This window comes from Pinus tabuliformis, chromosome J (genome assembly GCF_031772625.1).
Source record: "Pinus tabuliformis cultivar Carrire ecotype Pingquan chromosome J, CPIR1, whole genome shotgun sequence".
NCBI lineage: Eukaryota > Viridiplantae > Streptophyta > Pinopsida > Pinales > Pinaceae > Pinus > Pinus tabuliformis.
Genome location: NC_142295.1, coordinates 973,112,888 through 973,182,416, shown reverse-complemented (window position 1 = coordinate 973,182,416; position 69,529 = coordinate 973,112,888). Strand labels below are relative to the sequence as shown.

General features: G+C 30.6%; 1 protein-coding gene and 1 pseudogene across 1 annotated transcript; both read left to right on the top strand.

The window, feature by feature from the left end:
- The first annotated feature begins 1,057 nt into the window (after positions 1 to 1,057).
- LOC149230077 (EPIDERMAL PATTERNING FACTOR-like protein 6) lies at positions 1,058 to 1,656 on the top strand. The gene is made up of 3 exons (XM_089381197.1): positions 1,058 to 1,130; positions 1,223 to 1,293; positions 1,420 to 1,656. The coding sequence occupies exons 1-3, from the start codon at positions 1,058 to 1,060 to the stop codon at positions 1,654 to 1,656; spliced, it is 381 nt and encodes a 126-aa protein (XP_089237323.1).
- Positions 1,657 to 14,920: 13,264 nt separating this feature from the next.
- Positions 14,921 to 25,243, top strand: LOC149230076 (uncharacterized; annotated as a pseudogene).
- The last annotated feature ends 44,286 nt before the right edge of the window (positions 25,244 to 69,529 follow it).

Below are 69,529 nucleotides of genomic sequence, written 5' to 3'. Positions count from 1 at the left end.
AAGACAATTTAATTTGACACACCGGCTTAAAGGAAATATTTAAGAAAATACACAGGTTTTCTCTTGTCTCAAGTTAAGACAATTTACCCAAAAATTGTCTTAAATATTGACTTAAAACCCCCCTTGTGTTGTAGTGCTTCACTTGACCCAAAACTAAAAGTAAAAATTTGTAACTTGAGCATGATCAACTAGATCAGTTGTTGAATTTGTGGAGAGTCTTTTATGAGTGAAAGAGGCTTAAAATGTATATCTATGAGTACTCTAATTTGAGCTAGTTTTATCTATTGTATGTATTCCATGGGTGATAACCTAATAAATGTCAATATTTTCTTAGTATCCAAAATGGTGATACTATGGGGATGAATTGAAAGTGTTTAAAAGCATTCAAAGGAGTTCTTTGAAGAAAAAAATGTCATTTGATAACTTGTTCTTTAGTAAATGTTCATTACTAATTTGGGTTATATGGTTATGTATTATTAATTTTTTAATTTTCTTTATGTTTTATTTTAATTTATGTTTTATTTTAATTTTTCCTATTATCAGAATACTTGTTAATTTGCTTTTTATTCTACAAGGAAAAATAAAAAAACATAAGAATATTAATAACGTTTTAAAAAAATAATAATAAATTATCGTAAAAATATTAATAACCCTTTTTCCCAAATAATAGAAATTATTCATACTGATTTGGGTTATAGAAACGGTTTCTATTTTGTTTTTCTTTTTTCTTTTATTTACATTTTGCTTTATTTTTCTTTCCATTTGGTTCGTAGCTCTAAAGGTTCAATATGACTTGGCCATAAGCTTTATACGTTATTTTTTTTTTTATGCTTTCCTTTTCCTTTTATGATTAGCATCGTAGCTTTTTTGTTTTTATGCTTTCCTTTTCCTTTTATTATTACCTCTTGAGATTCAATATATACAGTATTCGGAGACAAAGGCAGAATACTTTATACAAAGAGATTCTGCTGGGAGAGTACGTTATTCAAAGAGATTTCTGCTGGGGGGACACGTTGTTCAAAGAGGTGTCTGCTGAGATATAGAAAAACACGCGGTTATGGAAGCTGGATTCTCACGTTGTGCCAGAATGAAGATCCTCGTTTCTGTTTTAATATTATTGAGCTTTACGGGTGTGTAATTTATATAAATTACTGATTGGGTATTCAATTTTTCTTGCAAAAATATTTTCTCACATGCTTGCAAAAACAGTAATATGATGCAGAGATCGCCGGGAGAGAAATTAGTGATATAAAAACCACGACTTTGTCGGAAAGTGATGGCCCTGCTTTCTTCGTAATATTTCGTTTCTGAATCCATGTTTTTCCGTAATGTTTGATATTAATATTTACACAATCTATTATGTAAATGTGTATTGGATTGGATTGAAGATATTGGTGTACAATTAAAGGGATGTTACAGGTGATGGGAGAGGTTGGAAAGGAGGATGCATTACGAGGGGTGCATATTGGCTCCGCGCCATCATCATGCGTTGGTAAATGCGAGGGGTGCAACCCTTGTAAGCCTGTGCAGTGCGCCGTCACTCCAAAACTGCAGTGCATTCCAAAACGTGTAGAGGTTTACTATCCCGTGGTGTGGAAATGCGAATGCGGCAACAAAATCTTTAACGCATCATACTACCAATCGCGTCGTATTTGATCGCTCGCAAAACTGTCCAGACTGACCGCTACCTTTTACAGAAATCAGAGACCATGGAATGCATGTCTCTTTACTTACATACATAAATTTATATGTTTGAAATAGTGAATTTTAGTTTATACTATTAACGAATGAATGAAGTTTCGGTTAACCGTTTTGCTTAATTTATTTTTATTCATGATCTTCCGCTCTAATGAATTTGATTGTGGCCTTTTAGGTAACTGGTCAATATCTGAAGGGAGAAAAATTTGATTGAACAGGAAGGCGATGGCGATGGCGATGGCGAGGGTTTTGAACAGAGATCTGCTCGCTGCCGAATCGGTTCACAGGCTTGCCGCAAGGGCCGAGGGTGAAACACGGACCGGGGAAACGGAGATTGTCGGTGGAAAACACACAGATCTGTATGGTGCTGCGTATAGTTTTCAGAACGACGGGGTGAAGGTACCAACGGAGCTCTCCATTGTTGCGTGGAGGTACGAGGAGTTCCTGCGAAAGTTTGAGGCTCAAATCTGCAGCCCGGAACAAAGAAGCCCGTCTGGCTCACGGCGTATAGAGGCAAGACGCAGCCCACCACAGATCGTGCCGAGAACCGACAGGGGGAGACTGCATGAGGCAGATCCACGCCCTTCTACATCACACGGGCTCAATCAGAGCAGTTTTGGTTCAGATCCATACGATCTAGGCCATATCCGACCACAGAATGATCTGAGGCACCAGATCGAACTCGATCAAGCCTATATTCGAGCACAGCTGGAGTCCAGGCGGCAGAATGGAGACATAAACCCTAGATCGGACAGGGTTTATGCAGATCTAGACAAGAAAAAGGAAAAACGAAGCAAACCGGAGCCAGATCTGGAATATTGCCTACAGACAAAGCAGGTAACAAATTTTTGTTTTCAGATTCTGATTAAGCCCCCTCAGGGGAAATCTCGCTTAGTATGGGTTCATGCAGGAGACACCCCCATGCAGCTTAAACGTCAAATTTGGGCAGAAATGGGATACCCAGTTCAGGCCCAGCACCTGGTCAGTGGAAGGCGGTCCTTGCAGGACGGTAGATCTCTGGCAAGTTATGAGATTGGGCCAGGATCAATTATTTTTTTAAATCTCAGATTGAGAGGAGGGGCTATGCCTCAGGGACAGCCAAGCTCCTCTGGGGTAGACAAAGGGAAAAAAGCTGCAGCTCAGCATCAATCAAGAGGATCCTATAAAAACATTTTACAGGGCAGCAGAAATTCAGCCCCCCCCCAGATCAAGGAGGACACATGCCCAGGCCATATATAGTAGATCAGTCAGAGAAAACCCCAGCTTTAAACTTAGATTCCTCAGGGCTTGATGATTTCGTCAAGTCCTATGAAACAAAAGCTTTAATATGCCGTTTCAATAGCTTTTGGCCTAAACCTATGGATCTTTTCCATTGGATCTTCACCAGCTGGACCATGGAGTGTGACATTCATTTATGTGCAAAGGGTTTCTTCATAGTTAGATTTACATCCCAGGAAGTCAGAGATACAGTCATGAGTGCCGGACCATGGTTTTGGGGAACAGCAGGGCTGTTTGTAACTCCATGGTTCCCAGATTTTGATCCAAATAAAATGACGGTAACTAGAATGCCGGTTTGGGTTAGACTACACAACCTTCCATTGCACTTTTGGGATGAACGGGTGCTGGAAGGTATTGGGAACAACATAGGGAAATACATCAAATCAGATCAGGACAGGATCGATGAAAGGATCTACACTTACGCACGCATCTGTGTGGAAGTGGATTTAAGTAAAGGGTTGCCGGAAAATATAAGGTTGATCTACAAACAACAGAACTGGTTGCAGGTTCTAGATTATGAAAACACCGCTTTCAGATGTAGGATCTGTCGACAGACAGGTCACTTACAAAGCACATGTCCAGAAGCAAAGAATAGAAAGAAGCAGAAAGGGAAGCAGAGGAAAGGTTGGAATTTTTCTCCCCCAGATTCAGAGGATGAAGATTCAGAAGCAGCAGAGGAAGAATCCCCAGCAGAGAAAACTGAGGTAACTCAAGAAATGGAGAAACAGGAAGGAAACGCATCAGACAACAATTCATCAGACATCAAGGCAGTGGAGACAAGCATGCAACCTAGCACGGGCGGCATAAAACGGCACCACCTCTCAGATAATTCAGATTCGGACAAAGAACTTGCTTCACAGAATACAGAAACACAGATAGTCATCGCTTCGATCGAACCCTCTCAAGGAGTGTGGCGTAAGGTCGAAAAGAAAAAGGGGCGAAAAACTTGATGCGTGAGTCCTACTCACTGCCGGATGTCAGTTTTTGCCTCCTTTTCTCTCTCCTCTTCTCTCTTTTCTTATTCTTTGTGCACGTTAGTTTCCTAACGTTGTGTGGGGTGCAATAGCACTCGGGCCCTTGCGGCAGTGTACGGATTGCTTCCATGCATCTGGGTACCAGCACTCTTTGCGGAATGTTTACTCATTCCTTTATGTAGCTTTTTTATTCTTGATTAATAGAAAAGCGCGGTTTTTTTCCTCGGAAAAAAAAAAACTGGTCAATATCTGAAACCATCATATTTTCATGGATGGACAAAATTTGAATGCCCATGGTATTTCTATGAACTGTCCGTTGAGTTTAATGCAATTGTTTTATAATTGTTAAATGAGTAATTCATTATTTTAAATGGGTTTTTTGAATTATTGGGCGATGATGAGTAAATGATTTTATTAAAGATAAATATAAGTTTTGATTTAAATATGATAAATTAAATTTTAGTATTATGTCAATGTGTTTTAAATTAGTGTGAAGATAAATTTTAAATATGATTTTAAATTTATAAAATATATTTTGCTTTTTTAGCAATAGTTCTTTAAATAAATTATTAAGGTTCTTTTAATTAATAATTATAGGTTATTAAATATAAATTTTAAGTGATTTATTTAAAATAAATTTTGATATAATTTTTCTTCTTATTATAAAATATTATTCACTCTAATATTCGCATAAAGTAATGATTTAATTATAAATTGTCTAATATACTTTGAAGTTTATATTTATATATTGATCTTATAAAATAATTTAATTAAAAAAAATTGTGAGTCTTCAGATATTCATAGTAGAAGACTATATTGTTGTTAATCTTTTTCTTTTTTTAAATAGGGTATAATGCATGAAGATTATGTTAATCTCTTTTCTAAATATTGTTCATAATGTATGAAATTTCTTATACTCGAACATCATCAAGAGAGATTAAAATTTAAAAGAAAAGAAACATTAAGAATGGACAAAATTTGTATTATTAAAAATTAAAATTAGAGAAAAATTGTATTAAAAAATTAAAATTAAAGAATTTGAGAAAATGTGTTTAATATAATACTATTCCTAATTAATAAAATTGTATTAATTGTGCTCTATAATTTACTATAAGGGAGATGTTGTAAAAAAAAAACATAATATTTAAAAATAATAAAGTAATAAATATTTTAACAAATTGAAGTTAACCCGTATCATAAATAAAATACCTCAATTTCTAACTTAATTTTATATCATATTTATAGCTGATGATGAGGAATCCGTTCTATGTTTAGTTTGATATGTGTGTTGTGTGTGTGAACTAAAAATAAAATGATTCAATGTCCATATGAAATAATGTAATTTTACACTCATCATCAGCTCATAATTGAGAAAAGGATTATTGGAGGATGGAAATATTATTATCTCTAGATTTGGAGTAATAAAAAACCTTCTCTTTGACATTCTAATCACCATTGTTATTTTATATGTATTTGAGGTGTAGGGTTGCAGTATATCCATAGATTCATGGAGGAATATTGAGATGATTTAAAAGAAATTTATAATCTACAACCTCAAGATTAAAAGATAATATTCCTTATCCTATCCTCTTGATCGAAGCTAGCTTTTACCACATTGAAATTGAGAAAATGTGATCCATAGATTCATGGAGGAATATTGAGATGATTTAAAAGAAATTTATAATCTACAACCTCAAGATTAAAAGATAATATTCCTTATCCTATCCTCTTGATCGAAGCTAGCTTTTACCACATTGAAATTGAGAAAATGTGTTTAACGTAATATTATTATGAGTTAATAAAATTGTATTAAGTGTGCTCTATAATTTACTATAAGGGAGATGTTGTCACAAAATATTATATTAAAAAATAATAAGGTAATAAATATATTAACAAATTGAAAAATAGTAATAAAAAAAGTTAATTCGGATCATAAATAAAATACTTCAATTTTATTATATCATCTTTACATTGCATGATGTGTAATTCATTCTATGTTTAGTTTGATATGTGTATTGTGTGTGCAAACTATAAATAAAATATGTCAATGTCGATATTAAATAACATAAGTTTACACTCATCATGAGCTCATAATTGGGAAAAGGATTATTGGAGGATGGAAAGCTTATTATCTTTGGATTTGGAGTAAAAGAAACTCCTCTTTGAGACTCTCATCACCATTGTTATTTTATATGTATGTGAGGTGTTGTTGTTTATATTTGTGAGGTGTAGGGTTGCAGTATATCCATAGATTCATGGAGGAATATCCGGATGATTTAAAATAAATTTATAATTCCCTATCCCATCCTCTTGATCGAAGCTATCTTTTATCCCATTAAAATTGAGAAAATCTGTTTAACATAATATTATTCCTAGTTAATAAAAATGTACTAAGTGTGCTCTATAATTTATTATAATGGAGATGTTGTCAAAAAAAATTATATTAAGAAATAATAAAGTAATAAAAATATTAAAAATTTGTAAAATAGTAATAAAAAAAGTTAATGCCGATCATAAATAAAATACTTCAATTTCTACATCAATTTTATACAATATTTGTATTTCATGATGTGTAATTCATTCTATGTTTAGTTGGATATGTGTGTTGGGCATGTGTGAACTATAAATAAATTTTTTCAATGTACATATTAAAAAATATTTTTTTACACTCATCATGAGCTCATAATTGAGAAAAGGATTATGGGACAATGGAAAGCTTATTATGTCTGGATTTGGAGTAAAAAAAATCTCCTCTGGAGATTCTCGTCATCACTGTTATTTTATATGTATGTGAGGTGTTATTGTATATGGATGTGAGGTGTAGGGTTGTACCATATCCATATATTAATGGAGGAATATCGAGATGATTTAACATAAATTTATAATCTACAACCTCAAAATTAAAAGGAAATATTCCCTATCCTATCCTCTTGATCGAAGCTAGCTTTTACCCCATTGAAATTGAAAAATTGTGTCTTAACGTAATATGATTACTAGTTAATAAAATTGTATTAAGTGTACTCTATAATTTAGTATAAGGGAGATTCTCTCACAAAACATTATATTCAAAAATAATAAAGTAATAAATATATTAAGCAATTGAAAAATAGTAATAAAAAAAAAGTTAATGATGATCATAAATAAAATACTTCAATTTCTACCTTAATTTTATGTCATATTTATATTACATGATGTGTAATTCATTCTATGTTTAGCTTGATATGTGTGTTGTGTGTGTGTTAAATATAAATAAAATATTTCAATGTCCATATTAAATAACATAATTTTACACTTATCATCAACGCATAATTGACAAAAGGATTATTGGAGGATAGAAAGCTTATTATCTCTAGATTTGGAGTAAAAAAATGTTAGGTCCCTATACTACTAGTGTAACCTATTATTGTTATTAGTACAACCCCCTTATTATATTTTTGTGCCCATGTAGTCCCCATATTGTTATTATTGTTCCCTTATATTATTATTGTTATGTCAGCTCTGATTATATTATGACCTCTTAGACTCCTATATATAGAAAGGAGGTCTTGTCATTTCTATCATCCAAGAATTTTTCATTTGTGTAATGTAAAGGAGGTTTACCCTTCGAAGAGGCTTATTTTGAAGGCGTTGATATCTCATTTCTATCTTTTTGTGAGCTGGTTTCATAACATTTGGCATCAGAGCTTTTGATTCTACGGTTTCGTTGCTCCAAACAGGTCATCATGGTGTTTTCGTTATAACGTTTTCACTATGAAGTTTCAGAAGCTAGAAACAAAACCCATTTGAGAAGAAATAGGTTTGAACCTCAAGTCTGAATTTTAGATCTTGTATCGCAATATTTTCGGAGATATAATATGAGGAAGTTATGTTTTTTGCAGACTCTTGAATTACATTCTAAACAGGTGACCATGGGAAAATCGTCATAACATTCTCTATGAGCATCAAATTGAAATTTCGTAAGAAGTTACAGAAAGAGGACGGACTATATTTTTTTGTGTATATTATTCATATCCTAAGGTTGAAATAGTGACACGCGGAACGTCGTACAAGTGCACTCTACAGAACAAGTCTATAATCAAGTCATCCTGGGAGATTTGACATAACTCTTCCTTGCAGAATCCAATCTTGATCAGACTTGTGGGATTAGAAAGAGAACATAGAGAGTTACTGCAGGACACAACTTTAGAACTTGGAGATCTGAAATTACAGAGTTATAGTCATTTCAAGATTGAGCTCCTAAAATCAAGAAAAGGTGATATGAGGAAGTTTGATGGTAAGGATCTGGTAAATTGGATACTACAGATGGAGCAATATTTTGATCTACATGAGGTGAAACTGTTGCAAAAGGTACATGTTTCATCTTCATATTTGGAACTTGAACAATTTTAATGGTATAAAGGGCTTTGTTCTCGTAAACCACTTGTTACGTGGTCAATTTTCATGGAGGAAATTATAGCACATTATGTGGATAAAAAGATCAACACCTTGTTTAGGCAATTAATAAATCTCAAACAAAAGTGTTCAATGGAAGAGAAGCAGAGGATTGATGTCTCCATAGGGACTTTAAAGGATAACATTCAACATGAGGTTCATCTTTGGGAACCTGATTCATTGGAGAAGGCATTTTGGATGGCAAGAAAAGTGGAAAGAAAAATTATGGCAAGAAGGAAGTCTACCCCTCACAACTATAAAGATGGAAGTGTTGTTTCTCCACCACAACAATTGGAAGAAAAAAAAGCAAAAGGGCTTTGTTACAATTATGATAACAAATACATTAAAGGTCATAAGTGTGCTAATAAGAATTTATTCTACATAGATTTTGAAGAGGAGTAAGAAAAGGATCAAGAAACATCATAAGAGGAGGATATATAGCATGAACCAATCACAGAGAAGGAATAAATGAATTCATACATATCTGGTAAAGCATTGGAAAGAATTACCAGTCCTCAAACTCTCAAGATAGAAGGAAATATCAAGAAGAAAAAGGCTCAGGAAGTGAAAGATCACATCGAGAAAGAAGAAATGAATTCGACCATATCTTGTAATGCATTGGAAGAAATTACCCCTCCTCAAAAACTCAAGAAAGAAGGACATATCAAGAAGAAAAAGATTCAAGCGGTTAAAGATTACATTGAGCATCAACAACAAGTTCTCCAACTTTTAGAGGATAACATCACTTTGGTGCAAAATCGAATGAAACAAATGGTAGATCAACATCATAGTGAAAGAAGTTTTGATGTAGGCGATTGGGTATTTTTACGGCTACATCTCAAGCAAGATATTTATGAGAAGGAAATGTTGGCAATACTACATGCACTTAAATGATTGCAACCTTACCTAATGGGAAGACACTTCAAGGTAAAAATGGATCATAATAGTCTTAAATAATCTTTAGAACAAATATTGTATTTAGAAGAATAGAAAAAATGGGTCACAAATATGTTCAGTTATGGGTTTGAAATCATCTACAAAAAAGGGAAGCAAAATCTTGTTGCAGATGCACTCTCAAGAAAGGATGAGGATGTGGAAGCATTGTTATATGCTATTTTTATTATCCAACCAGATTGGATAAATGAAGCAAGGGATGAATAGAAGAAGGACGAAGAAGTGTGGCCACTCATTCAAAAGTTGCAGAACATTCCAGTTCAAACAATATTGCCAGAACTTGACAAGGAAGGAAAAATCATATTGGAGCCTGGAGTAGTCACAGAAGCAAGAACCTGATAGCTATGAAATTGATCAATTTCAGAGTGTCTCATCAAGTGCAAGAAATTACCCGCTGAATATTCCACATGGGAGGACAGGAATTTTATACAGAAGCATCAAGAACGACTCAAGTGTTGAGGACAACACTTTTTGAAGGAGAGGGTAATGTTACGTCCCTATACTACTAGTGTAACCCCTTATTGTTATTAATAAAACCCCCTTATTATGTTATTGTGCCCATGTAGTCCCCATATTATTATTATTGTGCCCCATAGAAGCCCACTATTGTTATTATTGTTCCCACACATCATTATTGTTATGTCGTCTCTGATTATATTTTGACCCCTTAGACTCCTACATATGGAAAGGAGGTCTTGTCATTTGTATCATCCAAGAATTGTTCATTTGTGTAATGTAAAAGAATTTTCCCCCTCAAAGAGGCTTATTTTGAAGCTGTTGATCTCTCTTTTCTATCTTTTTGTTAGATAGTTTTATAACAAGAAACCTCCTCTTTGAGACTCTCGTCTTTTCTATCTTTTTATCAGATAGTTTCAGAACAAAAAAGCTCCTCTTTGAGACTCTCGTCACAACTGTTATTTTATATGTATGTGAGGTGTTATTGTTTATGTATTTTAGTTGTAGGGTTGCAGTATATCCATAGAGTCATGGAGGAATATCGAGATTATTTAAAAAAAAATTATAATCTAAAACCTCAAGATTAAAGGAAATATTCCCTATCCTATGCTCTTGATCGAAGCTACATTTTACCCCATTGAAAAATGTGTTTAACCTAATATTATTCCTACTTAATAAAATTGTATTAAGTGTGCTCTATAATTTAGTATAAGGGAGATGTTGTCACAGAACATTAGATTCAGAAATAATAAAGTAATAAATATATTAAAGAATTGAAAAATAGTAATAAAAAAAGTTAATGTTATCATAAATAAAATACCTCAATTTCTACCTTAACTTTATATCATATTTATATTTCATGATGTGTAATTAGTTATGTTTAATTTGATACGTGTGTTGTGTGTGTGTGAACTATAAATAAAATATTTTAGTATCCATATTAAATAATGTAATTTTACACTCATCATCACCTCATAATTGAGAAAGGATTATTGGAGGATGGAAATCTTATTATCTTTGGATTTGGAGTAAAAAGTAGGTCCTCTTTGAGATTCTTGTTAGTACTATTATTGTATATTTATGTGAGGTGTACGTTTGCAGTATATCCATAGATTCATGGAGGGATATCGAGACGAATTAAAAGAAATTTATAATCTACAACCTCAAGATCAAAAGGAAATATTCCCTATCCTATTCTCTTGATTGAAACTACCTTTTGCCCCATTGAAATTGAGAAAGTGTGTTTAACGTAATATTATTCCTAGTTAATAAAATTGTATTAAGTGTGCTCTATAGTTTAGTATAGGGGAGGTGTTGTCGCAAAACAATATATTCAAAAATAGTAAAGTAATAAATATATTAACAAATTGAAATATAGTAATTAAAAAAAAAGTTAATGTTGATCATAAATCAAATACTTCAATTTCTACCTTATTTTTGTATCATCTTTATATTGCATGATGTGTAATTCATTCTATGTTTAGTTTGATATGTGTTTTGTGTGCCTGTGAACTATAAATAAAATATTTCAATGTCCATATTAAATAACATAATTTAACGCTCATCATCAGCTCATAATTGAGAAAAAGATTATTGGAGGATGGAAAGCTTATTATCTTTGGATTTGGAGTAAACAAATCTCCTCTTTGAGACTCTTGTCACCACTGTTATTTTATATGTATGTGAGGTGCTGTTGTATATGTATGTGATTTGTAGGGTTGCAATATATACACAGATTCATGGAGGAATATTAAGATGATTAAAAATAAATTTATAATCTACAACCTCAATATTATAGGAAATATTACCTATCCTATCCTCTTGATCAAAGCTAGCTTTTACCCCATTGAAAACATGGCTATGTTTAAGGTATTTGATGCATAAGGAAACACTTTACAATATGGAAGGGAAGATGCGTCCCAAAATTGATTCCAACTCTAGCCAAAACCCCCACCTTTATTTCAAGTGGGGATGGAACGAGGATGCTTAGTCTAGGCTTGAATACTAGGGGATAAAAGAGGAGATCATCTCGGATAATAAGGATAGTATTAAAAATATTGTTACCTCCAAATTTACGGATAAATTTTGGAATGATAAGGTGCTATAGGGGAAAGTAAGCTATGATATTATAAGGAGAAGATCAATCCAATCAATCCCATCCTTGCTAACCAAAATTATCTCTTTGTCCTTACTAGTACTAAGAAGAAATTGATTTTTGCAAAGATAAAAACTAGTTCTTATGAAATCTTAATAGAGAACATTGCTCTATTTCCAAAACAACCTAGGATGAAATAATTTGTCAACCTTTTTGACTTGTTAAGTCAACAAACTATAGTGATCTTGGAGAACTTATTTCTCTTATTTCTCATCATAGACCTAAAATATTAGAGAGTCATAATTAATCTCTTACCTTCTTAAGGTCCAATAGCCCACATTGGTCTTAGTGGAGGTTAATCATCATCATCACCAAGAAAAATAAAGTAATTTAAATTAAAAAAAATTCATATATTTCACTTTGCATTATAATGTAGATGCGTAATTTATTTAATTATTAATATGGAGTTGATATATAACATTTAAGAGAGAGAGAGAGAGAGATAGAGAGAGAGAGAGAGAGAGCACTCTTGTTCCATTAATAAGTACTTTACAATTCAAGTTATAAGAGATATTTGTAATTCCTTTAATATTTAATATGAAGTTGATATGTGACATTTTTAAAAATATTAATAATAAGAATAATTCAATGTATGGATAGAAATAGATATGAAATGTTAAAAAATATTAATAAAAAGAATAATTATATATAGAGACTTTTAAAGAAGTGGTTTTTATATAGTAGAGATGTGACTTTTAAATCATCCAATGAAGTGGTTTGGTTGTATAAACAATACATAGATATTCAATTTGAAGCTAGACTCGTGCATATTTGATATGCAACTGCTTTGAAAAAGAACTTCAAATTCCAACTCAGGCCAGTGGAGTTTTGTGAAGCAATTAGAAGTCAAGTTTAAGGCCTTGGATAGCTATGCAAATGTTTTAACTAAAGAAGTAATTCGTACAAATATTTTTACTGTATAGATGAAGTGTGGATTTAATGTTGTTCATAGTCATTTCTCAAGTTATTAAGATATGTATTAATAATGTTAGTTCGATTAACACGTATTATTTTTTCTACCCAATAACATGACATGACTATTTTTGAATAATTATTTTGTTTATATACTGAAGGAATATTTTATAATAGTAATTTTATACCCTATAAAGAAATTTAATTTATCTTTATGGTAAAAGCTAAAAGATAAGAAAACCTTACAAATATTAATAACCTTTTTATAAAATGATTGTAAATTTTCATTAAGATTCAGGTTATTTGTTTATGTGTTATTTTTCTTATTCTTTTTTCTTTTTTATGTTATTTGTTTTATGTTTTATTTTTCTTTCTATTTGCATAGCTCTTAATTTACCATTATCCTAAAAAGGTAAAGACAAGAAAAACCTAGAAATATTAATAACTTTTTTCCCACATGTTACTAAATTGTCATTATTTTTCACTAAAAAGCATGAAAATTCCGGCAATATTTTGATAAATTCAGGCATGGAATTTTTTAAAGTTGTTAAACTTCAATGCTTTGGGTGCCCAATAGATTTTTGACCCTATTGAATCTATTGTAGACTTCAAAAACATAATTTAAACACGGTTTTCTGCAAGATTACTTGAAATTATTTTTGCCCGATCAAAAATGCAGTTGTCCATCTATTTATATGCTGTTTTTTGGTCATTTCAATTATAATAAATTGTCCTAAAATTATTAATAATTTTTTTCCCAAAATAATAAAACTTATACTTAGTAATTTGTGTTATAGGTTTCTATGTAGTTTTTCCATCATCTTTTATTTAATTTTTGCTTATTTTTCTCTCGATTTGGATCGTAGCTCTAAAGGTTCATTATGACTTGATTATATGCTTTATGCGTTATTTTTGTTTTTATGCTTATTAGCATTATTAGCATCGTAGCTCTTCAGATTCTTCAATAGGACTTGCTTGTATGATTTATGCGTAATTTTTGTTTTTATAATTTTCTTTTTCCCTTTTATTATTAGCATCGTAGCTCTTTAGATTCAATATATACAATATTCAATATATACAATATTCGGACACACAGAGATTTTGCTGGGAGAACCTTGTTCAAATAGACTTCTGCATACACTTGTTCAAATAGACTTCTGCATACATTATACAAAGAGATTTTTCTTGGAGATTAGCGTGTTCAAATAGACTTCTGCATATATTATACAAAGAGAATTTGCTGGGAGAACACCTTGTTCAAATAGACTTCTGCATAAACTATGCAAAGAGAATTTGCTGGGAATACCTTATTGAAATAGATTTCTGCTGAGGGTGTTGAGATACAAATCTCACATTTTGTTAGGTGTCATCGTATTTATTTTTATCGTTGGTAGGTGTCATCTTTTTTGTTTAGATTTACTTCAGTTTAGTTGACTTTGACTCCAGTTATTTTCTGTGATGTTTTTTATATAATTTATTTCACTATTTTGAGTATTGATGAGAGCGTCCTGTTTGACGTTATGGCGGGATGAAGATCCTGGTTTCTGTTTTAATATTATTGAGCTTTAGGGGTGCGTACTTTACATAAAATATTCATTGGGTTTTCAATTTATTTTGCACAAAATGTTTGCCTGCAAAAACACCAATATGATACAGTAACCCTTTCGATAATGCAGAGATCGCTGGGAGAGAAATCAGTGATAACAAACCACGTTTTCGTCGGAACGTCGTGGCGTTGCTTTCCCTGTAATCTTTCGTTTCTGAAATCCATGTTTTCTTTGGAATGTTTGATATTAAATACGCAATCTATTATGTAAATGTGTATTGGATTGGATTGAAGATATTGGTGTACAATTGAATGATGAAAACAGAGCTTACAGGTGATAGGAGAGGTTAGAAGCGACTGGTGCATATTGTCTCCGCGCCACCATCATGCGTTGCTAAATGCGAGGAGTGCAACCCTTGTAAGCCTGTGCAGTGCGACGTCACTCCAAAACTGCAGTGCATTCCAAAACGTGTAGAGCATTACTATCCCGTGTTGCGGAAACAAAATCTTTAACGCATGATACCACCAACCGCCCAGTATTTGAGCGCTCGCAAAGCTGTTCCACTGACGGCCACCTTCTGCAGAGATCAGAGACCATGGAATGTATGTCTTTCTACTTACATAATTTTTTTGTTTGTTTGAAATAACGAATTTTAGAATTATTAATCAATTATACAGAACTTTGACGATTTATAGGTCCATTAGTTTTGCTTAACTGTTTTGTCAGTTTAATTTGTATTTCTTCATGACCTTCAGCTCTAATCAATTTTATTGTCGCCTTTCAAGTAACTGGTGAATATCTGAAACCATCTTATTTTCATGGATGAACAAAATTTGAATTGGCAGGGTATTTGGATGAACTGTACGGGACTTTAGTGCAACTGTTTTATAATTGGTAAATAAGTGATGCAATATTTAAAATGGGTTTTTGATTCATGATTAAAACATGACAGGGTAATAATATTTTTAGTATTATATTAGTAGGTGTTGAATTATTGGGTAATTATAATATTGAATATGTTTCCAACTTGTAAAGATGTATTTTACGTTTTAGGAATAGTAAATGATTTCAATAAAAATGATTTCAATTTATTGAAGATAAATATAAGTTTTGAGTTATTTCTGGTAATTTAAATTTTAATATTATTTTAATTGATTTTGAAATATTAATGGATGACGAATCAAATAATTTTCTGTATTCAAGTTTTTGTGATCCATAATGAATTAAACAAAGTTTTTGGTAGAAATCATATGAGAGATTTTTTTGGCAGACGCATTTGGAACCAACAAGTGTGGTTCATCATGATGACCACATAAAGTGTGGTTCATCATGAGGACCACATGAAGAGGTAGACCATGGCTTAAATAAAGAGCAATGTAGAGACATAATTTCAAGTTACGGCTATATTTGAACAATAATGTTTAAATTATAATATTAATTTATTAATATATTAAAAACAAATATTATTAAGTAATGCCTATATTAAAATAATGATATTATTTCATTAGTTTATTAAAAATATCAATAGGTAGAACGGAGAGTTTTTGAAAAATAATATTTAAATTAATTTATTAAAACCAAATATTACTAGTAATTGAAAAGTAATATTTAAATAATGATATTAGTTTATTAATTTATTAATTTATTGAAATATTAATATGTAACCCCTATATTAAATGACTATTTTTTGAAAAATAATATTTAAATTAATTTATTAAAACCAAATATTACTAGTTTTTGAAAAGTAATATTTACATTAGTTTATTAAAAATATCAATAGGTAGAACGGATAGTTTTTGAAAAATAATATTTAAATTAATTTATTAAAACCAAATATTACTAGTAATTGAAAAGTAATATTTAAATAATGATATTAGTTTATTAATTTATTAATTTATTGAAATATTAATATGTAACCCCTATATTAAATGACTATTTTTTGAAAAATAATATTTAAATTAATTTATTAAAACCAAATATTACTAGTTTTTGAAAAGTAATATTTACATTGTAATAATAGTTTATTAATTTATTAAAAACGAATATTAATAAGTAATCACCATATTAAACTGTGAGTCTTTAAAATCAATAAATAAATAAATAATCAAAGTCAAAATTTAAAAGCGGGGAGTCAAAAAATATAAAAATAAGTGAAGACCCTACATTTGATGAACAAAATAACTAAAAAAAATAAAATTAAATAAATTAAAAATAATTAATGGAAACATAAATAAAATATAACAAAAATATACACAACTCAAAATAAATATATATAAAAATAAATAAATAAAAATAAAGATAAAAATAAAAATAGAAACATATATATTTATATATATTTGAAGAAAAATAATCAATAAATAAAATTGGGTCAACCATAAAATATGGGGCTCAAGCCCATTAAACAAATAAAAAAAATACTAAAAGGAGTTAAGAACGAATACATAAAAAACACGAAGGATCAAGATAATAAACTCTAATGAAGAATAAATGAACATCAAATACTAAAAAAGGATCACAATACCTACATAGATTAAAAAAAAAAATCAAAGCAAAAAAAGCCTAAAAATTTAGGGGGAAAAGACAGGAACCCAACTTCTACTAGTATTCCAACCATCATCTTTTAATAAAATGATTTTATTAAAAGCTAAATATATGTTTTGATTTAAATATGATATCTCACAGTTTATTTAAATTGTTTGAAAAATAATTTTTAAATATGATTCCGATTTAAAAAGATGTATTTTACCTTTTAGGAATATCTTTTTTAAAATATGATTAAAGTGGTTTTTTAACCAACAATAATTACAAGATATTAAATATAAATTTTAACTGATTTGTTTGAAATAAAAATTTAAAATATTTTTTTATATTATCATAAAATATCATTCACTTTAATTATTTGCATAAAATAATGATTTAATTATAAATGGTTTATTATACTTTGAATTTTATATCTATGTTTATCTTATAAAATAATTTAATTAAAAAAAAATATCTGTAATGAGATATTCATAATAGAAGATTATGTTGTTGTTAATCTTTTTTTTAAATATTAGGTATAATGTGTGAAATTTCCTAGGCTTTGTACATCATCAAGGCATATTAAAATTTAAAAGAAAAGAAATATTAATAATAGAAGAAATTTGCATTATTAAAAATTAAAATTGAAGAAAATGAGAAGAAGGTGTTTAATGTAATATTATTACTAGCTAATAGAAATGTATTTATTGTGCATTATAATTTAGTATAACGATATTGTCACATAATATTATATTTAAAAATAATACAGTGATAATTATATTAATAATTCGAAAAATAGTAATAACAAAAAAAGTTAATGCCAATCATAAATAAATTACTTTAATTTCAACCTTAATTTTATATCATCTTATATTGCATGATGTGTAATCCATTCTATGTTTAGTTTGATATGTTTGTGTGTGTGAGCCAGAACTATAAATAAAATGTTTTAGTGCCCATATTAAATAACATAATTTTATACTCATCATAAGCTCGACTCTAATTATAGAATTGAGAAAAGGATTTTTTGAGGATGGAAAGCTTGTTATCTCTGGACTTGTAGTAACAAAAGGTTCCTCTTTGAGGTTTTAGTCACCCCCATTATTTTATATGCATGTGAGGTGTAGGGTTGCAGTATATACATAGAGTCATGGACAAAGATTGAGATGATGTAAAAGTAATTTATAATCTATAACCTAAAGATTAAAAAGAATATTCCCTATTCTATCCACTTGATCAAAGCTAGCATTTTCCCCATTGAGAATATGGCTATGTTTAGGTATTTGATGTACAAGAAAAAATTTACAATATGGAAGCGAAGAGGTTTCCCAAGATTGCTTCCAACTCTAGCCACAACCCACACCTTCATCTCAAGCAAATGGCGTAAGGATGCCTGGTCTTGGCTTGACTACTATCGGATAAAGGAGGAGATCATCTGAGAGAATAAAGATAGTATTAAAATTACTATTACCTCCAAATTTAGGATAAATTATGGGATGAGAAGGAGCTAGAGGGGAAAAGGAAGCTAAGTTATTATAAAGAGAAGAACAACCCACCCTTGCTAACCAGAATTATCTCTTTGTCACGAAGAGTACTAAGAAGAAAATGATCATTGCAAAGATAAGAACTAATTCTCATGAACTTTGAAGTTAAATTGGACGTTGGTTTACTCCCAAAACAACCTAGGATGAAAAGGTTTTACACATTTGTGGTACTAAGAGGGTTGAAGATGTTTCTTTTTTCTCCTAGAGTGCCTAGATCTTACATCTATTCTCATTTCAAAACATTTGCAACACCTCCAACCTTCTTCACTTGTCATGTCAACAAACTACAATAATCTTGGGTCACTTCTTTTTCTTCTTTTTCATCATAGACATAAGATATTAAGAGTCACAATTAATCGCTTACCTTCTTAAGGTCTGATAGCACACATTGGCCTTAGTGGATGTTAATCTTCATCATCATCATGAAGAAAAAATAAAGTAATTCATATATTTCACTTTTCATTATAATGTAGATGTAAAAATTTATTTCATTATTAATATCAAGTTGATATATAACATTTAAGAGAGAGAGAGAGCTCGTATTGCACTAATAGGTGCCTTATAATTCAAGCAATAAGAGAGATTTGTAATTCCTTCAATATTTAATATGGAGTTGATACGTAATATTTTTAAAAATATTAATAATAAAAATAATTCATTGTATGCATAGACAGAGATATGACATTTTAAAACTATTAGTAACAAAAATAATCATATATATATATATATATATCTATATCTATATATATATATATATATATAGAGAGAGAGAGAGAGGGGGGGGGAATGTTTTCTATTTCTGAAAGAGTGCTTGTATTAAAATTTTAATATGGATATTTTGAATCATATATAAAATATTTCAATGTCAACTGTGTACAGATTATATAAAACAAGTGGAAATAAATAAAGAAATTATAGTTAAAACATTTTATTAATGTATTTCCCAAAACCAACATAGATCCATATTAATTATGGACCTACTAAGAGCTAAGAGGAATGGAATACCTTAAGGTGCAAACATTTCCTCAATTTTTACACTCATAAAGAGGTTTTCATCTTGATAGATTTGATCCCTCCCAATGCATGGTAGATCCATAATTAAATATGGATCTGTGTTGGTGTTAATAATATTATTAATATTAATTATTTTAATGTTAATAATACTATTATTAATATAATAATATTAATAACATTATTAATATTATTAATAATATGTCAATTGGGGTTATCTCGAGTGGTTGGGTGGAACCGTTGTTACCTAGTTTCAAATCTTAGTTAGTGACATGATGAGATAAAATACATTAATTGTCAAGAAATCCAATTGTTGCAATCCTTAAATAGTTTTTTTTTTTTTATATAGTATAAATATATTTAGAACCATCAAGAACCCCTCGGGCAACCAAAATCCTAAAGCTTGACAGTTGTAACCTAGATTTTCAAAAATTTCTATCATATTTTCTCAAAATCATCTCGAAATTTCTATTATTTTCCAGGTGAAATTGTGCCATGTTTCGACTACACATGTAATATTGGATTTGGATTTAAATCTAACCTCAAGGATTATTTTCTCAAATTTTAATTTTTAGTAAAAAATCCCTAATGTTTCTTTTCTTTTAATTTTAATATTATTAATAATTTGTTTTCCCATTTTTAATCTTTCACTTCTTTTAGTCACTAACATGACATTCTATTCAACTTGGTCTTACACACTTTGTTATCAAAAAAATATTTATGTGTCATTGATGATGGGTGGAGCATCTGTTAGGATCATAGACACCAAGGGAAGTGGTGGTGTCTAAAGACATTGTTGCTTCATCCCATTAGCCAGTAGGATTAATAATCATGAATTTTTAACCTATAAATAATCTACACCAAACACGAATACCATGTACAAAAACATGGGTTTCATATACCTAAAGCCCAAAAACAACCAACAACTTGACCGAGTCAAGTTTACCTAATCCACACTAACAATCCCTATCGTAAACTTGACTCTAGAAGATTGACCTAGTCCCATTCATTAACCTTATCATCTAATGTTTCGCATTCCAGCATACTAGTACACCTACCACCCTGATACCTCTCCAAGTGGATCATTCCACAACTTGATGACTCCATGTGCCACTACACTACATGTATTCATGGACAAGCTCTTAAGGCCTTACAACTATGCATTCTCCCACACTACATATCTTTCTGAACATTAGGTCTTATAACTTCCTAGGGGAATACACTTGCCTATGATAGGATTTCATAACTTGGACCAAAACTCTTTGGGTATTAATAATTCACATACCGGCTCCTTCATTAAACTTCAACACCATTTACTCCATCTCCATCTTCATTTCTTCTCTTTATCATACAACCACTCTCTTGACTTCTTTACCTTCTTGATCCATACAATGAATTTTCCTTTCAGCATGACTTACACTAGACTAGTCCACACAAAATCACCTTTCTTTCTTCTTTTTTAAATAGTCGAATTCATTCACTTTTCCAAAACCACCACGCTGCACATATGCAATATTTTCCTAACAAATTCTCCATGGCCTCTAAAACTTGGCTTTTTATATGCTACAAAATCTACCATCTTCATGATCTCACATGTAATGTAGGAGATATCCTTCTTACCCTATTTCATTTTTTATATCTTGAGTAATCCATACATTGACTTGGCCTTGAACCGTTGTGCATGTTGCTATTAGATAGAGGAATTTTAGTTTCTAGCTCCTCCAAGAGATGGATTAAAAGGTTTGAAATCAGGGCTAGACTTCATCATTAAGGGCACCTTAGGCCTTATGATAGTGTTGGTAGGTTAGTCAGGTCTAGCTCAGGGAAGTGAGTGTCATGGGACATAAAGGACGAGGGAGATGGCTTGAATAAATGCATTCACTACTAAACTCAACCCAAGTAGAGATCCAATATGCTAGTTGTTAGAAGTATTCATTACCAAGTGTCTTACAAATAGTTGCAACAAAGCATTAACATCTGATGTTGCATATGGCATGCCAAAAATGGCTTCAACCACAAGGTTGAGCAATCCCAGGTAAATCTTTCAAGAGATTGTGGATGCGAGTCTTGGTGCCATTTTAGCCAAATCATATGCATACAATTGTCTTTTATTGAAAAGTACACCTTTGGGAAGAAACTCTAGCTTTTGGCTTATGTCTATGTGATGTGGATTCTAATCCACAAATTTCACCCTAGAAGAACCAATCCAAGGAATGGAAAAAACTTTGCGAAACCTTAAACTATGAGTAGAGAAGCTTGTTTCTTCAGTTGATGCTTCTATTTATTTACAGAAAAATCCATGAATGACCTTGTTGAAGCATGCATGCAAAATTCCTGACAATGTCACATACTGGAAGACTTTTTCTACATTAATCTTTTTACTTCAAAAGGTTTCAATTAGAAATTAGTTCTAATATATGATTCAAGGTACATGCAATATCTTTTCTTCTCACTCTGTTTTTAATTCTGCATAAATATAAATTAGTTCCATTATATGATTCAAGGTACATCCAATCTTTTTGCTTCTCAATATGGTTTTAATTCTGCATAAATATTCCAAGATGTTTTAGTATGGCTAGTCTAAGAATTTGTCTTTGTCCACCAGAAAGAGCTCCTAAAAGCTGACCACTTTTACTATGTATAAAACATGCATTGATATATAGACCATTTCATTGGTTATAATGAGTGATGAGTGGTAGTTTAAATGTAACTTCAATCTCCACCTCATTATTTGAGTACTAGATATTCTTTGGAAAAAAATATAGAAGTACTTTTACCTCTAATACATGTGTTGGAGAATTGACATTCAGCCATGGAAAGTTTACTTGTAAAATATTTTCATTATTTCTCTTATAAAAGTTATTCATATGATATCAAATTTCAGGATATGTATTGTAATATACTCAAATTTCCAATTTGCAGATGCCTCATATTTAACACAATCGTTGATTCAAAAATTTATTGAGGGTACTAATTTCTTCTCCGACACTTTTGCAAAAGGAACAAGAGTAGTTGTTAGAGAGGAAAAATAGGGTTTCATTTTGGCCAAGATGAATGCCCTACTTGGATGAATCATAAATGAAAGCTTATGAATCTTGGGGAGACTATTTCTTATTTGGGTAGGTCCTTCGGTAAATAGTTTTTCAGTTGTTGATTATTGGAGATGGATAATAGCAAAGTTTTAAAAAAGAAAAATTCAAGGTTGGAGTAATATTGACCTATCGCCTTCCAAGAATATTGCAATTGTTGATAAATTTCTAGCAGTGAGTCACATTGGTTTCTGTTTTTTTTTCTTCTCAAGTAGCCTATAAAATGTTGGAGTAGGTACTCCAAAAAATTTATTGGGCAAGCAAGGTGGTGTAAAAAAAGATTGATACAATGTCTTTGAGTTATTTTTCATTGCACATTACGATGCGATCAAGGGGGATTGATCATCCCCAATGTTAGTAAACAAATGATTTCCATTGTCTTTTCGATTTGTGTAACATCTCTACAAAATTTCCATTATTATGGGATTCTGTCAGATGTTGATATATTTTTTGCTTGTAAATATTTGCAATGTTCTGGGATATTTATGTTAGTGTAACTTTCCTCTTAAATTTAACCTCCTTGCTACATGCTTTAGATGATATAGAGAAGCCCAAATTTTGATTGTATTTCATTTTCCATATTTTTCACTTTCTCATTGGCTTCCACACTTCCACTTGTATCGACATTCCGTTGCACCTCTCAGTGTAATTGCTAGATTTAAAATCAATGCCTATATATGCAATTTCAAGGACTACCATAACTCACACATAATTCTTTAAAGGGTGCTAGCTCAATGGAAGATAGCTTGCTTTATAAGCAGGAGGTTGGTGGTTCAATTTCATTGTGTCCTAATATGAGCTAATCAATGATATTGTAGTTTATTTTTTATTAAATACTTTAATATTGGTTTATTTCAAAGGTGAGATATTTTCTAGATTCATTATTTTATTGTCTCTACATAGAAAAAAGTGATGTTGTATTATCTTTGAATGTAATTTTTGTTGTTTCTGCAGAAACAATAGTTAGGATCAAAAATATTGTCTCTTTAAAGAAAATATGTCTTTAATCCCAACTATTGTCTCTAGAGATACAAAAATGAAATTGTTCCTGGAGAGACAAAAATGCTTGTGTTATATATTGTCTCTATAAAGATAATATTTTAAGACAATTTAATTTGACACACCGTCTTAAAGGAAATATTTAAGACAATACACAAGTTTTATTTTGTCTCAAGTTAAGAAAATTTACCCAAAAATTGTCTTAAAACCCCCCCTTGCCTTGTACTGCTTCACTTGACCAAAAACGAAAAGTAAAAATTTGTAACTTGAGCATGATCAACTAGATCAGTTGTTGAATTTGGGGAGGGTCTTTTATGAGTGAAAGAGGCTTAAAATGTATATCTATGAGTACTCTAATTTGAACTAGTTTTAGCTATTGTATGTATTCCATGGGTGATAATCTCAATATTCTCTTAGTATCCAAAATGGGGATACTATGGCAATGAATTGGAAATGTTTAAAAACATTCATAGGAGTTCTTTGAAGAAAGAAATGTCATAATGACTTGTTTTTTTAGTAAATGATCATTACTAATTTGGGTTACATGTTTATATATTATTATCTTTTTAATTTGCTTTATGTTTTATTTTATTTTTTCCCTATTGTCAGAATACTCGTTAATTTGCTTTTTATTCTAACGAAAAAAACCTAAGAAAAACCTAAGAAATATTAATAACGTTTTTCAAAATTAATAATAAATTATCGTATAAATATTAATAACTTTTTTCCCAAAATAATAGAAATTATCCATACTGATTTGCGTTATAGAAACGGTTTCTATGTTGTTTTTCTTTTTTCTTTTATTTACATTTTGCTTTATTTTTCTTTCCATTTGGGTCGTAGCTCTAAAGGCTCAATATGACTTGGCCATAAGCTTTATACGTTATTTTTGTTTTTATGCTTTCCTTTTCCTTTTATCATTAGCATCGTAGCCTTTTTGTTTTTATGCTTTCCTTTTCCTTTTATTATTAGCTCTTGAGAGTCAATATATACAATATTTGGAGACACAACAAGGCAGAATACTTTAGACAACGAGATTCTGCTGGGGGGCACGTTGTTCAAAGAGGTTTCTGCTGAGATATAGAATGAAGATCCTCGTTTCTGTTTTAATATTATTGAGCTTTAGGGGTGCGTACTTTACATAAATTATTGATTGGGTATTCAATTTTTCTTGCACAGAATATTTTCTCACATGCTTGCAAAAAAAGTAATATGATACAGTAACCCTTTTGATAATGCAGAGATAGCTGGGAGAGAAATTAATGATAAACAAACCACGTCTTCGTCGGAACGTGGTGGCCCTGCATTCTTTGTAATATTTCGTTTCCGAATCCATGTTTTTCCGTAATCTTTGATATTAATATTTACACAATCTATTATGTAAATGTGTATTGGATTGGATTGAAGATATTGGTGTACAATTAAACGGATGTTACAGGTGATGGGAGAGGTTAGAAGCGAGGTTGCATTGCGAGGGGTGCATATTGGCTCTCCGCCACGATCCTAAGTTGCTAAATGCGAGGGGTGCAACCCTTGTAAGCCTGTGCAGTGCACCCTCACTCCAAAATTGCAGTGCATTCCAAAACGTGTACAGGATTACTATCCCGTGGTGTGGAAATGCGAATGCGGCAACAAAATCTTTAACGCATCATACTACCAATGGCCTCGTATTTGACCGCTCGCAAAACTGTCAAGACTGACCGCTACCTTTTGCAGAAATCAGAGACCATGGAATGCATGTCTCTTTACTTACATAAATTTATATGTTTGAAATAATGAATTTTAGTTTATACTATTAATGAATGAATGAAGTTTTGATTAACCGTTTTGCTTAATTTATTTTTATTCATGATCTGCTGCTCTAATGAATTTGATTGTGGCCTTTTAAGTAACTGGTCAATATCTGAAACCATCATATTTTCATGGATGGACAAAATTTGAATGCCCAGGGTATTTGTATGAACTGTACGTTGAGTTTAATGCAATTGTTTTATAGTTGTTAAATAAGTAATTCAATATTTTAAATGGGTTTTTTTGGGTCACGATTAAACATCATGACAAGGTAATAATATTTTTTTAAAATGGTAACTCAAATTTTTAGTATTATAATAATAGAGGTTGAATTATTGGGTAATTATAATTTTCAAAACGTTTCCAAACTTGTAAGGATATATTTTACAGGAATAATATTTCTTTTGAGTAAATGATTTCAATTTATTAAAGATAAATAAAGGTTTTCATTTAAATATAGTAATTCAAATTTTAGTATTATTTTAATAGGTCTTGAATTATTGGGTGATGACAAGTAAATGATTTTGTTAAAGATAACTATAATAGGTCTTGAATTATTGGGTGATGACAAGTAAATGATTTTGTTAAAGATAACTATAAGTTTTGATTTAGATATGCTAGATTAAATTTTAGTATTATGTCAATGGGTTTTAAATTAGTGTGAACAAAATATATTTTATTTTTTAATAATAGTTTTTTAAACAAATTATTAAGGGTTTTCTAACCAATGATTATAGGTTATTAAATATAAATTTTAAGTGATTTATTTAAAATAAAATTTTGAAATAATTTTCTTATTATCATAAAATATTTAATTATAAATTGTCTATTATACTTTGAAGTTTATATTTATATATTGATCTTATAAAATAATTTAATTAAAAAAAATGTGAATATTCAGATATTCATAGTAGAAGATTATATTGTTGTTAATCTCTTTCTTTTTTTAAATACGGTATAATGGATGAAGATTATGTTAATCTTTTTTTAAAATATTGTGCATAATGTATGAAATTTCTTACACTTCAGTATCATCAAGAGAGATTAAAAGTTAAAGAAAAGAAACATTAAGAATGGAGAAAATTTATATTATTAAAAAAATAATAAAGTAATAAATATTTTAACAAATTGAAAAATAGTAATAAAAAAAATTAATGCTGACCCTAAATAAAATGCTTCAATTTGTACCTTAATTTTATATCATCTTTATATTGCATGACATGTAATTCGTTCTATGTTATATCATCTTTATATTGCATGACATGTAATTCATTCTATGTTTAGTTTGATCTGCGTTGTGTGTGTGAACTATAAATAAAATATTTCAACGTCCATAATAAATAACATAATTTTACACTCATCATCGCCTCATTCTTGATAAAAGGATTATTGGGATGTAAAGCTTATTATCTATGGATTTAGAGTGAAAAAAAACTCCTCTTTGAGACTCTCTTCACCAGTGTTATTTTATATGTACGTGAGGTGTTATTGTATATGTATGTGAGGTTTAGGCTTGTAGTATATCGAGATGATTTAAAAGAAATTTAAAATCTACAACCTCAAGATTAAAGGAAATATTCTCTATCCTATCCTCTTGATCGAAGCTAGCTTTTATCCCATTGAAATTGAGAAAATGTGTTTAACTTAATATTATTCCTAGTTAATAAAATTGTATTAAGTGTGCTCTATAATTTAGTATAAGGGAGATGTTGTCACAAAACATGATATTAAGAAATAATAAAGTAATAAATATATTAACAAATTGAAAATAGTCATAAAAAAAAAAGGTAACATGGATCATAAATAAAATACTTCAATTTCTAACTTATTTTTATATCATCATTATATTGCATGATGAGGAATTCATTCTATGTTTAGTTTGATATGTGTGTTGTGTGTGTCAACTGTAAATAAAATGATTCAATGTCCATATTAAATAACATAATTTTACACTCATCATTGGCTCATAATTGAGAAAAGGATTATTGTACGATGGAAATCTTATTATCTCTAGATTTGGAGTAAAAAAAAAACTTCTCTTTCATATTCTGATCACCACTTTTGTTTTATATGTATTTGAGGTGTAGGTTTGCAGTATATGCATATATTCATGGAGGAATATCGAGATGATTTAAAAGAAATTTATAATCTACAACCTCAAGATTAAAAATAATATTCCTTATCCTATCCTCTCGATCGAAGCTAGCTTTTACTCTATTGAAATTGAGAAAATGTGTTCAACCTAATATTATTCCGAGTTAATAAAATTGTATTAAGTGTGCTCGATAATTTAGTATAAGGGAGATGCTATCACAAAACTTTATATTCAAAATAATAAGGTAATAAATATATTAAAAAATTGAAAAATAGTAATAAAAAAAGGTTAATGCTCATCATAAATAAAATACTTCAATTTCTACCTTACTTTTATATCATCTTTATATTGCATGATGTGTAATTCATTCTATGTTTAGTTTGATATGTGCATTATGTGTGTGAACTATAAAAAGATATTTCGATGTCGATATTAAATAACATAATTTTACACTCATCATGAGCTCATAATTTGGAAAAGGATTATTCGAGGATGGAAAACTTATTATCTCTAGATCTGGAGTAAAAAAAATTATCCTCTTTGAGACTCTCATCGCCATTGTTATTTTATATGTATGTGGGGTGTTGTTGTTTATGTGTGTGTGGTGTAGTGTTGTAGTATATCCATAGATTCATGGAGGAATATCCAGATGATTTAAAATAAATTGATAATCTACAACCTGAAGCTTAAACTATCCCATCCTCTTGATCAAGCTAGCTTTTACCCCATTAAAATTGAGAAAAAGTGTGTAAGGTAATATTATTCCTAGTTGATAAAATTGTATTAAGTGTGCTCTATCATTTATTATAATGGAGATGTTGTCACAAAACATTATACTAAAATATAATAAACATATTAAAAATTTGTAAAACAGTAATAAAAAAAAGTTAATGCCGATCATAAATAAAATACTTCAATTTATACCTTAATTTTATACCATCTTTGTATTTCACAATGTGCAATTCATTCTATGTTTAGTTTGATATGTGTGTTGGGTGTGTGTGAACTATAAATAAAATATTTCAATGTCCATATTAAAAAATAGAATTTTACACTCATCATGAGCTCGTAATTGAGAAAATGATTATGGAACGATGGAAAACTTATTATCTCTAGATTTGGAGTAAAAAAAAGTTCATCACTGTTATTTTATATATATGTGAGGTGTTATTGTATATGTATGTGAGGTGTAGGGTTGTAGCATATCCATAGATTAACGGAGGAATATCGAGATGATTTGAAAGAAATTTATAATCTACAACCTCAAGATTGAAAGGAAATATTCCCTCTCCAATCCTCTTGATCGAAGCTAGCTTTTACCCCATTGAAATTGAAAAAATGTGTTTTAACGTAATATTATTCCTAGTTAATAAAATTGTATTAAGTGTGCTCTATAATTTAGTATAAGGGAGATTCTCTCACAAAACATTATATTAAAAAATAATAAAGTAATAAGTATATTAAGCAATTGAAAAATAGTAATTAAAAAAAGGTTAATGATGATCATAAATAAAATACTTCAATTTCTACCTTAATTTTATATCATCTTTATATTACATGACATGTAATTCATTTTGAGTTGTGTGTGTGAAATATAAATAAAATATTTCAATGTCCATATTAAATAACATAATTTTACACTTAACATCAACTCATAATTGAAAAAAGGATTATTGGAGGATAGAAAGGTTATTATCTTTGGATTTGGAGTAAAAAAAATGTTAGGTCCCTATACTACTATTCTAACCCCTTATTGTTATTAGTACAACCCCCTTATTATATTTTTGTGCCCATGTAGTCACCATATTGTTATTATTGTGCCCTTACATTATTATTGTTATGTCAACTCTGATTATATTATGACCCCTTAGACTCCTATATATAGAAAGGAGGTCTTGTCATTTGTATCATCTAAGAATTTTTCATTTGTGTAATGGAAAGGAGGTTTCCCCCTCGAAGAGGCTTATTTTGAAGGGGTTGATCTCTCTTTTCTATCTTTTTGTTAGGGGTTGATCTCTCTTTTCTATCTTTTTGTTAGCTGGATTCATAACGAAAAAACTCCTCTTTGAGACTCTCATCTTTTCTATCTTTTTATCAGCTAGTTTCATAACAAAAAAGCTCCTCTTTGAGATTCTCATCACCACTGTTATTTTATATGTATGTGAGGTGTTATTGTTTATGTATGTGAGGTGTAGGGTTGCAGTATATCCATAGAGTCATGGAGGAATATCGAGATGATTTAAAATAAATTTATAATCTACAACCTCAATATTAAAGGAAATATTCCCTATCCTATGCTCTTGATCGAACCTAGATTTTACCCCATTTAAAAATGTGTTTAGCCTAATATTATTCCTACTTAATAAAATTGTATTAAGTGTGCTCTATAATTTAGTATAAGGGAGATGTTGTCACAAAACATTATATTCAAAAATAATAAAGTAATAAATATATTAACAAATTGAAAAATAGTAATAATAAAAAAGGTTTCATAAATAAAATACTTCAATTTCTACCTTAATTTTATATCATCTTTATATTTCATGATGTGTAATTAATTATGTTTAGTTTGATACGTGTGTTGTGTGTGTGAACTATAAAGAGAATATTTTAGTATCCATATTAAATAACATAATTTTACACTCAGAAAAGGATTATTGGAGGGTGGAGATCTTATTATCTTTGGATTTGGAGTAAAAAATAGGTCCTCTTTGAGATTCTTGTCGGCACTGTTATTCTATATGTATGTGACATGTAGGTTTGTAGTATATCCATAGATTCATGGAGGAATATGAGATGATTTAAAAGAATTTATAATCTAAAACCTGAAGATTAAAAGGAAATATTCCCTATCCTATTCTCTTGATTGAAGCTAGCTTTTACCCCCATTGAAATTGAGAAAATGTGTTTAAGGTAATATTATTCCTAGTTAATAAAATTGTTTAAGTGTGCTCTATAGTGTAGTATAAGGGAGGTGTTGTCACAAAACATTATATTCAAAAATAGTAAAGTAATAAATATATTAACAAATTGAAAAATAGTAATTAATTTTTTTTTTTAATGTTGATCATAAATAAAATACTTCAATTTCTACCTTAATTTTGTATCATCTTTATATTACATGATGTGTAATTCATTCTATGTTTAGTTTGATATGTGGGTTGTGTGTCTATGAAATCTAAATAAAATATTTCAATTTCCATATTAAATAAAATAATTTTACGCTCATCATCAACTCATAATTGAGAAAACTATTATTGGAGGATGGAAAGCATATTATCTTTGGATTTGGAGTAAACAAAGCTCCTCTTTGAGACTTTCGTCACCGCTATTATTTGATATGTATGTGAAGTGCTGTTGTATATGTATGTGATGTGTAGGGTTGCAGTATATCCATAGATTCATGGAGGAATATTGAGATGATTTAAAATAAATTTATAATCTACAACCACAATATTATAGGAAATATTACCTATCCTATGCTCTTGATGGAAGCTAGCTTTTACCCCATTGAAAACATGGTTATGTTTAACGTATTTGATGCATAAGGAAACACTTTACAATATGGAAGGGAAGATGCATCCCAAAATTGCTTCCAACTCTAGCCAAAACCCCCACCTTTATTTCAAGTGGGGATGGAATAAGGATGCCTAGTCTAGGCTTGAATACTAGGGGATAAAAGAGGAGATCATCTCGGAGAATTAGGATAGTATTAAAAATATTGTTACCTCCAAATTTGAGGATAAATTGTGGAATGATAAGGAGATAGAGGGGAAAGTAAGCTAAGATATTATAAGGAGAAGATCAATCCGATCAATCCCACCCTTGCTAACCAAAATTATCTCTTTGTCCTTACTAGTACTAAGAAGAAATTGATTTTTGCAAAGATAAAAACTAGTTCTTATGAAATCTTAATAGAGAACATTGGTCTATTTCCAAAACAACCTAGGATGAAATAATTTGTCAACCTTTTTGACTTGTTAAGTCAACAAACTATAGTGATCTTGGAGAACTTATTTCTCTTATTTTTCATCATAGACCTAAAATATTAGAGAGTCATAATTAGTCTCTTACCTTCTTAAGGTCCAATAGCCCACATTGGTCTTAGTGGAGGTTAATCATCATCATCATCAAGAAAAATAAGGTAACTTAAATTAAAAACTTCATATATTTCACTTTGCATTATAATGTAGATGCTTCACTTATTTCACTATTAATATGGAGTTGATATATAACATTTAAGAGAGAGAGAGAGCAGTCTTGTTCCATTAATAGGTACTTTACAATTCAAGTTATAAGAGAGATTTATAATTCCTTCAATATTTAATATGAAGTTGATATGTGACATTTTTAAAAATATTAATAATAAGAATAATTCAATGTATGTATAGAAAGAGATATGACATGTTAAAAAATATCAATAAAAAGAATAATTATATATAGAAAGGCTTTCAAAGATGTGGTTTTTATATATAGAGAGACGGTAGAGATGTGACTTTTAAATAATCCAATGAGGTAGTTTGGTTGTATAAAGAGTACATAGATATTCAATTTGAAGCTAGACTCATGCATATTTGAAATGCAATTTCCTTGAAAAAGAATTTCAAATTCCAACTCAGACTAGTGGAGTTTTGTGAAGCAATTAGAAGTCAAGAATTTCAAATTCCAACTGAGACTAGTGGAGTTTTGTGAAGCAATTAGAAGTCAAGTTTAAGGCTTTGGATAACTATGCAAATGTTTTAATTAAAGAAGTAATTCATACAAATATTTTTATTGTATGGATGAAGTGTGGATTCAATGTTGTTCATAGTCATTTCTCATTAAAAAAATTTATTAAGATATATATTAATAATGTTAGTTCAACTAACCCGTATTATTCTTTCTACCAAATAACATGACATGACTATTTTTTAATAATTATTTTATTTATATATTGAAGGAATATTTTATAATAATAATTTTATACCCTATAAAGAAAATTTAATTTATCTTTATGGTAAAAGGTAAAAGATAAGAAAACCTTACAAATATTAATAACTTTTTTATAGAATGATTGTAAATTTTCATTAAGATTTGGGTTATATGTTTATGTGTTATTTTTCTTTTTCTTTTTCTTTTTTATGTTATTTGTTTTATGTTTTATTTTTCTTTCTATTTGCATAGCTCTTAATTTACCATTATCCTAAAAAGGTAAAGATAAGAAAAACCTAGAAATATTAATAACTTTTTTCCCACATGTTACTAAATTGTCATTATTTTTCTCTGAAAAGCATGAAAATTTGGGCAATATTTTGATAAATTCAAACACACTGATTTTATCTAGATTAAAGTTGTTAAACTTCAAAGTTTTGGGTGCCCAATAAGTTTTTGACCTTGGTGAATCTATTGTAGACTTCAAAAACATAATTTAAACACTGTTTTCTGCAAGATTACTTGAAATTATTTTTTGTCCGGCCAAAAATGAAGTTGTCCATCTATTTATATGTTGCTTTTTGGTCATTTGAATTACAATAAATTATCCTAAAAATATTAATAAATTTTTTCCCAAAATAATAAAACATATACTTAGTAATTTTTGATATAGGTTTCTATGTAGTTTTTCTTTTTCTTTTATTTAATTTTTGCTTATTTTTCTTTCGATTTGGATCGTAGCTCTAAAGGTTCACTATGACTTGCTTATATGCTTTATGCGTTATTTTTGTTTTTATGCTTATTAACATCGTAGCTCTTCAGATTCTTCAATAGGACTTGCTTGTATGATTTATGCGTAATTTTTGTTTTTATAATTTTCTCTTTCCCTTTTTATTATTAGCATCGTAGCTCTTTAGATTCAATATATACAATATTCGGACACACAGATTTTGCTGGGAGAATACCTTGTTCAAATAGACTTCTGCATACGTTATACAGAGAGATTTTGCTGCGAGAGTACCTTGTTCAAATAGAGTTCTGCATACATTATACCAAGAGAATTTGCTGGGAGAATACCTTGTTCAAATAGACTTCTGCATACATTATGCAAAGAGAATTTGCTGGGAGAATACCTTGTTCAAATAGACTTCTGCATACATTATACAAGAGAATTTTCTGGGAGAATACCTTATTCAAATAGATTTCTGCTGAGGGTGTTGAGATACTAATCTTACATTTTGTTAGGTGTCATCGTATTTATTTTTATTGTTTGTAGGTGTCATCTGTTGTGTAGTGTGTGTTAGGTGTTATAGTGAGTTTAGTTGATTTTGACTCCAGTTATTTTCTGTGATGTCTTTTATATAATTTATTTAACTATTTTGAATATTGATGAGAGCCTCCTGTTTCACGTTATGCCGGGATGAAGATCCTGGTTTCTGTTTCAATATTATTGACCTTTAGGGGTGCGTACTTTACATAAAATATTCATTGGGTTTTCAATCTATTTTGCACAAAATGTTTGCCTGCAAAAGCACCAATATGATACGGTAACCCTTTCGATAATGCAGAGATCGCTGGGAGAGAAATTAGTGATAACAAACCACGTTTTCGTCGGAACGTCGTGGCGTTGCTTTCCCTGTAATCTTTCGTTTCTGAAATCCATGTTTTCTCTGGAATCTTTGATATTAAATACGCAATCTATTATGTAAATGGGTATTGGATTGGATTGGAGATATTGGTGTACAATTGAATGATGAAAACAGATGTTACAGGTGATGGGAGAGGTTAGAAGCGATTGGTGCATATTGTCTCCGCGCCACCATCATGCGTTGCTAAATGCGAGGGCTGCAACCCTTGTAAGCCTGTGCAGTGCGCCGTCACTCCAAAACTGCAGTGCATTCCAAAACGTGTAGAGGATTACTATCCCGTGTTGCGGCAACAAAATCTTTAACGCATGATACTACCAACCGCCCAGAAATCAGAGACCATGGAAGGCAATAAATTTTTTTTGTTTGAAATAACGAATTTTAGAATTTATTATTAATCAATTTTACAGAACTTTGACGATTCATGGGTCCATTAGTTTTGCTTAACTGTTTTGCCAGTTTAATTTGTATTTCTTCATGATCTTCAGCTCTAATGAATTTTATTGTGGCCTTTCAAGTAACTGGTGAATATCTGAAGCCATCTTATTTTCATGGATGAACAAAGTTTGAATGCGCAGGGTATTTGGATGAACTGAACGGGAGTTTAATGCAATTGTTTTATAATTGGTAAATAAGTAATGCAATATTTAAAATGGGTTTTTGATTCATGATTAAAACATGACAGGGTAATAATATTTTTAGTATTATATCAGTAGGTGTTGAATTATTGGGTAATTATAATATTGAATATGTTTCCAACTTGTAAATATGTATTTTAGTTTCTTTGTAGTAAATGATTTCAATTTATTAAAGATAAATATAAGTTTTGAGTTATTTATGGTAATTTAAATTTTAATATTATTTAATTGGTTTTGAAATATTAATTGATGATGAATAAAATAATTTTCTGTAATCAAGCTTTTGTGATCCATAATGAATTAAACAAAGTTTTTGGTAGAAATCACATGAGGAAATTTTTTGGCCGATGCTTTTGAAACCAACAAGTGCGGTTCATCATGAAGATAGAGAGTAATGTAGAGACATAATTTCAAGTGACGGCTATATTTGAACAATAATGTTTAAATTATAATATTAATTTATTGATATACTACAAACAAATATTATTAAGTAATGCCTATATTAATGGGTAGTTTTTGAAAAAAATATTTAAATAATGATATTATTTCAATAGTTTATTAAAAATATCAATAGGTAAAACGGATAGTTTTTGAAAAGTAATATTTAAATAATGATATTAGTTTATTAATTTATTAAAATATTAATATGTAACCCTTATATTAAACCAAACAAAATATTATTAGTTTTTTAAAAGTAATATTTACATTGTAATAATAGTTAATTAATTTATTAAAAACAAATATTAATAAGTAATCGCTAGCTAGTTTTTAAAATTAACAAATAAATAAATAATCAAAGTCAAACTTTAAAAGAGTGGAGTCAAAATTTATAAAAACAAGTCGAGACCCTACATTTGATAAAAAAATAACTAATAGAAGTAAAATAAAATAAATTAAAAATAGTTAATGGAAAAATAAATAATATAACAAAAATATACACAATAAATAAATAAAAATAAAAATAGAAACAGAAACATACATATATATATCCGAAGAAAAATAATCAATAAATAAAATGGGGTCAACAAATAAAATATGGGGCTTTATTAAACAAATAACAAAAATACCAAAAGGAGTTAAGAATGAATAGGAAGATAAAATACATAAAAAAAACGAAGGATCAAGAAAATAAACTCTAATGAAGAATAAATCAACATCAAATACTAAAAAGGGATCACAATACCTACATAGATTAAAAGAAAAAAAATTCAAAAGGAAAAAGCCTAAAAAATTAGGGGGAGAAGACAAAAAACTCAACTTCTACTAATATTCCAACCATCATCTTTTAATAAAATGATTTTATTAAAAACTAAATATAAGTTTTGATTTAAATATGATATCTCAAAGTTTATTTAAATTATTTTGAAGGTAATTTTTAAATATGATTTTGATTTAAAAAGATGTATTTTACCTTTTAAAAATATTTTTTTAAAAGATAATTAAAGTGGTTTTTAAACCAACAATAATTACAGGATATTAAATATAAATTTTAACTGATTTGTTTGAAATAAAAATTTAAAATATTTTTTTATATTATCATAAAATATCATTCACTTTAATTATTTGCATAAAATGACGATTTAATTATAAATGGTCTATTATACTTTGAATTTTATATCTATATTTATCTTATAAAATAATTTAATTAAAAAAAAATATGTGTACTTAGATATTCATAGTAAAAGATTATGTTGCTAATTTTTTTAATACTATATATAATGTAGGAAGATTATGTTGTTGTTAATCTTTTTTTAAATATTAGGTATAATGTGTGAAATTTCCTCAGCATGGTGCATCATTAAGGGATTAAAATTTAAAAGAAAAGAAATATTAATAATAGAAAATATTTACATTATTAAAAATTAAAATTGAAGAAAATGAGAAAAAGTTGTTTAACCTAATATTATTACTAGTTAATAAAAATGTATTTACTGTGCATTATAATTTAGTATAATGATATTGTCACATAACATTATATTTAAAAATAATACAGTAATAATTACATTAACAATTTGAAAAATAGTAATAACAAAAAAAGTTAATGCCAATCATAAATACATTACTTTAATTTCAACCTTAATTTTATATCATCTTTATATTGCATGATGTGTATTCCATTCTATGTTTAGTTTGACATGTTTGTTTGTGTGAGTGAAAACTATAAATAAAATGTTTTAGTGTCCATATTAAATAACATAATTTTATACTCTATCATTAGCTCAACTCTAATTATAGAATTGAGAAAAGGATTTTTGGAGGATGGAAAGCTTATTATCCCTGGATTTGGAGTAACAAAAGTTTCCTCTTTGAGGCTTTAGTCACCCTCATTATTTTATATGCATGTGAGGTGTAGGGTTGCAGTATATCCATAGAGTCATGGACAAAGATTGAGATGATGCAAAAGTAATTTATAATCTACAACCTAAAGATTAAAAAGAATATTCCTTATCCTATCATCTTGATCAAAGCTAGCCTTTTCCCCATTGAGAACATGGCTATGTTTAGGTATTTGATGTACAAGAAAAAATTTACAATATGGAAGCGAAGAGGTTTCCCAAAATTGCTTCCAACTCTAGCCACAACCCACACCTTCATCTCAAGCAAATGGCATAAGGATGCCTACTCTTGGCTCGACTACTATCGAATAAAAGAGGAGATCATCTCGGAGAATAAGGATAGTATTAAAATTACTATTACCTCCAAATTTAAGGATAAATTATGTGATGAGAAGGAGCTAGAGGGGAAAAGGAAGCTAACTTATTATAAAGAGAAGAAAAACACCACCCTTGCTAACCAGAATTATCTCTTTGTCATGAAGAGTACTAAGAAGAAAATGATCATTGCAAAGATAAGAACTAATTCTCATGAACTTTGAAGTTAAATTGGACGTTGGTTTATTCCCAAAACAACCTAGGATGAAAAGGTTTGTCACATTTGCGGTACTAAGAGGGTTGAAGATGTTTCTTTTTTCTCCTAGAGTGCCTAGATCTTTCATCTATTCTCATTTCAAAACATTTGCAACACCTCCAACCTTCTTCACTTGTCATGTCAACAAACTACAATAATCTTGGGTCACTTCTTTTTCTTCTTTTTCATCATAGACATAAAATATTAAGAGTCACAATTAATCACCTACCTTCTTAAGGTCCGATAGCCCAAATTGGCCTTAGTGGATGTTAATCTTCATCATCATCATGAATAAGAAATAATGTAATTCATATATTTCAGTTTTCATTATAATGTGGATGTCAAATTTATTTCATTATTAATATTGAGTTGATATATAACATTTAAGACAAAGAGAGAGAGAGAGCTCGTATTGCATTGATAGGTGCCTTATAATTCAAGCAATAAGAGAGATTTGTAATTCCTTCAATATTTAATATGGGGTTGATATGTAATATTTTTAAAAATATTAATAATAAAAATAATACATTATATATATATATATATATATATATATATTATATATATATATATATATATATATATAGAGAGAGAGAGAGAGAGAGAGAGAGAGAGAGAGAGAGAGAGAGATGTTTTCTATTTCTGAAAGAGTACAACATTTCCTCAAGTTTTACACTCATAAAGAGGTTTTCATCTTGATAGTTTTGATCCCTCCCAATGCATGGTAGATCCATAATTAAATATGGATCTATGTTGGTGTTAATAATAATATAATATTAATTATTTTAATGATAATAATAATATTATTAATATAATAATATTAATAACATTATTAATATATAATATTAATAACATTATTAATATTATTAATAATATGTCAATTGGGGTTATCTCGAGTGGTTGGGTGGAACAGTTGTTACCTAGATTCAAAATATATTTAGAACCATCAAGAACCCCTCCAGCAACCAACTTCCTAAAGCTTCACAGTTGTAACCTAGATTTTCAAAAATTTCTATCATATTTTCTCAAAATCATGTCAAAAATTCTATTATTTTCCAGGTGACATTGTGCCATGTTTCATCCACACATTGTAATATTGGCTTTGGATTTAAATCTAACCTCAAGGATTATTTTCTCAAATTTTATTTTTTAATAAAAAATCCCTAATATTTCTTTTCTTTTAATTTTAATTTTATTAATAATCTGTTTTCCCATTTTTAATATTTCACTTCTTTTAGTCACTAACATGAGATTCTATTCAACTTGGTCTTACACATTTTGTTATCAAAAAACTATTTATGTGTCATTGATGATGGGTGGAGCATCTATTAGGATCACAGACACCAAGGGAAGTGGTGGTGTTTAAAGACATTGTTGCTTTATCACATTAGCTAGTAGGATTATAATCATGAATTTTTAGCCTATAAATAATCTACACAAAACATGAATACCATGTGCAAAACCATGGGTTTCATATACCTAAAGCCCAAAACAACCAGCAACTTGACTGAATGAAGTTTACCTGATTCACACTAACAATCCCTATCGTAAAATTGACTCTAGGAGATTGACCTAGTCCCATTCATCAACCTTATCATCTAATGTTTCGCATTCCAGCATACCAGTACACCTACCACCCTGATACCTCTCCAAGTGGATCATTCCACAACTTGATGACTCCATGTGCCACTACACTACATGTATTCCTGAACAAGCTCTTAAGGCCTTACAACTATGCATTCTCCCACACTACATGTCTTTCTGAACATCAGGTCTTATAACTTCCTAGGGGAATACACCTGCCTATGATAGGATTTCATAACTTGGACCAAAAATCTTTGGGTATTCATAGTTCACATACCGGCTCCTTCATTCAACTTCAACACCATGTACTCCATCTCCATCTTCATTCCTTCTCTTTATCATACAACCACTCTCTCAACTTCTTTACCTGATTGATCCATATTATGACTTTTCCTTTCAACATGACTTACACTAGCCTGGTCCACATAAAATCACCTTTTTTCCTTTTTTTTTTTAAATACTTGAATTCATTCACTTTTCCAAAATCACCACGTTGCACATATGCAATATTTTCCTAACAAATTCTCCATGGCCTCTAAAACTTGGCTTTTTATACGCTATAAAATCTGCCATCTTCATGATCTCACATGTAATGTAAGAGATATCCTTCTTACTGTATTTCGTTTTTTATATCTTGAGTAATGCATACATTGACTTGGCCTTGAACTGTTGTGCTTGTTGCTATTAGATAGAGGAATTTTAGTTTCTAGCTCCTCGAAGAAATGGATTAAAAGGTCTAAAATTAGGCCTAAACTTCATCATTAAGGGTACCTTAGGCCTTATGATAGTGTTGGTAGGTTAGTCAGATCCAGCTCAGGGAAGTGAGTGTCGTCGGACATAAAGGACGAGGGAGATGGCTTGAATAAATGCATTCACTACTAAACTCAACCCAAGTAGAGATCCAATATGCTATTTGTTAGAAGTATTCATTACCAGGTGTCTTAAAAATATTTGCAACAAAGCATTAACATATGATGTTGCATATGGCATGCCAAAAATGGCTTCAACCACAAGGTTGAACAATCCTAGGTAAATCTTTCAAGAGATTGTGGACGCGAGTCTTGGTGCAATTTTAGCCAAATCATATGCATACATTCATCTTCTATTGAAAAGTACACCTTTAGGAAGAAACTCTATCTTTTGTCTTATGTCTATGTGACGTGGATTCTAATCCACAAATTTCACCCTAGAAGAACCAGTACAAGGAATGAAAAAAACTTTGCGAAACCTTAAACTGTGAGTAGAGAAGCTTGTTTCTTTAGTTGATGCTTCTATTTATTTATAGGAAAATCCATGAATGACCTTGTTGAAGCATCCATGCAAAATTCCTGACAATGTCACATACTACAAGACTTTTTTTACATTAATCTTTTTACTTTGAAAGGTTTCAATTAGAAATTAGTTCTAATATATGATTCAAGGTACATGCAATATCTGTTCTTCTCACTGTGTTTTAATTCTGCATAAATATAAATTAGTTCCATTATATGATTCAAGGTACATGCAATCTCTTCGCTTCTCACTATGGTTTTAATTCTACATAAATATTCTAGGATTTTTTAATATGGCTAGGCTAAGAATTTGTCTTTGTCCACCAGAAAGAGCTCCTAAAAGTTGACCACTTTTACTATGTACAAAACATGCATTGATATATAGACCATTTCATTGGTTAGAATGAGTGAGGAGTGGTAGTTTAAATGTAACTTTCAATCTCCACCTCATTATTTGAGTACTAGATATTCTTTGGAAAAAATATAGAAGTACTTTTACCTCTAATACATGTGTTGGAGAATTGACATTCAGCCATGGAAACTTCACTTGTAAATTTTTTTCATTATTTCTCTTATATAAGTTATTCATATGATATCAAATTTCAGGATATGTATTGTAATATACCCAAATTTCCACTTTGCAGATGCCTCATATTTAACACAATCGTTGATTCAACAATTTATTGAGGGTACTAATTTTTTCTCCGACACTTTTGCAAAAGGAACAATAGTAGCTGTTAGAGAGGAAAAACAGGGTTTCATTTTGGCCAAGATGAATCCCCTACTTGGCTGAATCATAAATGAAAGCTTATGAATCTCGGGGAGACTATTTCTTATTTGGGTAGGTCCTTCGGTAAATAGTTTTTCAGTTGTTGATTATTGGAGATGGATAATAGCAAAGTTTTAAGAAAGAAAAATTCAAGGTTGGAGTAATATTGACCTACTGCCTTCCAAGAATATTGCAATTGATTCCAAGAAGATTGCAATTGTTGATAAATTTCTAGCAGTGGGTCACATTGGTTTCTATCTTTTTTTCTTCTGAAGTAGCCTATAAAATGTTGGAATAGATACTCCAAAAAATTTATTGGGCAAGCAAGGTGGTGTAAAAAGATTGATACAATGTCTCTGAGTTTTTTTCATTGCACATTATGAAGTGATCAAGGAGGATTGGTCATCCCCAATGTTAGTAAACACATGATTTTCATTCTCCTTTCGATTTGTGTAACATCTCTACAAAATTTCCATTATTTTGGGATTCTGTGAGACGTTGATATACTTGTGCTTGTAAAGATTTCCAATGTTCTGGGACATTTATGTTAGTGTAACTTTCTTCTTAAATTTAATCTCTTTGCCACATGCTTTAGAAGATATATAGAAGCCCAAATTTCAATTGTATTTCATTTTCCATATTTTTCACTTTCTCATTGGCTTCCACACTACCAGTTCTATCAGTGTTGCCTTGCACCTCTTAGCGCAATTGCTAGATTTAAAATCAATCCCTATATATGCAATTTCAAGGACTAACATAACACTCTCATAATTCTTTAAAGGGTGCTAGCGCAACGGAAGATATCTTGCTTTATAAGTAGGAGGTCGGTGGTTTGATTTCACTGTGTCCTAATATGAAGTAGTCAATGATATTGTAGATTATTTTTAATTAAATACTTTAATATTGGTTTATTTCAATGGTGAGATATTTTCTAGATTCATTATTTTATTGTCTCTACAGAAACAATAGTTAGGATCAAAGATATTGTCTTAAATACAATATGTCATTAATCCCAACTATTGTCTCTAGAGAGACAAAAATGAAACTGTCCCTCGAGAGAAAAAAATGCTTGTGTTATATATTATCTTTATAAAGACAATATTTTAAGGAAATTTAATTTGAGACATCAATATTTTAAGACAATTTAATTTGACACACCGGCTTAAAGGCAATATTTAAGACAATACACAAGTTTTCTTTTGTCTCAAGTTAAGACAATTTACCCAAAAATTGTCTTAAATATTGACTTAAAACCCCCCTTTGTGTTGTAGTGCTTCACTTGACCCAAAAGGAAAAGTAAAAACTTGTAACTTGAGCATGATCAACTAGATCAGTTGTTGAATTTGGGGAGGGTCTTTTATGAGTGAAAGAGACTTAAAATGTATATCTATGAGTACTCTAATTTGAGCTAGTTTTAGCTATTGTATGTATTCCATGGGTGATAATCTAATAAATGTCAATATTCTCTTAGTATCCAAAATGGAGATACTATGGGGATGAATTGAAAGTGTTTAAAAGCATTCATAGGAGTTTTTTGAAGAAAGAAATGTCATTTGATAACATGTTTTTTTTAGTAAATGTTCATTACTAATTTGGGTTATATGTTTATGTATTATTATTTTTTTAATTTTCTTTATGTTTTATTTTATTTTTTCCCATTATTAGAATACTTGTTAGTTTGCTTTTTATTCTAACCGGAAAAATAAAAAACCCTAAAAACTATTAATGACGTTTTTCAAAAATAATAATAAATTATCGTAAAAATATTAATAACCTTTTTTCCGAAAATAATAGAAATTATCCATACTGATTTGGGTTATAGAAACGGTTTCTATCTTGTTTTTCTTTTTTCTTTTACTTACATTTTGCTTTATTTTTCTTTCCATTTGGGTTGTAGCGCTAAAGGTTCAATATGACTTGGCTATAAGCTTTATACGTTATTTTGGTTTTTATGCTTTCATTTTCCTTTTATTATTAGCTCTTGAGATTTAATATTTACAATATTCGGAGACACAACAAGGCAGAATACCTTATACAAAGAGATTCTGCTGGGGAGAGTACGTTATTCAAAGAGATTTCTGCTGGTGGGGCACGTTTGTCTGCTGAGATATAGAGAAACACGCAGTTATGGAAGCTGGATTTTCACGTTGTGCCAGAATGAAGATCATCGTTATTGAGCTTTAGGGTGTGTACTTTACATAAATTATTGATTGGGTATTCAATTTTTCTTGCATAGAATATTTTTTCACATGCTTGCGAAAACAGTAATATGATACAGTAACCCTTTTGATAACGCAGAGATCGCTGGGAGAGAAATTAGTGATAAACAAACAACGTCTTCGTCGGAACGTGGTGGCCTTGCTTTCTTTGTAATGTGTATTGGATTGGATTGAAGATATTGGTGTACAATTAAACGGATGTTACAGGTGATGTTACAGGATGCATTGCGACGGGTGCATATTGGCTCCGCGCCACCATCATGCGTTGCTAAATGCAGAGGGGTGCAGCCCTTGTAAGCCTGTGCAGTGCGCCGTCACTTCAAAACTGCAGTGCATTCCAGAACGTGTAGAGGATTACTATGCCGTGGTGTGGAAATGCCAATGCGGCAACAAAATCTTTAACGCATCATACTACCAATCGCCTCGTATTTGACCGCTCGCAAAACTGTCACACTGACCGCTACCTTTTGCAGAAATCAGAGACCATGGAATGCATGTCTCTTTACTTACATAAATTTATATGTTTGAAATAATGAATTTTAGTTTATACTATTAATGAATGAATGATGTTTTGCTTAACCGTTTTGCTGAATTTATTTTTATTCATGGTCTTCCGCTCCAATGAATTTGATTGTGGCCTTTTAAGTAACTGGTCAATATCTGAAACCATCATATTTTCATGGATGGACAAAATTTGAATGCCGAGGATATTTGTATGAACTGTACGTTGAGTTTAATGCAATTGTTTTATAATTGTTAAATAAGTAATTCAATATTTTAAATAGGTTTTTGGCTCATGATTAAACATCATGACAAGGTAATAATACTTTTTAAAATATGGTAACTCAAATTTTTAGTATTATATTAATAGGGGTTGAATTATTGGGTAATTATAGTTTTCAACATGTTTCCAAACTTGTAAAGATTATTTTACCTTTTAGGAATATATTTCTTTTGAGTAAATGATTTCAATTTATTAAAGATAAATAAAGGCTTTCATTTAAATATAGTAATTCAAATTTTAGTATTATTTTAATAGGTTTTGAATTATTGGGTGATGATGAGTAAATGATTTTATTAAAGATAATTATAAGTTTTTGATTTAAATATGGTAAATTAAATTTTAGTATTATGTCAACGGTTTTAATTTTTTTTTTTCTAAGTAAAACTAATCTATTGATATAGTCAAAATGTATAATGGAATGACAATTCTAATCTTCCAAACTTGCCTCAGAAGGGAAATCAGTCCAGGCCCAGCTGCCCACGCAGGGGCTATAGTTCTCATATACAAAAAATTGGAGTTGAGACTGATTAAATCAAAACTTGATTCAGACTTGACCATGATAAGTTGTCCAATGGGACAAAATTCCAAAATTTTACACCTAGGAAGGAAAAAAAAGGCTATAAAAAGACTAGATAGGATGCAAGAAACAAAAGACAGGTGTCAAAGCTCGACCAAACCAGATTAAGGCTCTCCACATGATCTGGTGGCCAGCTGCTTGGTTTCCTCTGTAGGTTCCTCCACTATCGAACACCACCCGTAGACTTCAGAGCCTGTGTATTATGCATGACCGCCACCTGCATTGTCCTCAGGTTGAATGCCCTTATCCTTTCGGCGGGTTTCGCTTTCCAGATTTCGTGGATTGCTGCTTGAGGGAAGATCCTTATCTGTTGTCGAAAGACTGGAGCTTGGATCCCCTGGTTCGAAATTAAAAGAAGGAACTTGGCTGAAATCCTTGCTGGGTGAAGGTTTTGTATTAGACGCGAGATTTTCCTTAAAGTCCACGGTGATGGTGAACATAATGCTTGGCTTGTTCAGGGTGTTTTGAAACTGGAAGTGAGCTTGCTGGGATGTGGCGTTGGTCGCTGCATGCAGAAGGATGCTTCCAGAGTGATGAGCCCCGCTGTAGCTAATACTTCCTCATCCGCTTCTCGTGTTCGAATATCTGCCTTGGGGGCTGGGATTAGAGAGGGTAGGGGACTGAGAAATAGAAGGGGAAGAAGAGGAAGAGGGGGGGCGATATCCGGAGCACGGAGCACCACCACGATTACCTTTGTGCCTACTGCTCAATCTGTGAAGATATCTCATGGGGCTGATGGAGAGAGACTCCACGGGAGGAAAAAAGATGGGGTTCTGTTGAATTCACAGTCGGGGAAAATGAAGATAAATTTTAAATATGATTTTAAATTTATAAAATATATTTTATCTTTTTAGGAATAGTTTCTTAAACAAATTAATAATCATTTCTTAACCAATGATTATAGGTTATTAAATATAAATTTTAAGTGATTTATTTAAAATAAAATTTTGAAATAATTTTTCTTATTATCATAAAATATTATTCACTCTAATATTTCCGTAAAGTAATTGATCTTATAAAATAATTTAATTAAAAAAATGTATGATTATAGGTTATTAAATATAAATTTTAAGTGATTTATTTAAAATAAAATTTTGAAATAATTTTTCTTATTATCATAAAATATTATTCAATCTAATATTTCCGTAAATTAATTGATCTTATAAAATAATTTAATTAAAAAAATGTATGATTATAGGTTATTAAATATAAATTTTAAGTGATTTATTTAAAATAAAATTTTGAAATAATTTTTCTTATTATCATAAAATATTATTCACTCTAATATTTCCGTAAATTAATGATTTAATTATAAATTAATTGATCTTATAAAATAATTTAATTAAAAAAATGTGAGTATTTAGATATTCACAGTAGAAGAGTATGTTTTTGTTAATCTTTTTTTTTTAAATACGTTATAATGTATGAATATTATGGGTTCCACTGTGAGGCTATCTACCATTTTCGAGATTGAATAAGTTTGTTTGCACATTTTGGATTCTAGATCTAATCTTCTGTGGCTAGATCTAGATCTAGGCGGCTAGGTTCTAGATCTAATCTTCTGCAACGAGACCTAAATCTAATCTTATCTTCTACTTTATTTCTTTGCAGCTGGGTTCTAAGGGGAAGTAAAATTTGGCTCCCAGTTTCGCGAAAATAGCTGCTAGCTCATCCGCTTCTGGAGGGAAAGCACCTGCCCATATCGTCAGTGAGCCCCGACTCCCACTATCCAGGTGGTCCAGGCCTCACTCGATGAGGCTTTGAAGTTTTCCGAAAGTGCCCTAATTTGCCGGTTCAATGGTTTTTGGCCGCGACTTACAGCTCTCCACAACTGGATCTCGGAGGTATGGAAACTTGTCATTTCTGATGAAATTAATATCTATCCCTGTGCTAGGGGTTTCTTTATAGTAGATTTTGAAAATCCTGAAAGCAGACAATGTATTCTAGATTTCGGCCCTTGGTTTTGGGAAAAATCAGGCCTATTCATGAAGCCATGGAACCCATCATTCGATCCTTCTACAGCAGTCATAACTTCAGCACCAGTTTTGGTGAGAATACCAAGCCTACCTTTGCATATTTGGAATCTCTCATCGCTAAAAGCCATTGGAGATGCAATTGTGAAATTTTACTGCAGATGCCCAGAAACAGAGGAATATGCAAGAACCACCTATGCACGCATCTGTGTGGAAATGGATTTTAGCACTGGATTCCCAACTGAAATAAACCTAACAAGTAAAGACTATGTATGGAACCAGAAACTCGATTACGAAAGTCTCTTCAGATGTCGATCCTGCTTTGAGACATGGCACCTAGTCAAAAATTGCCCAAAAGCCTCCCAGAAAAATTCTGCTAGAAACAACCACCACAGATCTACATGGTGGGAAGGAGCATAAAAAGAACACTACACTGTCATCAAAGAAGAATACTCTGGAGAAAAATATGAATCACAAGAAATCGGGCAGGAAAGAAAAAACTCTCAAGACAGGCAGGGAGAAATCCCCGCCCAACAAATCAACAATTATGAGGATTCGACTGCACAAAATTAGTCTTCATTTAATAGCAAAGCAGATCTCCTAGACCAAACTTCTTCTCCGACTATCTTCAAAAGGACGAACACAATAGATCGCGAAGCTAAAACACCAATGTCCCAAGAACTAGAAGAGATGAAGGGGATGCAAGATAAAGGAAGTTGGAAGACCGTAGAGAAAAAAAAGAAAGCTACAACACCAATCTCGCCAAGAAAGACGAGGAGCCAGATAATTAAAAACTAAGAAAGTTATAGGTCTGATAGACCAATTTGGTCTCAGTGGACGTTAACCATCATCATCATCATGATGTTAATCTTTTCTTTAAATATTGTGCATAATGTATGAAATTTCTTAGACTCTAGCATCATCGAGAGAGATTAAAAGTTAAAAGAAAAAAGCATTAAGAATGGAGAAAATTTTTATTATTAAAAATTAAAATTAGAGAAAATTGTATTAAAAAATTAAAATTAAAGAATTTGAGAAAATGTGTTTAATGTAATATTATTCCTAATTAATAAAATTGTTTTTATTGTGCTCTATAATTTAGTATAAGGGACTTGTTGTCAAAAAAACATAATATTAAACAATAATAAAGTAATAAATATTTTAACAAAATTGAAAAATAGTAATAAAAAAAAAAAGTCAACACCGATTCTAAATAAAATGCTTCAATTTCTACTTTAATTTTATATTGTCTTTATATTGCAGGATGTGTAATTCATTCTATGTTTAGTTTGATGTGTCTTGTGTGTGTGAACTATAAATAAAATATTTCAATGTCCATAATAAATGACATAATTTTACACTCATCATTGGTTCATAATTGAGAAAAGGATTCTTGGAGGATGGAAAGCTTATTATCTATGGATTTAGAGTAAAAAATAGGTCCTCTTTGAGACTCTCTTCACCACTGTTATTTTATATGTATGTGAGTTGTTATTGTATATGTATATGAGGTTTAGGCTTGTAGTATATCGAGATGATTTAAAAGAAATTTAAAATTTACAACCTCAAGATTAAAGGAAATATTCCCTATCCTATCCTCTTGATCAAAGGTAGCTTTTACCCCATTGAAATTGAGAAAATGTGTTTAACTTAATATTATTCCTAGTTAATAAAATTGTATTAAGTGTGCTCTATAATTTAGTATAAGGGAGATGTTGTCACAAAACATTATATTAAAAAATAATAAAGTAATAAATATATAATATATTAACAAATTGAAAATAGTCATAAAAACAAAAAGTTAACCAGGACCATAAATAAAATACTTCAATTTCTACCTTAATTTTATAACTTCAATTTTTACCTTAATTTTATATCACCTTTATATCGCATGATGAGAAATTCATTCTATGTTTAGTTTGATATGTGTGTTGTGTGTGTTTGAACTATAAATAAAATGATTCAATGTCCATATTGAATAACATAATTTTACACTCATCCTTAGCTCATAATTGAGAAAAGAATTATTGGAGGATGGAAATCTTATTATCTCTAGATTGGAAGTAAAAGAAATCTCCTCTTTGAGATTCTCATCACCATTGTTATTTTATATGTATATGAGGTGTTATTGTATATGTATTTGAGGTGTAGGGTTGCAGTATATCCATAGATTCATGGAGGAATATCAAGATGATTTAAAATAAATTTATAATCTATAACCTCAATATTAAAAGGAAATATTCCTTATCATATCCTCTTGATCGAAGCTAGCTTTTACCCCCATTGAAATTGAGAAAATGTGTTTAACATAATATTATTCCTAGTTAATAAAATTGTATTAATTGTGCTCTATAATTTAATTAAGGGAGATGTTGTCACAAAACATTATATTAAAAAATAATAAGGTAATAAATATCTTAACAAATTGAAAAATAGCAATAAAAAAAGGTTAATTCCTATGATAAATAAAATACTTCAATTTCTACCTTAATTTTATATCATCTTTATATTGAATTATGATGTGTAATTCATTCTATGATTAGTTTGATATGTGCATTGTGTGAGTGAACTATAAATAAAATATTTCAATGCCAATATTAAATAACATAATTTTACACTCATAATCAGCTCATAATTGAGAAAAGTTATCTCTAGATTTGGAGTAAAAAAAAGCTCCTCTTTCAGACTCTCATCACCATTGTTATTTTATATGTATGTGAGGTGCTATTGTTTATGTATGTGAGGTGTGGGGTTGCAGTATATCCATAGATCCATGGAGGAATATCCAGATGATTTAAAATAAATTTATAATCTACAACCTGAAGATTAAAGGAAATATTCCCTATCCCGTCCTCTTGATAGAAGCTAGCTTTTACCCCATTAAAATCGAGAAAATGTGTTTAACATAATATTATTCCTAGTTAATAAAATTTTATTAAGTGCGATATATAATTTATTATAATGGAGATGTTGTCACAAAACATTATATTATAAATAATTAAGCAACAAACATATTAACAATTTGAAAAATAGTAATAAAAAAAAGTTAATGCCGATCATAAATAAAATACTTCAATTTCTACTTTAATTTTATATCATTTTTATATTGCATGATGTGTAATTCATTCTATGTTTAGTTTGACATGTGTGTTGGGTGTGTGTGAACTATAAATAAAATATTTCAATGTCCATATTAAATAATATAATTTTACACTCATCATGAGCTCATAATTGAGAAAATGATTATTGGATGATGGAAAGCTTATTATCTTTGGATTTGGAGTAAAAAAAGGATCCTCTTTGAGATTCTCGTCATCATTGTTATTTTATATGTATGTGAGTTGTTATTGTACATGTATGTGAGGTGTAGGGTTGGAGTATATCCATAGATTAATGGAGGAATATCGAGATGATTAGAAATAAATTTATAATCTACAAACTCAAGATTAAAAGGAAATATTACCTATCCTATCCTCTTCATCGTAGCTAGCTTTTACCACATTGAAATTGAAAAAAATGTGTTTAACATAATATTGTTCCTAGTTAATAAAATTGCATTAAGTGTGCTCTATAATTTATTATAAGGGAGATTCTCTCACAAAACATTATATTCAAAAATAATAAAGTAATAAATATATTAAGCAATTGAAAAATAGTAATAAAAAAAAGTTAATGAGGATCAAAAATAAAATACTTCAATTTCTAGCTTAATTTTATATCATCTTTATATTAGATGGTGTGTAATTCATTCTATGTTTAGCTTGATATGTGTGTTGTCTGTGTGTGAACTATAAATAAAATATTTCAATTTCCATATTAAATAACATAATTTTACACTTATCATCAGCTCATAATTGAGAAAAGGATTATTGGAGGATAGAAAGCTTATTGTCTCTGGATTTGGAGTAAAAGAAATGTTAGGTCATTATACTACTAGTGTAACCCCTTATTGTTATTGATATAACCCCCTTATTATATTTTTGTGCCCATGTAGTCCCCATAGAAGCCCACTATTGTTATTATTGTGCCCTTACATTATTATTCTTATGTCAGCTCTAATTATATTATGACCCCTTAGGCTCCTATATATAGAAAGGAGGTCTTGTCATTTGTATCATCTAAGAATTTTTCATTTCTGTAACATAAAGGAGGTTTCCCCCTTGAAGAGGCTTATTTTGAAGGCATTGATCTCTTTTTTCTATCTTTTTGTGAGCTGGTTTGATAACATTTGGTATCATAGCTTTGGATTCTAGGGTTTCGATGCTCCAAATAGGTCATTCTATCATTTTCACTATAGCGTTTCGCTATGAAGTTTTAGAAGCTAGAAACAAAACCCATTTGAGAAGAAATCAGTCTCAACTTCGGGTTTGAATTTTAGATCTTGTATTGCTATATTTTTGGAGATATAATATGAGGAAGTTATGGTTTTTGTAGGCTCTTGAATTACTTTCTAAAAAGGTGACCATGGGAAAATCATCATAACTTTCTCTATGAGCATCAGATTGAAATTGGGTAAGAAGTTACAGAAAGAGGATGGAATGTAGTTTTTTATGTATATTATTCAGATCCTAAGGTTGAAACAGTGACACGTGGCACTTCATACAAGTGCACTCTATGGAAGAAGTCTATAATTAGGTCATCGTGGGAGATTTGACATAAATCTTCCTTGCAGAATCCAATCTTGGTTAGGCTTGTGGGGTTAGAAAGAGAGCACAAAGATTTACTACAGGACACAATTTCAGAACTTGGAGATCTGAAATTAAAGAGTTACAGTCATTTCAAGATCGACCTCCTAAAATAAAGAAAAGGTGATATGAGGAAGTTTGATGGCAAGGATCCGGTAAATTGGATACTACATATGGAGCAATATTTTGATCTACATGAGGTGCAACTATTATAAAAGGTACATATTTCATCTTCATATTTGGAACCGGATCAATTTTTATGGTATAAAGGGCTTTGTTCTCGTAAACCACTTGTTACGTGGTCAATTTTCATGGAGGAAATGATAGCACATTATGTGGATACGAAGATCAAAACCTTCTTTAGGCAATTAATAAATCTCAAACAAAAGTGTTCAATGGAAGAGCACATTGAGGACTTTCAAAAAATGAATATAAGGGAAAATTATGTCGAGAGAAGTAGCGGATTGATGTCTCCATAGGGACTTTAAAGGATAACATTCAACATGAGGTTCATCTTTGGGAACTTGATTAATTGGAGAAGGCATTTAGGATGGCAAGAAAAGTGGAAAGAAAAATTATGGAAATACAGAAGTCTACCCCTCACAACTATAAAGATGGAAGTGTTGTTTCTCCTAGGCTTTCACAACCTACAAGGTTGACACCATAAGAATTGGAAGAAAAAAAAGCAAAAGGGCTTTGTTACAATTATGATAACAAATACATTAAAGGTCATAAGTGTGCTGAGAAGAATTTATTTTACATATATTTTGAAGAGGAGGAAGAAAAGGATCAAGAAACATCAAAAGAGGAGGATATGCAACATGAACCAACCCCAGAGAAACAATAAATGAATCTGCCTATATCTTGCAAATAATTGGAAAGAATTACGACTCCTAAAACTCTCAAGATAGAAGGACATATCAAGAATAAAAAGGCTCAAGAAGTGAAATATCACGTTGAGAAATAAGAAATGAATTTGACCATATCTTGTAATGCATTGGCAAGAATTACCACTCCTCAAAATATCAAGATAGAAGGACATATCAAGAAGAAAAATGTTCAAGAAGTGAAAAAACACATCAAGAATCCAGAAATGAAACCGACCATATCTTGTAATGCATTGGAAGAAATTACCACTCCTCAAACTCTCAATATAGAAGGACATATCAAGAAGAAAAATATTCTAGCAACGAAAGATCACATCGAGCATCAACAAAAAGTTCTCCAACTTTTAAAGGATAACATCACTTTGATGCAGAATCGAATGAAACAACAGGTAGATCAACATCGCAGTGAAAGAAGTTTTGATGTAGGCGATTGACTATTTTTAGGACTAGATCTCAAGCAAGCTATATATGAGAAGGAAATGCTCGCAATACTACATGAACTTAAGAAATGGCGACCTTACATAATAGGAAGACACTTCAAGGTAAAAATGGATCATAATAGTCTTAAATACTTTTTAGAACAAATATTATCTTTAGAAGAATAGAAAAAATGGGTCACAAATATGTTGGGTTATGACTTTGAAATCATCTACAAAAAAGGGAAGCAAAATCTTGTTGCAGATGCACTCTCAATAAACGATGAGGATGTGGAAGCATTGTTTTATGCTATTTCTATTATCCGACCAGATTGGATAAACGAAGCAAGGGATGAATGGAAGAAGGACGAAGAAGTGTGGCCACTCATTCAAAAGTTGCAGAACATCCTAGTTCAAACAATATTGCCAGAACTTGATGAGGAAGGAAAAATCATATTGGAACTTGGAGCAGTCACAGAAACAAGAACCTCACAGCTACGAAATCGATCAATTTTAGAGTATCTCACCAAGTACAAGAACTTACCCACTGAATATTCCACATGGGAGGACAGGAATTTTATATAGAAGCATCAAGAACTACTCAAGCATTGAGGACAACACTTTTTGAAGGAGAGGGGAATGTTAGGTCCCTATACTATTAGTGTAACCCCTTATTGTTATTAGTACAACCCCCTTATTATATTGTTGTGCCCATGTAGTCCCCATATTGTTATTATTGTGCCCCATAGAAGCCCACTATTGTTATTATTGTGCCCACACATTATTATTATTATGTTGGCCCTGATTATATTATGACCCCTTAGACTCCTATATATAGAAAGGAGGTCTTGTCATTTGTATCATCAAATAATTGTTCATTTGTGTAATGTAAAGGAAGTTTCCCCCTCAAGGAAGCTTATTTTGAAGGTGTTGATCTCTCTTTTCTATCTTTTTGTTAGCTCATTTCATAACAAAAAAACTCCTCTTTGAGACTCTCGTCTTTTCTATCTTTTTCGTAGCTGGTTTCATAACAAAAAAGCTCCTCTTTGAGACTCTCATCACCACTGTTATTTTATATGTATGTGAGGTGTTATTGTTTATGTATGTAAGGTGTAGGGTTGCAGTATATCCATAGAGTCATGGAGGGATATCGAGATGATTTAAAAAAAAATATAATCTACAACCTCAGGATTAAAGGAAATATTCCCTCTCCAATCCTCTTGATCGAAGCTAGATTTTACCCCATTGAAAAATGTGTTTAACCTAATATTATTCCTAGTTAATATCATCGTATTAAGTGTGCTCTATAATTTAGTATAAGGGAGATGTTGTCACAAAATATTATATTCAAAAATAATAAAGTAATAAATATATTAACAAATTGAAAAATAGTAATAAAAAAAAGTTAATGCCAATCATAAATAAAATACTTCAATTTCTACCTTAATTTTATATCATCTTTATATTTCATGATGTGTAATTAATTATGTTTAGTTTGACACGTGTGTTGTGGTGTGTGAACTATAAATAAAATATTTCAGTATCCATATTAAATAACATAATTTTACACTCATTATCAACGAATAATTGAGAAAAGGATTATTGGAGGATGGAAATCTTATTATCTCTGGATTTGGAGTTAAAAAAAAGGTCCTCTTTGAGATTCTTGTCAATACTTTTATTCTATATGTATGTGAGGAGTAGGTTTGCAGTATATCCATAGATTCATGGAGGAATATCAAGATGATTTAAAAGAAATTTATAATATACAACCTCAAGATTAAAAGAAAATATTTCCTATCCTATTCTCTTGATCGAAGCTAGATTTTACCCCATTGAAATTGAGAAAATGTGTTTAATGTAATATTATTCCTATTTAATAAAATTGTATTAAGTGTACTCTATAATTTAGTATAAGGGAGGTGTTGTCACAAAACATTATATTCAAAAATAATAAAGTAATAAATATATTAACAAATTGAAAAATAGTAATTAAAAAAAAAGTTAATACTGATCATAAATAAAATACTTCAATTTCTACCTTAATTTTGTATCATCTTTATATTGCATGATGTGTAATTCATTATATGTTTAGTTTGATATGTGTGTTGTGTGTCTGTGAATTATAAATAAATAATTTCAATGTCCATATTAAATAACATAATTTTACACTCATCATCAGCTCATAATTGAGAAAAATATTATTGGAGGATGGAAAGCTTATTATCTTTGGATTTGGAGTAAAAAAAAACTCCTCTTTGAGACTCTCATCACTTTCGTTATTTTATATGTATGTGAGGTGCTGTTGTATATGTATGTGATGTGTAAGGTTGTAGTATATCCATAGATTCATGGAGGAATATTGAGATGATTTAAAATAACTTTATATCCTACAACCTCAATATTAAAAGAAATATTACCTATCCTATCCTCTTATCGAAGCTAGCTTTTACCCCATTGAAAACATGGATATGTTTAAGGTATTTGATGCCTAAGAAAACACTTTACAATATGGAAGGGAAGATGCATCCCAAAATTGCTTCCAACTCTAGCCAAAACCCCAACCTTTATTTCAAGTCGGGATGGAATAAGGATGCCTAGTCTAGGCTTGAATACTAGGGGATAAAGGAGGAGATCATCTCGGAGAATAAGGATAGTATTAAAAATATCGTTACCTCCAAATTTAAGGATAAATTTTGGAATGATAAGGAGCTAGAGGGGAAAGTAAGCTAAGATATTATAAGGAGAAGATCAATCCAATCAATCCCACCCTTGCTAACCAAAATTATCTCTTTGTCCTGACTAGTACTAAGAAGAAATTGATTGTTGCAAAGATAAAAACTAGTTCTTATGAAATCTTAACAGAGAACACTCGTCTATTTCCAAATCAACCTAGGATGAAAGAATTTGTCAACTTTTTTGACTTGTTAAGTCAAAAAACTATAGTGAACTTGGAGAACTTATTTCTCTTAATTTTCATCATAGACCTAAAATATTAGAGTCATAATTAATCTCTTACCTCATTGAGGTCCAATAGCCCACATTGGTCTTAGTGGAGGTTAATCATCATCATCATCAAGAAGAATAAATTAATTTAAATTAAAAAAACCATATATTTCACTTTGCATTATAATGTATACGCATAACTTATTTCATTATTAATATGGAGTTGATATATATCATTGAAGAGAGAGAGAGAGAGATCACTCTTGTTCCATTAATAGGTACTTTACAATTCAAATTATAAGAGAAATTTGTAATTCCTTCAATATTTAATATGAAGTTGATATGTAAAATTTTTAAAAATATTAATAATAAGAAGAATTCAATGTATGCATAGAAAGAGATATGAGATGTGAAAAAATATTAACAAAAAAAATAATTATATAGAGAGACTTTTAAATATGTGGGTTTTATATATAGAGAGACTGTAGAGATCTGACTTTTAAGCATCCAATGAAGGGGTTTGGTTGTATAAAGAGTACATAGATATTCAATTTGAAGCTAGACTCATGCATATTTGATATGCAATTGCTTTGAAAAATAATTTCAAATTCCCACTCAGAGTAGTGGAGTTTTGTGAAGCAATTAGAAGTCAAGTTTAAAGCTTTAGATAACTATGCAAATGTTTTAACTAAAGAAGTAATTAGTAAAAATATTTTTAATGTATGGATGAAGTGTGGATTCAATGTTCTTCTAGTCATTTCTTATTAAAAAAAGTTATTAAGATATATATTAATAATGTTAGTTCAATTAAGAAGTATTATTCTTTCTACCTAGTAACATGACATGACTATTTTTTAATAATTATTTTATTTATATATTGAATGAATATTTTATTATAATAATTTTATACCCTATAAAGAAAATTTAATTTATCTTTATCATAAAAGCTAAAAGATAAGAAAAACTTACAAATATTAATAACTTTTTTATAAAATGATTGTAAATTTTCATTAAAATTTGGGTTATATGTTTATGTGTTATTTTTCATTTTCATTTTTACGTTATTTGTTTTATGTTTTATGCTTTTTTTTCTTTCTATTTATATAGCTCTTAATTTACCATTATCCTAAAAAGGTAAAGACAAGAAAAACCTAGAAATATTAATAACTTTTTTCCCACGTGTTACTAAATTGTCATTATTTTTCACTAAAAAGCATGAAAATTCGAGCAATATTTTGGTAAACTCAAGCACGAATTTTATCTAGATTAAAGTTGTTAAAATTCAAGTTTTTGGTGCCCATTACATTTTTGACGCTGTTGAATCTATTGTAAACTTCAAAAATGTTATTTAAACATGGTTTCTGCAAGATTACTTGAAATTTTTTTTTGCCCGGTCAAAAATGTAGTTGTCCATCTATTTATATGTTGTTTTTTGGTCATTTGAATTATAATAAATTATCCTGAAAATATTAATAATTTTTTTCCCAAAATAATAAAACTTATACTTACTAATTTGTGTTATAGGTTTATATGTCGTTATTCTTTTTTCTTTTATTTAATTTTTGCTTATTTTTCTTTCGATTTGCATCATAGCTCAAAAGGTTCACTATGACTTGCTTATATGCTTTATGCATTATTTTTGTTTTTATGCTTATTAGCATCGTAGCTCTTCAAATTCTTCAATAGGACTTGCTTGTATGATTTATGCGTAGTTTTTGTTTTTATAATTTTGTTTTTCCCTTTTATTATTAGCATCGTAGCTCTTTAGATTCAATATATACAATATTTGGACAAAAAGAGATTTTGCTGGGAGAATACCTTGTTCAAATAGACTTCTGCATACATTATACAAAGAGATTTTGCTCGGAGAATACCTTGTTCAAATAGACTTCTGCAGACATTATACAAAGAGTATTTGCTGGGAGAATACCTTGTTCAAATAGACTTCTGCATACATTATGCAAAGAGAATTTGTTGGGAGAATACCTTATTCAAATAGATTTCTGTTGAGGGTGTTGAGATACTAATCTCACATTTTGTTAGGTGTCATCGTATTTATTTTTATTGTTTGTAGGTGTCATCTATTTTGTTGTGTGTTAGGTGTTATAATTAGTTTAGATTTACTTTAGTTTAGTTCACTTTGACTCCAGTTATTTTCTGTGATTTCTTTTATATAATTTATTTAACTATTTTGAATATCGATGAGAGCCTTCTATTTCACGTTATGTCGGGATGAAGATCTTGGTTTCTATTGTTGAATTAAGGCTTTTTTTATCCATAACATTTTTAAGAAGAGTTTCGGCATAAATCACATGTAGAAAACCTTTGTCAACGCATTTTGAACCAACCAGTGTGGTTCATCGTTAGGACAAGTTGAAGAGTCAGATCATGACTGAATATTAAATAGGGAGAGTAGATCATCCATATGGTTAGGTGTTATGGCAGAATCTCTACATCTTTTCAGAAAAGCTAGATCTAACTTCAACTTCAAAACCTGCAAGCGTGCTTGTTCAAAATGATAAACCTTAGATGCAATGGCTTTTTCATGCAGGGAAGAAGAGATTCTGCTATCACACCTGACCATTTGGATGATCTGCTCTCCCTATTTAATATGCTGCCATGATTTGACTCTTCCAAAACTCTTCTTTCGTGCATGGAAAAGCCATTGCATCTAAGGTTCTTCATTTTGAACGGGCACGCTTGCAAGTTTTGAAGTTGAAGTTAGATCTAGCTTTTCTGAAAAGATGCAAAGATTTCGCCATCACACCTAACCGTTTGGATGATGTGCTCTCCCTATTTAATATGCAACCATGATCAAACTCTTCAACTTTTCCTGATGATGAACCACATTGGTTGGTTCGAAACGCGTCGACAAAGGATTTCTACATGTGATTTATGCTGAAACGCTTCTTAAAAATATTATGGATCACAGAAGCCTCAATTCAACAACTGATTCCCTACATGGAAAGGCCATTGCATCTAAGGTTCATCACTTTGAATGGGGACGCTTGCAGGTTTTGAAGTTGAAGTCAGATCTAGCTTTTCTGAAAAGATGCAGAGATTCGGCCATCACACCTAACCGTTTGGATGATATTCTCTCCCTATGTAATATGCAACCATGAACTGACTCTTCAACTTGTCCTAATGATGAACCACACTGGTTGGTTCGAAACGCATCGACAAAGATTTTCTACATGTGATTTACACTGAAACTCTTCTTAAAAATCTTGGTTTCTATTTTAATATTATTGAGATTTAGGGGTGCGTACTTTACATAAAATATTCATTGGGTTTTCAATTTATTTTTCACAAAATATTTGCCTGCAAAAACACCAATATGATACAGTAACCCTTTCGATAATGCAGAGATCGTTGTGAGAGAAACTAGTGATAACAAACCACGTTTTCATCGGAATGTCGTGGTGTTGATTTCCCTGTGATCTTTGGTTTCTGAAATCCATGTTTTCTCTGGAATCTTTGATATTAAATATGAAATCTATTATGTAAATGTGTATTGGATTGGATTGAAGATATTGGTGTACAATCTATTATGTAAATGTGTATTGGATTGGATTGAAGATATTAGAATCATGAAAATAGATGTTACAGGTGATGGGAGAGGTTAGAAGCGACTGGTGCATATTGGCTCCCCGCCACCATCATGCCTTGCTAAATGGGAGGGGTGCAACCCTTGTAAGCTTGTGCAGTGCACCGTCACTCCAAAACTACAGTGCATTCCAAAACGTGTAGAGGATTACTATCCTGTGTTGTGGAAATGCGGTTGCGGCAACAAAATCTTTAACGCATGATATTACCAAGCGCCTAGTATTTGAGTGCTCACAAAACTGTTCCACTGACTGCCACCTTTTGTAGAAATCAGAGAACACGGAATGCATGTCTTTCTACTTACATAATTTTTTTTCTTTGGAATAACGAATTTTAGAATTTTTACAGAACTTTGACAATTCATGGGTCAATTAGTTTTGCTGAATTGTTTTGTCAGTTTAATTTGTTTTTCTTCATGATCTTCAGCTCTAATGAATTTTATTGTGGCCTTTCATGTAACTGGTGAATATCTGAAACCATCTTATTTTCATGGATGAACAAAATTTGAATGCTCATGGTATTTGGATGAACTGTACATGAGTTTAATGCAATTGTTTTATAATTGGTAAATAAGTAATGTAATATTTAAAATGGGTTTTTGATTCATGATTAAAACATGATAGGGTAATAATATTTTTAGTATTATATTAGTAGGTGTTGAATTATTGGGTAATTATAATTTTGAATATGTTTCCAACTTGTAAAGATATATTTTACCTTTTAGGAATAGTTTCTTTGTAGTAAATGATTTTAATTTATTAAAGATAAATATAAGTTTTGAGTTATTTATGGTAACTTAAATTTTAATATTATTTTAATTGATTTTGAAATATTAATGGATGATGAATGAAATGATTTTTTGTATTCAAGCTTTTGTGATCCATAATGAATTAAACAAAGTCTTTTGGTAGAAATCACATGAGAGAATTTTTTGGCCGACGCATTTAGAACCAACAAGTTTGTTCATCATCAGGACTAGATGAAGTGTGGTTCATCATCACGACCACATGAAGAGGTAGACCATGGCAAAGGCTTAAATAGAGAGCAATGTAGAGACATAATTTCAAGTAATGGCTATATTTAAAAAATAATGTTTAAATTATACTATTAATATATTAATATATTAAAAACGAATATTATTAAGTAATTGCTATATTAAATGGGTAGTTTTTGAAAAATTATATTTAAATAATGATATTATTTCATTAATTTATCAATAGGTAATGGCTATATTAAACAACTAGTTTTTGAAAAATAATATCTAAATTAATTTATTAAAACGAAATATTACTAGTTCTTTAAAAATAATATTTAAATTAATTTACTTAAACCAAATATTACTAGTTTTTGAAAAGTAATATTTAAACTGTGATATTAGTTTATTAATTTATTAAAAAAATATTAATAAATAGACGCTATATTAAACAGCTAGTTTTTAAAATCAATAAATAAATAAATAATCAAAGTCAAGCTTTAAAGGAGGGGAGTCAAAAATTATAAAAACGAGTGAAGACCCTAATTGAGACAAGATCATTTGATAAACAAAATAACTAATAGAAATAATAATAATAATAATAATAATAATAAAATAAAAAATAAATAAAATTAATGGAAAAATAAATAAAATAAAACGAAAATATACACAAGTATATATATATATATATATATATATATATATATATATATATATATATATATATATATATATATATATATATATAGATATAGAAAGAAAGAAAAAATAATCAATAAATAAAATGGGGTCAACAATAAAATATGGGGCTCAAGCCCATTAAACAAATAACAAAAATACTAAAAGGAGTTAAGAATGAATAGGAAGATAAAATACATAAAAAAACACGAAGGATAAAGAAAATAAACTCTAATGAAGAATAAATGAACAACAAATAGTATAAAAAAAATCCCAATGCCTTCATAGATATAAAAAAAAAAGAGAGAAAGACTAAAAAATTAGGAGTACAAGATAGTGACCCAACTTCTACTAATATTCCAACCATCATCTTTTAATAAAATGATTTTTTTTTAAATCTAAATATAAGTTTTGATTTAAATATGGTACCTCAAAATTTATTTAAATTATTTGGAAGATAATTTTTAAATATGATTCCAATTTATAAAGATGTATTTTACCTTTTAGGAATATCTTTTTTAATAGATGATGAAAGTGGTTTTTTAACCAACAATAATTACAAGATATTAAATATAAATTTTAACTGATTTGTTTGAAATAAAAATTTAAAATAACTTTTTATATTATCATAAAATATCATTCAATATAAAATTATGATTTAATTGTAAATGGTCTATTATACTTTGAAGTTTATATCTATATTTATCTTATAAAATAATTTAATTAAAAAAAAAATATGTGTATTCACATATTCATAGTAGAAGATTAAGTTGCTAATTTTTTTAATACTATATATAATGTAGGAAGATTATGTTGTTGTTAACATTTTTTATTAAATACTAGGTATAATGTGTGAAATTTCCTAGGCTCTATGCATCATCAAGGCATATTAAAATTTGAAAGAAAAGAAATATTAATAATAGAGAAAATTTGCATTATTAAAAATTAAAATTGAAGAAAATGAGAAAAAGGTGATTAACGTAATATTATTACTAGTTAATAAAAATGTATTTATTATGCATTATAATTTAGTATAATGAAGATACTGTCACATAAAATTATATTTAAAAATAATACAATAATAATTACATTAACAATTCGAAAAATAGTAATAACAAAAAATTTAATGCCAATCATAAATAAAATACTTTAATTTCAACCTTAATTTTATATCATCTTTATATTGGATGATGTGTAATCCATTCTATGTTTAGTTTGATATATTTGTGTGTGATAGAGAACTATAAACAAAATGCTTCAGTGTCCATATTAAATAACATAATTTTATACTCATCATCAGCTCAACTCTAATTATAGAATTGAGAAAAGGATTTTTGGAGAATAGAAAGCCTATTATCTCTAGATTTGGAGTAACAAAAGGTTCCTCTTTGAGCCTTTAGTCACCCCCATTATTTTATGTGCATGTGACGTGTAGGGTTGTAGTATATCCATAGAGTCATGGACAAAGATTGAGATGATGAAAAAGTAATTTATAATCTACAACCTAAAGATTAAAAAAAATATTCCCTATCCTATCCTCTTGATCAAAGCTAGCCTTTTCCCCATTGAGAACATGGCTATGTTCAGGTATTTGATGTACACGAAAAAAATTTACAATATGGAAGCAAAGAGGTTTCCCAAAATTGCTTCCAACTCTAGCCACAACCCCCACCTTCATCTCAAGTAGATGGCATAAGGATGCCTAGTCTTGGCTCGACTACTATCAGATAAAAGAGGAGATAATCTCAGAGAATAAGGATAGTATTAGAATTACTATTACCTCCAAATTTAAGTATAAATTATGGGATGAGAAGGATCTAGAGGGGAAAAGGAAGCTAGCTTATTATAAAGAGAAGAGCAACCCCACCCTTGCTAACCAGAATTATCTCTCTGTCATGAAGAGTAATAAGAAGAAAATGATCATTGCAAAGGTAATAACTAATTCTCATGAAATTTGAAGTGAAATTTGACGTTGGTCTATAACCAAAACAACCTAGGATGTAAAGGTTTGTCACATTTGCGGTACTAAGACGGTTGAAGATGTTTCTTTTTTCTCCTAGAGTTCCTACATCTTACATCTATTCTCATTTTCAAAACATTTGCAACACATCCAACCTTCTTGACTTGTCAAGTCAACAAACTACAATAATCTTGGGTCACTTGTTTTTCTTCTTCTTCATCATAGACATAAAATATTAAGAGTCACAATTAATCGCTTACCTTCTTAAGGTCTGATAGCCTAGATTGGTCTTAGTGGATGTTAATCTTCATCATCATCATGAAGAAAAATAAAGTAATTTATATATTTCACTTTACATTATAATGTAGATGTCCAATTTATTTCATTATTAATATCGAGTTGATATATAACATTTCAGAGAGAGAGAGAGAGAGAGAGCACTCTTATTCCATTAATAGGTGCTTTCTAATTCAAGCTATAAGAGAGATTTGTAATTCCTTCAATATTTAATATGAAGTTGATATGTAATATTTTTAAAAATATTAATAATAAAAATAGTTAATTATATGCATAGAAAGAGATATGACATTTTAAAAATATTAAATTATATATATACATAGAGAGAGAGGGGGAATGTTTTATATTTTTGAAAGAGTGCTTGTATTAAAATTTTAATATGGATATTTTGAATCATATATAAAATATTTCAATGTCAACTGTGTACATATTATATAAAACAAGTGAAAAATAAATAAAGAAATTATCGTTAAAACATTTTATTAATGTATTTCTCAAAACCAACATAGATCCATATTAATTATGGATCTACTAAGAGCTAAGAGGAATCGAATATCTTAAGGTGCAAACATTTCCTCAAGTTTTAACTCATAAAGAGTTTTTCATCTTGATAGATTTGATCCCTCCCAATGCATGGTAGATCCATAATTAAATATGGATCTATGTTGGTGTTAATAATATTATTAATATTAATTATTTTAATGTTAATAATAGTATTATTAATATAATAATATTAATAACATTATTAATATTATTAATATTATTAATAATATGTCAATTGGGATTATCTCGAGTGGTTGGGTGGAATGGTTGTTACCTAGATTTAAATCTTAGTGATATGATGAGATAAAATACATTAATCATCAACAAATCCAATTGTTGTATTGTTTAAATAGTTTTTTATGGTAGAAATATATTTAGAACTATCAAGAACCCCTCAGGCAACCAAAATCCTGAAGCTTGACAGTTGTAACCTAGATTTAAAAAAATTTCTATCATATTTTCTCAAAATCATGTCGAAATTTCTATTATTTTCCAAGTGAAATTGTGCCATGTTTCGACTACACATTGTAATATTGGCTCTGGATTTAAATCTAACCTCAAGGATTATTTTCTCAATTTTTAATTTTTAATAAAAAATTCCTAATGTTCCTTTTCTTTTAATTTCAATTGTAATAATAATTTGTTTTCCCATTTTTAATCTTTCATTTCTTTTAGTCACTAACATGACATTCTATTCAACTTGGTCTTACACACTTTGTTATCAAAAAAATATTTATGTGTCATTGATGATGTGTGGAGCATCTATTAGGATCATAGATACCAAGGGAAGTGGTGGTGTCTAAAGACATTGTTTCTTTATCCCACTAGCCAGTAGGATTAATAATCATGACTTTTTAGCCTATAAATAATCTACACCAAAAACGAATACCATGTGCAAAACCATGGGTTTCATATACCTAGAGCTAGAAAACAACAAGTAACTTGACCGAGTGAAGTTTACGTGATCCACCCTAATGATCCCTATAGTAAACTCGACTCTAGGAGATTGACCTAGTCCCATTCATCAACCTTATGTTGGAAATAATACTGAGAGGGGGGGGGGTGAATCAGTATTATCAAATTCTTTTCAATATATCTTCCATATTTATACTTTAATTTGTTCTTCAGATATTGATCATTAATTTGTATGTCAGTACCATATAATAATGAGCAAGAACAAGAAAAACAGATAGTCACACCAAAGAACACTAGATATAAGGTGGAAACCCAATGTGGGTGAAAACCACCTGCTGCAATATGTCTCTATCTTCTTTCAATTAGAAACTTCTTTAATAATGATTTTGTACTGGTGCAGTCCTTTACCAGTATGCTGGCTGCAACCTGCTGAGAGCTACAACCCTCTCTCGTTTTCCAATCTCTCCTGGAAGGGAGCTACAACCCCCTTAGCTCTTGTACTAGCTTAACTACTAATACGTAGGTGCTGACCTACTTCTTTTCTTCCAAGGACCACTTTTCATAAATTTTCAAACTGGATCCATGAACATCAAATAATCATCAAGTACATGTGAATCAACCAATCTCACCCAATGAATCAACCAATAACTTCTCAGAATGTAGTAACCAGAAAAGCAATACCAGTAATCTAAACCCAGAACTCTGCAGCAATAGATAAAAGGCATCCAACAAATATTTTAAGAAAAGTCCGCAACTTCACCAAGAGAAACCTACGAATATCCGCAGTTCTTCTGTGTCTGGACTGCGTAGCTCCACACCTGCACTGTCTACCCGACAGCATACCTTCGCACCTGCGCCTTCTGCTTGTCTGCGTACCTCCACACTTGTGCCTTCTGTTGCGCTGCGGACCCTCGCACCTGCGCCTTCTGCTGCACTGTGGACCCCCGCACCTGCTCCTTCTGTTGCACTGTGGACCCCTGCACCTGTGCCTTCTGCTACACTGCGGACCCCCACACCCGCGCCTTCTGCTTCTCTGCGGACCCCCGCACCTGCACCTGTGGATCCCCTGCGGACCTCCGAATAGAGCCAAATTAATAGTCCTCCAATGTGCCACAGACAGTCAGATCAACAGATCTGATCATGCGCCAGAGAGATCACGACCTTTCAATAGATTTGCCTTACAATTTATAGATTTCACCTTGATTTAGATCTAGCTTTTCAAACCGATCACCCAAAATTTCAGATCTTAAGATATTCAAATTTCACAAGTGACTAGCCGAGTGATCTCCTTTCCTTTTTATAGGCAAGCCCTTACTCAAACCGTGGAACAAAACCATCGAAAACCAATACAAGGGATCCAAAACCAGGGTTCAATAATTTAGATGTTATACCACTGACCAAAACCATAGGATCATGTACATTGGACTAAATACCATGGACCAATCATAAAAAAATCCCACGTGCGCGCACTTCTCTGCATTGAAGTGAGTGAATTTCATGCCCACACCTTTTGTTCGGAGAACCTGTGGGTATGCCCACACTTCTTGTTCGGGGCACCTACGAGTCCGCAACTTTTCTTAAGCTCACCTGCGAGTATCTCTTTTTCTATGATTTTGAGAGATTTACCACTTGATTGAGTTGCCATCAAGTACAACACCTGTGCCATAGCGCCAAACCTGAATCATAATGCCAACAATCTCCCCCTTTGTACTTGATGGCAACCCCAAGATCATCAAAGTCATTCTCCCCCTTTGTCATCAAGGGAAAAGGGTTATGCTCCCCCTGAGAACATGCTGAAAACTCTACTCTGCTGAGCTGATCATGCTCCCCTGACTGTAGGCCAGATCTGTAAAAGAAAATTTCTTCAAGAAGAACCATAACCCACCATACACCATAAATGACCTTGAAAAAAGAGATATAAGACATAGAGACAAAACATTAGCAACAATATTCAGATCAGCATCCCTCTGAACTTTCTCCTCCAAGATCTTCTATAATAATGCCAACAATGTATTTTTAGAAGAATAAATGCACCCCCTGAACCTGTGCCAGATGGTCTTTAACCAATCCATAAACCATCGAATGTACATGTATACCCCATATGCAACTCGCGTACAACCAACCATCTCTTGAACATATAACATTCAACAACAAGATGATGCATCAACTACCCCCAAGGTATTCAAAGGTCTCCCTGGGCAGTGGTTTGGTGAGTATATCAGCAACTTGTTCCTTAGAAGATACATACTCAAACTTGACTTTTTGTTCAACCACTTGTTCCCGAAGAAAATGATATTTGATAGGTATATGATTGGTCTTTGAATGCATGACTGGGTTCTTTGAAATGCTGATAGCACTTGTATTATCACATAGGATGGAGATAGGTGGAGTATAAGTGATTTGAAAGTCATGCAAGGTTTGCATCATCCAAAGAAGTTGTGTGCAACAAGATGCAGCAGCCACATACTCTGCTTCAGCTGTAGATAAAGAAATTGAACTGTGTTTCTTGCTGAACCAAGATACTAATTTGGAACCCATGAAGAATGCACCCCCACTAGTGCTTTTCCTGTCATCCACACTTCCGGCCCAATCTGCATCTGTATAAGCATGAAGTGTGAGATCTGTATCTCTAGGATACCATAAGCCATAGTTTTGAGTTCCTTGAAGGTACTTGAAGATTCTCTTAACTACCTGAAGATGAGTTTCCTTTGGATTTGCCTGAAATCTTCCAACTATTCCCACTGCGTGCATGATATCTGGTCGGGTACCTGTCAAATAAAGCAGACTTCCAATCATGGATCTATAGGTTGGTTGATGCACTGCTGCAGATTCATCATTTGCACTGAGGCTGCATCCTGTAACCATAGGTGTACATACTGGTTTTGAATCTTCCATGCCATACTTCTTCAAAATCTGCTTGAGGTACTTGGTTTGAGACAAAAATATACCGCCTTCATTTTGTTGGATTTGCAATCCAAGAAAATATGTCAGTTCTCCAAGCAAAGACATTTCGAATTCTTTCTGCATCACCAAGGCAAAGCTTTGACTCATAGCTTCTTCATTGCTGCCAAAGATAATATCATCTACATACACAACAAGTATTAGCAATTTGTCATTTTCAATTTTTATATAAAGATTGCTATCTACTGATCCTTTTGAAAAACCTTGTTGATGAAGATATTTGTCCAAACGGTAGTACCAAGCCCTTGGAGCCTGTTTAAGACCATAGAGAGCCTTTTTTAGTCTGCATACAAGATTTGGATCATTCCCAAGAATGAAACCATCTGGTTGCTCAATGTACACTTCTTCTTCTAAGTCTCCATTTAGAAAGGCTGATTTCACGTCCATTTGAAATACTTTGAACTTCTGAAAGCTTGAGAGAGCAAGGAACATTTGGATGGCCTCAAGTCTAGAAACGGGAGCAAAATTTTCTTCAAAGTCTATTCCTTCTTGTTGAGCATACCTTTTACAAACAAGTTTGGCCTTGTTTCTAATCACTTCCCCATTTTCATTCAACTTGTTTTTAAAGATCCATTTTGTCCTTATAACATTCTCATCTTTTGGTCTAGGAACCAACTCCCAAGTGTTATTCTTTTCGATCTACTCAAGTTCCTCATCCATTGCCTTGACCCAACATTCATATTTGCATGCCTCTTTTACATTTTGTGGTTCAGTGGAGGAGAGAAATGCCAAATAGCTTGAGGCTTCTGCAATTGTTCTTCTTGTTTGTATACCTGCCTCTTTCTGCCCCAAAATTTGAGATTCTGGATGATTCTTCTGAATGTACCTGGATGGAGTCTTCTCTTCTATCCTTATCTATTCCTCTGGTGCCTCTTGAGGTTCTTTTTCATCGTCAGTCTAATTTGAAGGATGGACTTCATCCTCTTTGATATTTTCATAATTTACTTGCCTAGGAATGTTTCCTTCTTCATCAACCACTACATCAATGCTGTCAACAATTCTTCCAAGTCTTTTATTGTAACACTTGTATGATTTGTTGTGGGGAGAATAACCAAGGAGAATGCCTTCATCTACTCTAGGTTCAAATTTGCCAAGATGTTCATCATTATTCTTAATATAGAATTTGCTTCCAAAAATTTTGAAATGTTTTACCGAAGGAGTCTCACCATACCAGAGCTCATGAGGAGTTTGAGTGCTGTTCACCTAGACATTTGTTTTGTTGAGAATAACAACTACAGCAAATGCAGCTTCACCCTAGAAGGTTGCGGGAGTTCCAGACTCATCAAGCATAGCACGAGCCATTTTTTGAACCGTCCTGTTCATCCTTTCCACTACTCCATTTTGCTGAGGAGTCCTAGCTGTAGAGAATTCCCTTCTTATTCCATGTTCTTCACAGAAGTCGAAAAATTCATTCGAGGTAAATACCCCACCTCTATCAAACCTGAGGCATTTGATTTTGTGATTTGATTCGTTCTCCACCAAGGCTTTGAATGATTTGAACTTTTCAAAGGCTTCATCTTTGTGCTTCATAAGTCCTATCCAACACATCCTGGAAAAGTCATCAATGAATAGTATGAAATATTCTTCTCCTCGAGGTGACCTTTTCCTAGATGGGCCACATACATCAGTATGGACAAGTTCAAGTGGCCTGCTAGCTGATCCTTCCTTCTCCGGGAAGTTAGTTCTGGTTTGCTTACCAAACTGACATGATTTGCATATTGTGTTGTTTGGAATTCTGATGTCTGGAAGACCACGAACTGCCTGGTACTTGCATGCTTTCCTTATCTGTGAAAAGCTTAGATGCCCCAACCTCCGGTGCCATAACTAGTGTTCATCATTTTTGCTCAAATAGCATTGTTGTTGTCCTTCTTCAAATATGTATAAATTATTTGGAGTTCTTGTGCCTTTGATCACTGTTTTTCCTGTATT

Excerpts from the sequence above, each read along its gene's own strand:
- LOC149230077 (XM_089381197.1), top strand. The coding sequence starts at position 1,058 with ATGGAAGCTGGATTCTCACGTTGTGCCAGAATGAAGATCCTCGTTTCT. Across the intron at positions 1,131-1,222 it reads AATATTATTGAGCTTTACGG|AGATCGCCGGGAGAGAAATT; the intron begins GTGTGTAATTTA and ends AATATGATGCAG. Across the intron at positions 1,294-1,419 it reads GTGATGGCCCTGCTTTCTTC|GTGATGGGAGAGGTTGGAAA; the intron begins GTAATATTTCGT and ends GGGATGTTACAG.